This window comes from Carassius carassius, chromosome 13 (assembly GCF_963082965.1).
Source record: "Carassius carassius chromosome 13, fCarCar2.1, whole genome shotgun sequence".
Lineage (NCBI taxonomy): Eukaryota > Metazoa > Chordata > Actinopteri > Cypriniformes > Cyprinidae > Carassius > Carassius carassius.
The window spans coordinates 26,839,665-26,897,427 of NC_081767.1; the positions used below are offsets into that span (position 1 = coordinate 26,839,665).

A 57,763-nucleotide genomic window follows, 5' to 3' on the forward strand; every position below is an offset into this window, starting at 1 on the left:
CAGTGCACTCTGCATTTTGAGATGCAGCCCCAACGATTTCCCACGGAGCGATCTAAGACGGCATTCATCACCAGTTTGCTGTCGGGCCGAGCGCTGGATTGGGCTGATGCACTATGGCAAGCGGAAAATCCCATAATCGGTAATTTATCTGCATTCACTAAACACTTCAAGAAAGTTTTTGGAAGGACTACCGGATCCTTATCAGTCTCGGATGAACTGTTACGCCTGCGTCAAGGCTCTTCTTCGGCTGGTGAGTACACTCTCCGGTTCCGCACCCTAGCGACCCTTAGTGGATGGAATGAACCAGCGCTCTGCTCAATCTTCTGTCAGGGGTTGAATTGCAACATCAGACAGCAACTGGTGATTTTCGACGATTCAATCGGTCTCGAAGGGCTCATCCAAAAGACCACCCAGATCGCTCAGCGCCTGTTTGCATGTTCTCCTGACACCATCTCTCTGCCAGCCGCCTCGCCCGTTCCTGGACATTCCCCTCCAACACCAGAACCGATGCAGACAGACTCCTATCATCTATCCGCTGCTGAGAGATACCGCCGTGTGTCCCAGGGGCTCTGTCTATACTGTGGAGGCAAGAACCACACCATCACTTCCTGTCCTATCAAACCATCACTACCTTCTGTGAGTATTCTAAATATCTCCCCAGACGTAACTAACATGAGAAAACTTTCGGTCCTTCTGCGGATTAAAGACTCTGCTTTCACAGTCCAAGCTCTCATCGACTCGGGTGCCTCGGGGAACTTCATCTCCCTCAACACACTGAGAACCCTCAACCTACCAGCTTTACCTCAACATCCTCAATATCAGATCAACACCATCAGAGGAGAGCCCTTGGGATCCGGCCAAGTGAAGCAACGTTCGCCTGACTGCCAACTTCAAATCGGCAACTTCCACGTGGAGGACATCTCATTTCTGGTGTTGGAGGGTGCTACAGTGGACATCGTCCTGGGACGTCCCTGGCTGATTAAGCACTCACCTTCCATGGATTGGGAGAGATGTGACATCCTCGAGTGGAGTTCTAAATGCCACGAATCCTGCCTTCGACACCTACCCATCCCAAAACTCTCTCTTCAGTCAACCCTCGTCGAGAGTCCTGAATCCACCAAGTGCATCTCCATACCGGAGGACTACAGGGCGTTCCAGGACGTCTTTAGCAAGCAGGCTGCTACCAGATTACCACCTCATAGGCCATGGGACTGCGCCATTGACTTGCTGCCTGGAGCGAAACTTCCCAAGGGTAAGATCTACCCTCTGTCCATCCCGGAGCAGAAGGCCATGGAGGAGTACATTCAGGAGGCTCTCCACCAAGGTTTCATCGTGCCATCTACCTCACCAGCCGCCTCCAGTTTCTTCTTCGTGGGGAAGAAGGACGGAGGTCTGCGACCTTGTATTGACTACCGTGTCCTGAATTCCCAGACGGTCAAATTTCCATACCCCCTGCCGTTGGTCCCAGCTGCCCTAGATGAACTGCGTGGAGCCCAGCCCGCATCTTCTCCAAGCTGGACCTGCGTAGTGCCTACAACCTCGTTCGTATCCGCCCTGGGGACGAATGGAAGACCGCCTTCATCACCCCTACTGGCCACTACCATTACCGGGTCATGCCCTATGGCCTGGTCAACGCGCCTTCTGTCTTCCAGGGCTTCATGAACGAGGTGTTCCGAGAGTTCCTCCACCGTTTCGTCATCGTCTACATCGACGACATCCTCATCTACTCTCGGAACCTGGCCGACCATCGCTACCACGTTACGCAGGTCCTCTCGAAGCTGAGACACCACCACCTGTACCTCAAGGCTGAGAAGTGCGAGTTCCACCAAACCACCATCCAGTTCCTAGGCTACATCATCAACCCAGCTGGGATCAGCATGGACACGGACAAGGTCGCAGCCATCAGGGACTGGCCCCAACCCACCTCAGTTAAGGAGCTTCAGCGCTTCCTCGGATTCACAAACTTCTATCGCCGCTTCATCCACCAGTTCAGCCTTCATTCAGCCAGCCTCACCAACCTGCTTAAGGGCAAACCCAAGACCCTCACCTGGACTCCTGATGCCATCCAAGCCTTCACCTCACTCAAAAATGCCTTCTGTACGGCTCCGGCCCTCATCCTTCCAGATCCTACCAAACCCTTCATCGTGGAAGTAGATGCGTCCACCGTCGGGGCTGGAGCCGTACTCTCACAATACTCCGGAGAGCCTCCCAAACTCCATCCATGTGCCTTCTTTTCCCGGAAGTTTTCCCCAGCGGAACAGAACTACGACATCGGCAATCGGGAACTCCTGGCCATTAAGCTAGCTCTGGAGGAATGGAGGCATTGGCTCGAGGGAGCTACACACCCTTTCAGTGTCATCACCGACCACCGAAACCTAGAATACATCCGAGAGGCCAAGCGGCTGAATCCTCGCCAGGCTCGGTGGGCCCTGTTCTTCTCCAGGTTCTGTTTCACCATCACCTACTGTCCTGGCCACAAGAACCTGAAGGCGGACGCACTATCCCGTATCTACCAGCCAGACCCGCAGCCAATCTCCGACCCTGTCCTTCCTCCAGAGCTCTTCCTCAACCCCATCGTGTGGAACTTGGACCAACAACTCCAGGAAGCCATATCCCGAGAGCCAGTTCCGCCGGGAGGTCCAGAAGGGAAACAGTACGTCCCTTCCTCCATGCGCTCCTCCCTTCTGGACTCCATCCACTCCTCTCCGGGCTCTGGACATCCAGGCAGCAAGCGGACCCTCTCACTTCTTCGTTCCCGGTACTGGTGGCCCAGGATGTCCCGTGAGGTTGCCCAACATGTCCGTGCCTGCTCGGTCTGTGCCATGACCAACACTCCACGACAGTTACTGCCCTGTAGGAAACTCTGCCCCCGTTTCATCGGACCGTTTCCCATCCAGAGGCAAATCAACCCCGTCATCTACCAGCTCCAGCTCCCTGCACACTACCGTATTCACCCTATATTTCATGTTTCCCTACTCAATCCTGCCACTAATCCTCCTCTTACTCCCTCCACAGAACCTGGCGGTGCCGAGGTGCCTCCTCCTCCGGAGGTCCAGGAGGACCCTTCGGTCTACTCTGTCCGGGAGATCCTGGACTCTCGGCGGCGAGGGGGCTTGCTTGAGTACCTCGTGGACTGGGAGGGCTACGGCCCCGAGGAACGGTCCTGGGTTCCTCGCAATGACATTCTCGATCCATCTCTACTCTCGGACTATCATCAACAACATCCGGATCGTCCTGCTCCCAGACCTCGCGGCCGCCCTCGCCGTCGTTCCCGGGCATCGGGAGCTGCCCGTGGAGGAGGGGGTACTGTCAGCAACACATCCAGACCGTCAGGTTCCATCACCATGCCCACTCGTTCCCAATCACCCGCCTTCTGATCACCTGCACCTGCCGCTCCTCATCAACGCACCTCCATATATACACAGCACTTTCATCAGAACACTGTCAGATCTACTCGTTAGAGACTGGACTCAAACTACTCTCTTCTACCACAGTATTATCTACCAGTCTTCCTGCCGTTCTGTCTGTCTACAAGTTAAGTTTGTTCCTGTTTTATGTTTGCTTTTGCATTATTTCTTATGATGTGATTTATGTTCTGAATGAAACCTTTCTGTTTTGAGTTTATCCTTTATTATTAAATACATCTCTAAGTTCATTTACATCTCTCTCTTTCTTCCCTCTGAGCGTGACTATATATATATATATATATATACACACACACTTTGATTTTTATTTATTTTGACTTACTACCTAATTCATGTAATTTATTTACATTATTTCAATATTGTAATAAGTACTTATGTTGTTATATATGGTTTTGCTTACAAGCAGTTCATGTATTGCAATTGCTGATTGTATATTATTTAAGAAACTATTGTTTTCAAAGAAAATCATACAGCAATTATCACACTACATAAATTCATTATGATGACAGAAATTACAATTGTAATTGACTTTAACTCATATAACACAGTACATAAAATAGTACAACAGTTACTTGTACTATTACAAATCAGTTTCAGCAAAAAAGCAAGAATTTATGAATGGATGACTGCACCTTAGCACTCTTCACTGCCACTGCATGCCTCACCTGGGCCACAGAGAAAACAATGTTGCTGCCTGTACATGGCACAATTAACCTCTAACCTTACAGCTGAATCAATGCAGTAACACTGTTAACTACCAATGATATTGTACCAAATGTTCAGACTGAATATACAGAGGAGAACTGGTCCCCAGTGTTTTTGGTTAGTCTGGTTTCTCCAAAGGTTTTTTTTTACTCCAGTATCAACATCTTACAGATTTTTCTTTATTAACCACCTTTGCCTTTGGCTTGCTTGCTGTCTGTATGACGACTAATGCATTTAGCACCAACTATTAAAACAGTGAGGGTTTTTTTGACCATATAGACACAACAGTATGTCTTTCTGAAAAGATTCTTTGAAAATGTTATGCATTTTGAAAAATTTATAAATGTCTTATATTGATAGTGTGCATATTGCTTGAACATTTATATGTAAAAAAACAAAAAAAACAAACAGTAGATTCATTAATTATAATTGCAAGTTATAATTATATAGCAATTATTGCTATCTATATAAACTATCTAGTTGTATTTTTAGTTACTTTCAGTGCACAAACAACCATTATTCACTTACTATACTTAATTGTATAAATAGGCATACTGACATACTTAATGTAAAATTAATATAACATTCGTTTTACATAAAATAATAATATATCTGTATATAATACAACAATAACACGGTTCTGCACAAGCAATTGCGATATTATATCATTTAGATTAACAATATAAATTTACACACACACACACACACACACACACATATTATGCTGTATGCTATGCTGATACGCGAGTAACAAAAAAAAAACGAGAAATGTTTGATTTCACAACCTATAGCGCGTCTGCTATATACTAGCCTATGAAACATGTAATTTAAAGTACATAAATGGTCATTATAGCAAAGTTCAAACGACATAAATAAAAACGCGATTTAGCAGGAATTGTAATCAGGCGCTAAAAAATAATACCCATTAAATGTTCGTTGAGCCAATGGGATCACTCGGGGAGCGTTTGGTCCTCGGGAGCGCGAGGAACTTCAGCAACTTTGTGTTTTGTTGGTGAAACCCGTGAATAACGAGCAGAGACGAGTCTCTCGGAGAAAGGAGCGTATGGAAGTGGGAGTTTGGAAAGAGGTCAACTAAAATGGAGAAGAGGGAGAAGGCAGCGGGTAGGCACAACTATGTTGAGAATGGGTCAGAGTGGAAGGACACCGATATGGATGATAGTCAGGGGGGTATGGATATAAGTCAAGAAGATAAAAAAAAAGAGGGACAAAAGAGGAAACACTTTTGCTGGGATCAGTACAAAAAGGGCAAGGAGTAATGAGGATTATGGGAAAGTAATAAAAGATAATGGTATGAAAGGACTAGAGTTTAAAATCATATTGAGATTTGGTGAGGAGAGGGGAATTTCGTCAATAAGTCCGGTGAAATTAACAACTGTATTGAGAAACCAGGTCGGAGATATTATAGTAGCCAAGGTGTTGAGAGATGGTAATCTAATGATCGGTTGTAAAAATGAAGAACAGAGAGAGCGGGCTGGAAGGATTAAAGAAATTGGGAGGTTTAAAGTAATAAGTACAAGTCAAATTGAAAGAGGAAACATGTGGAGTAAGGGAGTGATATGGGGGGTACCAGTCGGGGTTACAATGGAGGAAATCAAAGCAAATCTTAAAGGAGGACATCTAAAAGGTGTCCGAAGGATGCAGATAACTCGGGAGGGAGTGAGGAAGGACAGTGAGCTTGTGATTCTGGAGTTTGAGGAGGAAGTACTCCCAAAGAATGTAACACTAGGTTTTTTGAGTTATAGTGTAAGAGAGTATGTTCCAAAGCCAATGAGGTGTTATAACTGTCAAAGGTTTGGACATACAGCAATAACATGTAAAGGCAGAAGAAGGTGTGCAAGATGTGGAGATGATCATGAGTATGGTCATTGTAATCACGAACAACCAAAGTGTTGTAATTGTGGGGGTAGTCATAGTGTGGCTTACGGTGGATGTGAGGTGATGAGAAGGGAAATGGAAGTACAACGAGCTAAAATTCAAAATAAGATCTCATATGCAGAAGCTGTGAAAATGGTTAGTAAGAGTGATGAAAGAAACAGAGAGGAAAGACAAAATACAAGAGTACCAGACCAAGATAAGGAAGAGATCGTAACGGTTGATCTAAAGAAGTTAGTCACTTTCATAGCAGGGGTGATAAATGCAACTATGGAGGTTAAATCTAAAACTGAGAGAATACAAATAATTGTAAAAGCAGCAATTCATCACCTAGATATCAGGGAGCTGACATGGGAGGAGGTGAGGAATGAGCTAAACAGCCAAGCAAGCCAGGAGCAAGTAGGGACTGGATAGTATTAATAATGGTCCTCTTGCTACAATGGAATGCTAGGAGCTTGATGGCCAACGGACAGGAATTTAAAAAGTACATTGATGATCTTCCCAATAAACCAGACATTATTTGTGTACAGGAAACTTGGTTGAGACCAAATTTAGAATTCAGATTAGATGGATATGCTTCTGTAAGGTGTGATAGGGGGGATGGAGTAGGGGGAGGATGTGCTACATTTATTGGAAATGATATTTCATTCAGAGAAGTGAGTGTAGGGGGGAAAGAACAAGAATATGTTAGTGTAGTGATATGGACAAATGAGGGAGAGTGTGTAATTATAAATTATTATAATCCATGTAGGAAATTAGAGTTGGAGCAGATAACACAAATAGTAGGGTTGGATGGTAATAAGGTGGTGGTATGTGGTGACTTTAATGCACATAGTACGTTATGGGGAGGAGTAAAAACAGATGTAAATGGTGTGGTTATAGAAGAATTGTTAGAAGAGAGAAACATGGTGTGTTTAAATGATGGGAGAGGGACTAGAATAGATGTACATACAGGGAACATCTCAGCATTAGATTTAACTTTAGTTTCTAGAAATTTAGCGGGAATATGTGAGTGGGATCTAGCTGAAGAATCATTGGTAGGTAGTGATCATTTTCCAATATGGTGTAGTGTTTTATTGGAAATGAATAAGGATCAAAGGGAATTAGTGGGGAAATGGATATTTAGTAGTGCAAAATGGGAAAGATATAAATATATGTGTGAGCTAGAAATGGACAAAATAGATCTAAATGAGGAAATAGAGGACATTGATAAAAATATTAGAACAACAATACTACAAGTTGCTAAAGAATCGATATCTAAAAGCAAAGGGAAAATGAAAAGAAAGGCAGTTCCCTGGTGGACAGAGGAGTGTGGGAAAATAGTGAAAGAAAGGAATAAAGCACTCAGATTATTAAGAAAAACACATAATTTTCATAATTTGATTAAATATAAAGAAACACAAGCAAAGGTTAGGAAAATTATACGAAAAGCAAAAAAGCAAAGCTGGCAGACTTTCTGTAACAAAATTGGTAGAGCAACACCTGTTGGAGATGTGTGGAACATGATTAAGAGATGCGAGGAATTCGAAGGGAATGGAAGTATCCAATATTGAAGATGGGGGAGGAAGCAGCAGTTTCTGACCAGGAGAAGGCAGAGATGATAGCGAAGGCATTTACTCTTATTCATAGTTCCGATAACTTAACGGAGGAGGGCAAGAGAGGAAGGACAATGACAAGATTAGCATATGGAGATTTACTTGAAAGAAGGGAGGATAGTAACAGTATAATGGATGCACCAATTACAATGGAAGAAATGAGAAGGGCAATAAAAAGATCTGGATTAACATCTCCGGGTAAAGATGATATCTGCTATGTAATGTTAGAACATTTAGGTGTTTTAGCATCTAAAAAATTGCTGGGGTTTTATAATAAAGTATGGGATTTAGGGAAATTGCCAGCTGGGTGGAAAGAAGCAGTAATTATTCCAATCAGGAAATCAGGGAAAGATTTGTCAAGCCCAATGAATTATAGACCAATAGCACTTACATCACATGTAGGAAAGATAATGGAAAGGATCATTACAGATAGATTATCTTTTTATATGGAAAGTAGAGGAATTTTATCACCTCATCAGAGTGGATTTAGGAGGGGTAGAGGAACGATGGATCCTGTTATGTGTTTGGAAACCGAGATCAGGAAAGCTCAAGTTAATAAAGAGTCTGTAATGGCAGTGTTCTTTGATGTAGAAAAAGCCTACGATATGGTTTGGAAGGAGGGAGTAATGATAAAATTAAAAATGATAGGAATAGGAGGTAGAACATATAAGTGGATTAAGGGATTCTTGGATGAGAGAAGTATACAAGTAAGAATAGGGACAGCTGTTTCAAGAAGATACATGGTAGAGAATGGTACTCCTCAGGGCAGTGTAATTAGCCCTATACTCTTTTCCATAATGATTAATGATGTTTTTTCACAAGTACAGGGGGATATCGGACAGTCACTGTTTGCTGATGATGGAGCCTTATGGAAAAGGGGAAGGAACATTAATCATATTAAAGGTAAAATACAAGAGGCAATTAATGTGATGGAGAGATGGTCAATTGCATGGGGATTTAAGTTTGCAATTGGGAAAACCAAGACAGTGTTTTTCACTAGAAAGAGAGGGGTTGAAGCTAAGGTAAAGATGTATGGGCAAGAAATAGAGCAAGTAAAAGTTTTTAGGTTTTTGGGTATGTGGTTTGATGATAAGTTAACATGGAATGAACATATCAGAAGGGTAAATACCAAGTGTAAAAAGATACTAAATGTGATGAGATGCTTAACAGGGTCAGAATGGGGGGCAAGTAGGCCTGCTAGTAAAAATGTGTATATAGCATTGATAAGATCAGTATTAGATTACGGGTGCATTGCTTATGGATCGGCAGCAAAAACGGCATTAAAAAAGTTGGATGTGGTGCAAGCTCAAGCTCTAAGACTATGCTGTGGGGCTATGAAAACAACTCCTGTGGCTGCTCTTCAGGTTGAGATGGGGGAAATGCCATTGCACATTAGACGTAAGCAGTTAATGATGCACTACTGGATAAATTTACAAGGGCATTCTGGGGATCGACATCCTACAACTAAGATACTTCTCCCATGTTGGGAGAGTGAAAGGGCTAAACGGGGATGCTTTGCATGGAGATGTGAAGAAATAGCTGAAGACATGACATTAAATCAAGGTGGATATATCCCGACAGTGCCATTATCAGTGACACCACCTTGGTTGTTTCCTCCAGTGTCAGTAGATTTATATTTCCTGGAAAAAATGCAGGGTGAAAAAGGATTTGGAAATATAGCAGTACTGGTGGGAGATAGAATACAAACTCTATATCAAACATATGTTCAAATATATACTGATGGATCCAAGGATCCTAATACAGGGAAAGCAGGTTTTGGTTTTAGTATTCCTACATTACATGTTTCTGGTAAGAGAAGGACTTCAGATCATCTATCAGTGTATACAGTTGAGATGGTGGCAATCGTAATAGCATTAGAGAAGGTAGAAGAATTACAAATTAAAAAAGTTATTATATGTACTGATTCATGCTCTGCATTAATGTCACTGCAGTCATTTACATCTAACAGCAGACAAGATATAGTAAATGAGATCTATGAAATTTTTGTATAGAATTAAAAATATGAACATGCAGGTAACATTTATGTTGATTCCGGCACACAGAGGGATTAAAGGAAATGAAGATGTGGATGCATTAGCAAAACAGGCGCTGATGCAGGAGGAGGTCTTGTGCGTTCCACTCAGTAAGTCTGAAGCAAAAGGAATAATTAAACGAAACATCATTAAGGAATAGCAGAACAGTTGGGATACAGGAAACACAGGGCGACATCTCTATATATTACAGCAAAATGTGGGAACAGGAAGGATAACCAGAAGAAACAATAAAGAGGAGAACATTTTGACAAGGCTAAGGGTAGGACATACTAGGCTTAATAAAACCTTGTACTTAATAAATAAGCACCCTTCAGGAGTGTGTGATCACTGCCAAATAGAGGAGTCAGTTGAGCATGTAATTCTTCATTGTCAAAAATTCTATAGAGAGCGGGAAGTATTAAGGGAGGAAAGTAGAAAGTTTGACCAGGAAGAATTAAGTTTAAAAAATGTTTTTGATATTGAAGTAGGGAAGTTATTCTGTTACTTGAGAGAAACTGGGTTGATAAATAGAATTTAGGGACAGGAAATATTTTTAGTATTATTACTAGTAGTAGCTGTATTTATTATTATTTATTAATTTTTTTACTCAAGGGAAGGAAAACTCTGACCCACACTCCAACATAGTAGGTGGCGGTAATGCACCATAATGCTGGTTGCCACCCGCCATTAAACGAAACAAAGAAGAAGAAGAAGGGATCACTCGGGGTCCTAAGCGGACTCGCTTTCTCGGGCGGATTCGATTTCTCATGACACCGGCGTCCGGCGCTACAGAAGAGTCACTTCATGATGCAAGCAGCTGACAGTAGCTCTAACTTTAATGATTTCATTTTTTGCCGATGCTAGCAAACAAACTACAGTCAATTAGTTAGTCTTAAGATTGTTTAGATCTCTCTCTAATACAGTTAAATATTATAGACGTCACGGCGCGTCAAATAAATTACTTATTGTTGGTCAGTTTAAAGTTTTAAAGGGGCTTAGTTTATATTAGCATAGCTTCGGCTAACAGCTGGGTGTATGTGTGCGCAGTTAGCCTGTAGCCGAACTACTTTGTCAAGAACCATCCCGCACTACATTCAGATCCCATTTGTGTGAATCGCTCTGCCAAGTCAAATGTAAGAGCTATTTTTATATTTGCTGCTTATTCAGAGTGGTGGCTGAGATTGCTGCTAGTCCATCAGATTTTGTGGTTTAGTTTAGCATTGTGTCAGGACTAAAACATTGATTTGAAAATGGGCACGAGATCAGCGGATTTGCTATTAAATTAAACCAAATTTTACTTAGCTGTTTATAAGCTAGACACGATAAGCTGTCTGAATTGAGTTTGGTGTGCTAACCCGATGGTCTGATGACATCACATCACGTTGCCACCTTTAATGTCTGACTTCTGTAGGATTCGATCTGTTATATGATCAACATAAAAATGCTTTGTTGTGCCACTTAAAGGATGTTATAAGATCTAAACCCACAGCAAAACAAACTAATCCTGTTGTGCTGGAATCTCAATAGTTTGAAAAGCATACGTGGTCTAGTTGCACAAGGCAAGATGGCAGACTGATAATCAAGCCTGATGACTCACTTTACTCAACCAACCCAACTACACAAGTCACAAAAGTTAGAAGTCCTTTAATTAAACAGTGTCTGGTTTAGTGTTGAGCCATTTATTTCCAACAGACCTGTACACAGTCTTCTAAAGGTGTTCAAATCTGTTGAATATCTCCATACCATTTTGTAGAGTCATATTATTTGGGTTGTTTTGGCATCTGACTCATATGATCTTTAATTCCAGGTTGAAGATTTACTGAACGGTGGACAATGGAACAGGACAGCAACTCAGAGGTATGGAATTAAGAACTTCTACGTTTTGTTGTCTTATATGGCAGGGTGAGAAATGTACTAGATATATTTAGAAACTAATTTATTTGCATGATTATAGTGGTTTATTTGTGATTATTAAGGAGGGTTTGGTTGAAGCCATGAACACATTTCGTTAAATGGAAATCTGTGGTTTGTGAAAGGAAAAGGTTTTCTTTTTCTTTTCTTTTTTTGAAAGGAAAACTCATGACAGTGATTCAGTTTCTTGTGATTTTTATTTACTTTCATTATGGTTTAATGTACATGTAGTCTCTCTAGTGCCTTTTTGTGTGTACTGGGTGTATTGGATAATCATCTTTTATTTGTTTAGGTGGGCATTTCCCACGATGAAGAAAAATGTACAGCATTCTTTTGTTTTACTGAAGCTTCACAGCTGCTTATGATATCATTTGCTTAACCTCAAAAAAGAAATGGCAGTTCCTCAAAGTGAATGCCAAGCTTGTTTGTACCTGTTTTGTGTACAGTACATTTTCAGATTGCATTCATACAGTGAAATATGTAGATAATAATGCATGATTTCTGTTTGTAGGATGACTCAGTTGGCCCAGCAGAAGATGATGCACAGCCTACATTTCCTCACGGACTCTGTGAGTACTCTCTGATTTAAAGTTTACAAAATAATAGATCTGAATCTTGAAAGTTTTCTTTCATATGATTTTGTAAGAAATGGTGCTGTGTAGTCCTCAATTAATTAATTTTATCGACAGAAATGTTATACTGTATTATAAAAATAAAATACTTGTCCAGTGTAGGGTTATTAGTGTTTTTGAATGTATGTTTATTTATTTATAATTTAAATGTATATTTATTGTGAGTTTTCACTTTATCATTCTTAGATTTGGACTTTTCAGTTTTCTAATTTCATTTTGTTTTTAGTTGTTGTATTTTAGTGCTAACAACTGTATGTGCTGACTGGTATAATAAAAATTTAAATTAACCATATTAAATTTCATATTAAGCACAGTCTAGTATTATTCCTGTCCAGTGGCATTTTAATTTTTAATCCTAGAGGATTGTAAGGGTTTCTAATGTCATAATATGCCATGTATCAAAAACCAAAATTAATTTGTGGCAATTTTATTTTATGTCATTTATTTTAGTTTCTATTTTCCCAGTTATATTTTAGGGGCTGTTTATTTTGACTGATTTAGCCCATTTAGTTAGTTTCTAGTTTAGTTTTAGATCATTTAGCTGATTTAACTATTTCAACCAAATGTCACACCACCACAAAAGTTCAAACCATCTACTTTCTAAAGCTCATCCTTGTGTTCCAGTACTGCTTGAAAAGCAGATCACATGACCAATCTTTCCATTGTTGTCTGGTTAACATGCAATGTTTTCTTTTGATTTCGATCTTATGAAAAGAATACTGTATTTCAGTGCTGAAACTAGTTCTCTAAAAAAATAACATTTTCCGGTAGCTTTGCCTCTATTGAGCTTAAAGTATATATAATAATACGTGTACTTGCTCAAGCTCTTATGTACTTGGGATAAATAATGTTTGTTTTTATTTGTGATCTTGGTATTAAAATGTTTTTGTCTATTTAGCGGACTCTGAGGCAGTGGAAGTATTGTGGCAAGTGCGTACCCAGCGGCGGCAGACGGAGCCTGATCTGCCGGACACTGTGACACGTCTCACCACACCTGAGGGCAGTATTGTGTACCTGGTTGGCACCGCCCACTTCAGCGACAGCAGCAAGAAGGATGTTGCCACTGTAAGAACTGGCTCTCTCTTTTTATGGACTAACAACCAGTGTTTGAACGTAAAACCACTTATAAGTTTATACACTAATTTCCCTATTTTAAAAACGTAGCCTTACAAGGTAACAAAATAAAAAAGAATAACAGATATTTTAGCCTGTTTTTAGATCTAACCAAACAGCTGCTTGTCCCCAGTGACTTTCATATAATTTTTTTCCTACTATCAAAGTCAGTGTGTTCTACTGATAGATTAAATGCTGTTTTGATTTGATGCTTTTTGTTTTTAGACGATCCGAGCAGTCCAGCCAGATGTGGTGGTGGTGGAGCTATGCCAATATAGAGTATCCATGCTTAAGATGGATGAGAAAACGCTGCTAAAAGAGGCTAAAGACATTAACTTGGAGAAGGTCCAGCAAGCCATTAAACAGGTCAGCCACAAAACCCAAGACTGTGCTGACATAGTTATTAAATTGTCAAACACATTCTCTCTGCATTGATTTATCGACGTGTAACTAGTCTAACCTAATTTCTCTGTCTGTTTTTTTTGTTTGTTTTTTTTTTTCTTGCAATTCTCATGTCAGAATGGAGTGATGTCTGGCCTCATGCAGATCTTGCTGCTCAAAGTCTCGGCTCACATTACAGAACAGCTGGGCATGGCCCCCGGAGGAGAGTTTAGAGAAGCCTTTAAGGAGGTCAGTGTTAATGCACATGGTCGCTCGCTCACTCACGCAGTCCTCATGGTCCTGACATGCACTGTAACTCATGCACTCGTTTCCGACTCAGCAGATGTCACCAATTATCAAAGAACAATAAATGCACATATTCAAGAAACATCAATCCTGTGGAGACTGCAGTGCATGCCACAGCATATACTGATCTGCATAAATAAAAGATGCATTTCCTTCTGTTCTACCCAATGCAGGCAGGAAAAGTGCCCTTCTGTAAATTTCATCTTGGGGATCGGCCGATTCCAGTAACCTTTAAGCGTGCAATAGCTGCTCTCAGCCTGTGGCAGAAAGCTCGTCTGGCCTGGGGCCTGTGCTTCCTCTCTGACCCCATCAGGTACAAGTCTACACCACTCAGTCTTTATATACACATTGATCACTCCTTGACATTAAGTAGTCTCTTGGAATCTTGAACTTCATATGGTTCTGAAACCGGACATGACAGCCAAAAAATTCCATTCTGCATGCGTACATTAAAGTTTTGCCAAATTGATTCCTGTGGGCTGGAAGCAATAACCTTATCTTCAATTATAAGATGTAAACCATATAAGGAAACATAAAAAAAATGACAGTAAATAATTTGTTAAAATAATGGTCCTAAATATTGGCTTCATTTTGTTTAAGCACAACATTTTCTTATTGTGGGACATGCTTTTTTTTTTTTTTTTTTTTTTTTTTTTTTTTTTTTTTTTGGATCGGATTTTTATGTTTTTTTGTTCTTTTCAGCAAGGAGGATGTAGAGAAGTGCAAACAAAAGGATCTTCTGGAGCAGACCATGTCAGAAATGATCGGCGAGTTTCCAGCCCTCCACCGCACTATTGTTGCAGAACGAGACATCTACCTCACACACACACTTAGACAAGCAGCGCGCTGTGTGGAGGCGCCTCCTAATGCTGAGAGTGAGTACTGTGTGCTGCAGTCTTTTCCACTGCTCTGCTGTGAAGTACTAATGATACTAATTTTTTTTTAAAATACATATTCCGGTGTTGTTTTTATTAAAAGGATAGTTCACCCTAAAGTGTTCTGTATGACTGTTTTTCTTGGAATATATAAGAAGATTTTTTTCCGAAGGATGTTGGTAACCATACGGTTTCGGTTCCTATTGACTTACATTGTATTTTTGTCCACCGGAACATCTTTTAAGTTCCATAGAAGAAAGTAAGTCATACATGTTTGGAAAGAAATGAGGATGTGTAAATTATGAAAGAATTTTCAATGTTGGGTAGTCTATACTTTTATCTAAAACTAAAAAAAAAAAGATTAAAAATCACATGCAATATTATTGCTGAAATAAAATGTTTGATGAAAAACTTAGAAAAGGTAACTAATGGTTCTATTTTAATTTGAAGTATTAAAATTAATTAAACCTGAATGAAACCTATATAACACCTGATTTAAAGAGAAATATTTTAAATATAAAAACTAAAAGCATTAGTAATGGCAAAAGCATATAACAAAATTACTTAAATTTTAAATGAATACTAAAATCTTAAAATAATGGCTAATTTAAAATAATCAATATATACGATGTAAATAATGCTATAATAATTCAAGAAACATATTTGGAGTCATGTTACTTGTTGTTACATGAAACCTCTCGTTCATATGCACTTCCTTCCAGAAGTGCCTGCTGTGGTGGTTGGAGTGGTCGGGATGGGTCATGTTCCTGGAATTGAGAGGAACTGGGATAAAGAGCTCAATATTCATGAGATCATGAGGTACATGCTGACATAGTTGCAAGTACTTTGGTATTAAATAGTACCATAAAGTATCATAACAAATCTTTTTCTTTTTCTCTTAGCGTGGCTCCACCATCTCGCTTTGCCTGGGTAGTACGCAACGTGTTGAAGGGAGCCATGTGGGGGCTTCTGGGTTACACCTGCTTCCGTGCCAGCAAGGGTGTTGGGAGGGCATTACTCTCTTTCCCAACAGTCCAATCGTTTCTTGAAAATGTACAGAAACCTTCTGTTTGACCCCTCTTTTATTGGCGCAGACTTTTCCGCAGTGAGATGTCACACTGAACACCAATAGCCTTAACTACAGGATGGTGGTTGGGTAAACGGGAAGAATAGAGGCAAACATCTTCTCCATCTCATATGAGATAAACAATGTGGTGGAAGCTTTTGACTAGCTCTCTACCTCCTCAACTCTCTGTCCATCTGCTCTGTGTACCTGTGGAGGCAGAGATGTACTGCCAAAGAAATCAGACCGTGCTTTCTTTCCCCATTTCCTCATTCTTAAAGTATGACCTATGAGGAAATTAACTGCAGCAGGATTTCCCACTTTATCATTCAACTTGAATTGAAGGTTCTTTTTTTTTTTTTTTTTTTTTTTTGGGCCGTGATTTATTCTTTTGGTTGATTCCTGCAAGTGGTTGATGCATTTTGTTTCCCAGCAGGTGGCGTTCAGCAGTCTGCGACCTACCAATTTGTAGTTGTAATAATTAATTTGCAGCCGCCTTTTTTATCAATGGAACAGTATCCCAGAAAAACCTGGATTGTGCAATAGGACCATTTGTGAAGAAGAGCATAACTATAGATTTTATTGAAAGTATGACTTGATAAAAACATGTAATGCACATTGGAAAAATTATGACCAAAATATTTGTGGTTTCATTGATTGAATTTATATGTTTCTGACAAAAAGGCTTAAAATGAGTGAAACTGAAACAACCGTGCAGTGTTTTAAGAGCTTCAAGTCACATTGGATGCTTGGGTGCTTGGTCTTTCAAGTTACCGGATAAGCCCAACATAAATTTTGCCCTGGGTACCCTTTTAAGTGCCTTTTACTACATGACCTGGACAGGGCTAAAAGAAACCGAGACCGATCAGGATGTTTTGCTCTCACTCCATATGGTCATAATAAATGGTACTATTAAATCTGGAGTCCACTGTTTCACTCACACATTTTCATAATTGGTTCTTGCTAATGGAATGGTTTCTAGCAATTATTAAATTATTAACTAGTGGATTATTTAATAAATTAGACAAGCTGCATGTGTTTATTCAATATTTTGTTGTAAGAAAAGATATCCAATCAATTTATCCGAAACAAACAGCTGTTCCCCCGAATTTAAGTATTTTTCATTACTGTCTTTTGCTGCTGTTCATAGAAGCTGAGTTGCATAAAGGTTAATTTCACGTATTGGAAACAAATTAATGTTAACGCTTACAGTATGATATTACTCTAACACGCAGAATGAAATATGACCTTTTTATATATATTTTTTATTCATTCTACATAATTCACCACTTACTCAAAAGTCATGAGTCACATGAGAACATCAAAATGACTTGAAACTATAAGTGCAGAATAAACAAATACAAGAAACTAAGAGAAAGTGTAGAGTACCATTAAAGAAAGTAAAGTTGACAAGAAAATGCTTTTAATGGAAAAGACATCAGCATGGGCCATCAGGCCTCAATTAGAGAACCATTATTTTTATGGATGGATGTAGGAAAAGTGTTTCTGCTATTTGTGTGCTTGCATTTATTCATTTGTCTGTCAAATGAATAAATGTAAAGCCTTTTAGAATTGGAATTGCTGGTTCACATGTTGACTTTGTTTTTCCATGTAGCTTTTTACAACTGTGTCTTATAGGGTGACTGAAAATCTATTTTAAATGTGGCGTCTAGGTCACAGGCACATTTGAAGCACATGACACTCGAGTGTGGTGAGGAATGCTTATGCCTTCTGTTGTTCTTTTAAATGTTTAGATGCTGAATGGAAATGGTTCTGTTTTGAACTATAGTGGGCTCAAATTAAGATGTGACTAAAGCTTTGCATGCATGCCTTGTGCTTTTACAGGTATGCTGGAGAAGGAAATGACTATATGGATGTATCTGCATGATTTCTTGTGTAGATGATTTGTTGGGATTATTTAATTTTAGTTTTTAAAACATTGTAATGATTTTAAATATATATTAGCATTCTGAGATATTTGTCAGCGCCCTGGTACTTAATGAGTTTTTCTATTTGCATAACACCGGTCCCTGCATTTAGTGCAAGGTGGACGCAAACTAGTTAAACTGGTTGACAAACTAATTAATTTAATACAATGTATTTTTCTTTTTTATCTACTGATCCACTGACCCAGTAGGCTAGTTCTCCAGCTGTAACATTTGTCTTGAATGTCTTCCTGAAAACTAAAACGGTCTTCCTGTTAATGTCATGCAGTTTAATTTTTGATCTTCTAGATCTGCTGCACTTTTGGGGTGAGAAATGCCATGGTCAAAGGTATTTGATGCATCTTTTTGTACATCCCTCAGCCTTACTGCTCCAATTTCATTTTTTTCTAACCATTTGTAACTGTGGGAAAGGGGAATAAATGGTCCCACTTCTTTTGTTAGTGCTATCTTTTTTTCTTTCTTTTTCCCCCCAAGAAGCCAAATAGTTAATGCTCAAATATATCTTGTATATCTTACATTCTTAAATAAATTTTCCAACATGTTATATTTGTCTTTCGTATCTTCAGATCTTAAATTTGTACGGTAAGTACTTTATATAGTGTACATGTATATGTGTGTGTCTATATATACACACATGCACACACACACACACACAGTACTAGGTAGATTACTTACATATTATACTCTGTTACTGACTACAGATTTCATGATGAAAATTGTAGTTAGTAATGTAATCTAGGTTACTCATTTTAGATAATGTATCCCAACTAATATTTAGATTACGTTTCATTTGACTTGTTTTAAACTTACCATTAAATGTACTATATGGATATAAAAAAGTAAAGAGAAAGAAATTAGAATCCATTGTTTCCTAAAATTTATTAAACATTACACAAGGTTTATCCAGTTTAGGCTCAAGGTAAGAGTTGTAGTGGGTTTGTGAGTTGATAAAAAGCTAATAATTAAATCATGAAAAAGTCAAAAATAATTTTAACACTTGAACACTAAAAATATAAGTAAGGTTTTGCCTGCATGTCAGTGTGAATCTTAACCAAACATCAGAGAACACCAAATGATTGTTTTTTTGAGATTCCAAGGAAATATTTTGTCAAAGAGGTTTGGGAATACATTACATGAATCATTACATGAACAAACACTTGTCGACATGAAAACAGCATTGAGATGACAATTCCCAAGTCTTCCAGGTTTAAAATAATTTTGTTCAGACTTCCAGTATCAACAGTTAGGATAACGACGTTGTTTCACAGCTACACATCACCAGTAATTTACATAATTATTTGTTTAATACCCATAAATTCAGAAGCATAGTTTTCAAAATTATTTACATGACATCTACATGCCCATTCTATATTATAAATAAATACAAAGCAAAATGCTGTAATTTTCACTTTTAATTGAAATTAAGTGCGGACTGAGTAAACGTTCTAATCTTATGTGTTTGTTTCTAGGGGGAACAAAAACAACGTCGGACCAGATTTCTGTGTCTGCTGCCTGGACGTTTGAGAACATCTTGGTTCTCTTCGCAGTTACGTAAGGATGACTAATTTTTCCTTAGTCTCTTTAACTAAAAAGCTTTGTTAGACATCAGTACGGCGTTAATGGCTCCTGCTGGAGCGCGTTTAGCGCGGCTTTCAATTGTATGTTCCGGTGTTGTTTTACGCAGATCGCTCTCACATGCAGGGATGGAAGACATGGGCGTAAACACGAGCCGCTCTTGCCTTGAGCGACTGGAGTTTGACTGTTGCTCTTAAAAAACTTCCACTGGACCCTTCCACCGAACCAGGGGTCCGACAGGTCCGGGGGGCCTGCTTCTCTAGAGTCCAACCCACCCCTCTGAAGAACCCAAAGTTTGTGGCAGTCTTAGGTCCAGCTCTGGCACTGCTGGGTCTTGATGCTGATGAGGTTCTGAAAGATCCACTAGCCCCAGAGTATCTCAGTGGATCTAAAGTGATGCCAGGATCAGAGCCTGCTGCCCATTGCTACTGTGGACACCAGTTTGGACAGTTTGCAGGACAGCTTGGGGACGGAGCTGCATTTTATCTATGAGAAGTGAAAGTCCCGGTGGATCAGAGCCCTGAATTACTGCTTGAGAATCCCACTGGACGCTGGGAGATTCAGGTGAAGGGTGCTGGACTGACACCATACTCTCGGTAGGCATTCTATTGCATTTTCACTGCTGCTTTGAGTGAGTGAAGTGACTTTCGGCCAAGTATGGTGACCCATACTCAGAATTTGTGCTCTGCATTTAACCCATCCGAAGTGCACACACACAGAGCAGTGAACACACACACACACTGTGAACACACACCCGGAGCAGTAGGCAGCCATTTTTTATGCTGCGGCGCCCGGGGAGCAGTTGGGGGTTCAGTGCCTTGCTCAAGGGCACCTCAGTCGTGGTATTGAGGGTGGTGAGAGAACTGTACATGCACTCCCCCCACCCACAATTCCTGCCGGCCCGGGACTCGAACCCACAACCCTTTGATTGGGAGTCCGATTCTCTAACCACCAGGCCACGACTTCCCCAAAAAAAAGTGAAGTGAAGTGACATTCAGCCAAGTATAGTGACCCATACTCAGAATTTGTGCTCTGCATTTAACCCATCCGAAATGCACACACACACAGAGCAGTGAACACACACACACACTGTGAGCATACACCCGGAGCAGTGGGCAGCCATTTATGCTGCGGCGCCCGGGGAGCAGTTGGGGGTTCGATGCCTTGCTCAAGGGCACCTAAGTCGTGGTATTGAAGGTGGAGAGAGATGTTGTCAACATTTTATGTGCTACATCATGTTGTGATTATCCTCTTTGACTGTTCGAAATGATCATTCAGGAGATGCCAGTTCCACTTTACTATTCTGTCCTTTCCTTAAGATCTTTGTCAAATTTTGTCCATTGTGTTTTGTTTAGACAGGCAGATGGGCGAAAGGTTTTGCGATCTAGCATACGTGAGTTCCTGTGCAGCGAGGCAATTTATGCCTTGGGAGTCCCAACAACAAGAGCTGGGTCAGTAGTGACGTCAGATTCACGAGTCATGAGGGATGTCTTCTACAATGGCAATCCACGCATGGAAAGATGCTCTGTGGTCTTGCGCATTGCTCCCAGCTTTATTAGGTAATCTTTTGTTGTTTTTTGTACCTAAATGCTTTCTAGAGTAAGTGTTACTCTAGTGTTATTTATGTACTATTATTATTTATTAATGTGTGTGTGTTTTTAGGTTTTAGTAATTTTATGTGCTTTCTTCATTATCATTTTTCATTCTATTTAGCTTCATTATTTTTTAAATTAATTTTAGATCTTGAACTTATTTTATTTTAGTATTCAAGGCACATTTTCTTATTTTAATTTAATATTTTGAATCAAAATTCATGTTTCTTTTTTATTTCAGCTTTATTTAAATAGTTGAAATCGTTTTTGCTAATAATAACAACACTGTCTTAACTATCTCTTTTTGACATTGATTTACAGTACTTACAGTTTTAGATCTATCATTGAAATAGTGTCTCTTGTAAAGGTCTTTTAGGTCTAGCCGTCATTGTTCTAGAATCTAGATGTTAAGATGTTGACCTGATTCTTGATGTAGGTTTGGATCGTTTGAGATCTTCAAACGAGCCGATGAGTTCACTGGCCGTCAAGGTCCCAGCTATGGCCACGTTGAGATCAGAACCCAGATGCTGGATTATGTCATAGAGAGCTTCTACCCAGAGATCCATCAGAATCACTCAGACTGCATTGAGAGGAATACTGCTTTCTTCAGAGAGGTAGACTGAGGTCTATTTATTGCTTTTAATAATACCATTGCAGCGGTTGTGGTATTGAGCCATTTAAACTCCACACAATTGTTTTTTTTTTATTATTATTATTCCAGCAGTTTGTTGGTCTCATGCAATCATCTTATAATCAAAGACCTTATTAACATGAGTGACTTTGGCTGGCTAACATCATCAGATTTAGCTTTTTATCCACTGAGACTATATTAGAGCATGTAAGCACTGAGCAGTGATTAAATAAGATAATAAATACAAAATGTTATTTTCTTTAAATAGAGCTATTGTACATTGAAACTTATTTGTGACTTGCTTATGAGTGTAAATACTAACTCAATGTTTCATTCTAATTCTTATTCTATTTTTTCCTAAAATATTTATTTATTTTATAATGGCAGATCAAGCTGAGATAAGACAGGATATAATGGGATCTACATTTAGATTAGTAATATTTTAGATAAATCATTCGATATCAGATATAACTTTCCGTCTTTATTGTGCTTTTCTATATGTACTTGAATATGCACTTTTATTTTTAGGTGACCTTACGAACAGCGAGGCTGGTGGCTCAGTGGCAGTGTGTGGGTTTCTGTCATGGAGTCCTCAATACTGATAACATGAGCATCCTGGGCCTGACTTTGGACTATGGGCCTTTCGGCTTCATGGACCGGTAAAGTCTGATATAAACCTCAAACATTATTCCCACAGTTTAACAATCATTTGCACTCATGACCATCATTTCCTTGTATTTTTTTTCTTTCTAGTTTTGACCCAGATTTCATCTGTAATGCTTCCGATACTTCAGGCCGGTATTCTTACCAAGCCCAGCCGGCCATCTGCCGCTGGAATTTAGCTCGGCTCGCTGAAGCCCTGGTACCTGATCTACCTCCGGACCGGGCCGAAGAGGTGCTGGATGAGTACCTGCCTCTATATAATGGCTTCTATCTGAGCAACATGAGGAAGAAACTGGGTCTGCTGAGGAAGGAAGAACCAGAGGACGAGATACTCATCACAGAGCTTATGCAGACTATGCATAACACGGGTATGAAGATAGTATGAGGAACGATCATCCTGGAGCAATTGTGTTATACACTGTTCTGTAAAATGTCTTGATGTGTCAAATATATTAGAAAAGTGGGATAATTTTATTCTGTCTCTGATTTCTCTCTACCTTTTCTTCCTCTTAGGTGCAGATTTCACCAACACTTTCCGTAGCTTGAGTCAGATTTCCTGCCCAACACAGCAGGAGGGGGAAGATGAAAGTGAGGCTATAAAACAAGCCACAGAGCTTCTCCTGCAGCAGTGTGCCTCTCTAGAGGAGCTTAAAACTGCAAACAGACCCACCATGGATCCACGGTAACACCTCAGGGTATATTCTCATGTACACTACCATGCAAAAGTTTGTAGTCATAAAGATTTGTAAATGTTTTTGAAAGAGATTATGCTCTTATGCGCACCAGAGCTGCATTTATTTGATCTAATATACAGTAAAAACAGTTATATTGTGAAATTTATTACAATGTAACATAATATTTTACTATATTTTAAAATGTAATGTGTTTCTGTGATGGCTAAGCTGAATTTTCAGCAGCATTGCTCCAGTCTTCAGTGTCATGTGATCCTTCAGAAATCATTCTAATATGGTGCTCAAGAAACATTAATAATGATTATTTATTAATGCTGAATTTTGGTGCTGAGTTTTGGTGCTTAATGTTTTGGTGAAAAGACTTTTTGTAAGTTTTTATGGTCACTTTTGATCAGTTTAATGCATCCTTGCTCAAAAAAAAGTATTACTTTTGTTAAAAAAATAATAATAACCAACCATAAACCTTTAGATTAATGTATGTATCTAGAAATGTTTAGCATATAAAATGTAAATTGATTAATTGTGTATTAAACTATTTCCTCAAGCTCATAAAAAAAATCTGTTTTACTGATGGCACACTGTTCTCATTGTCTACTTTAAAGTGGGAATAGATTTTTAGACTGTTCGGAGCAAAAAGTATTGGGCAGGCCTTCAGATTTGCCTAAAATAATCAAGTGTTTTTATTGTTAACTAACAGTGTTTCATTTCCCTTTCGAAGTATTTGTTATTTGAAATAAAGCTGAAATTAAAAAAAAAATTAAATATTTCTGGCAACTGAAATAAAAAAATAAATCTAAAACTAGAAATATAAATCTTTAATCATATTTAAAAAGAATACAAACTAAAACACTAGGTGACAGAAGCACTCATCAAAATTAGAAAAAAACTCAAATTAAAATGAAGACTGAAAATATCTATAATAGTATATAAAGAACACTAACTAATAATATGGTCTAAAATGAAAAAGAAATTGTTTGCATATTTATGTTCAGTGATCTTTTCTTTCATTTAATATAGTGAACTTGCAATGCTGCTGTCCATGGCTCAGAGTAACCCTGCACTGTTCCAGATGATTTCAGACAGGAAGACAGTCGCCATGTATTTTCGATGCTTCAACAAATTCTAACTGACCCTCTGATGTCACATGGACTACTTTGATGTTTTTCTTACCTTTCTGGACATGGACAGTATACCGTGCACACAGTTTCAATGGAGGGACTGAGAGCTCTCGGACTAAATCTAAAATATCTTAAACTGTGTTCCGAAGATGAACGGAGGTCTCATGGGTTTGGAACATCACGAGGGTGAGTTATTAATGACATAATTTTAATATTTGTGTGAACTAACCCTTTAAGTTACTGGGGAATATTTTTAGCAAAAGCCAAAAAAACATTGTATGTTTTAAAATTATACATTTTTCTTTTATGCCAAAAATCATGAGGATTTTAATTAAAGATCATGTTCCATGAAGATATTTTGTAAATTTCTTACCATAAATATATAAAAAAAACTTTTTGATTAGTAATATGCATTGCTAAGAATTCATTTGGACAGTGATTAAGGTTATTTTCTCAGTATTGAATTTTTTTTTATTCAGCTTTCTGCTGATGTATAAATCTCAATTTCGAAAAATTTACTAAAGACTGGTTTTGCGGTCCAGGGTCACATACAGTACAGACCAAAAGTTTGGAAACATTACTATTTTTAATGTTTTTGAAAGAAGTTTCTTCTGCTCATCAAGCCTGCATTTATTTGATCAAAACTACAGAAAAAATGTAATATTGTGATATATTATTACAAGTTAAAATAATTGTTTTTAAATTTATTATACTTTAAATTATCTGTATAATTCTGTGATGCAAAGCTGAACATTTATGAAGATTATCACATGATCCTTTAGAAATCATTCTAATATGATGATTCATTATCAAAGTTGGAAACAGTTCTGCTGCTTAATATTTTTTCAGAACATGTGATACTTTTTTAGTATACTTTGATGAATAAAAAGTAAAAAAAAAGCTATGTTTTTAAAATATAAATATTTTGTAATAACAATATACACTACTGGTCAGTAATTTGGGGTCAGTATTTTTTTTTTCTTTTCTTTTAAATAAAATCAATAATTTTATTCAGCAAGGATGTGTTAAATTGATAAAGTGATAGTAAAGAAAATATATTATTAGAATATATATTATTAGATTTTTATTTTTATTTTGAATAAATGCAGTTCTTTTTAACCTTTTATTCATTAAATATATTAGACAGCAGAACTGTTTCCAACACTCATAATAAATCAGAATATTAGAATGATTTCTAGATGATCATGTGATAGACTGGATGTTACATGTGACACCGAAGGCTGGAGTAATGATGCTGAAAATTCAGCTTTGCATCACAGGAATAATGTTTTTTTTTTTTAAGTATATTCAAATACTATTATTTTAAGTTGTAATAATATTTCACAATATTACAGTTTTTTCTGTAGTTTTGATCAAATAAATGCAGGCTTGATGAGCAGAAGAAACTTCTTTCAAAAACATTAAAAATAGTAATGTTTACAAACTTTTGGTCTGTACTGTATATCAAAATGGTTTAAACATTTGCTTTAAATTATAATATTATTAAGAGACTTACTTCAAAAACAAAAAAAAATAAACTTTACAAACCCCAAATTCTTGAATAGTTATTATTGAACAGATTTTATAAATGTTATGGTGTCTCTTAAGTTAATGTTTTTTTTATTTGTGATTTTTATAATTTCTCAATTTATGTTATTGTATAGCATAAATTCCATAAAGTCTTAAAAATTTGTATTAAACTTTGTCATTTTCTCAAATTCATTAGGTCCAGAGAGTTCTGAAAGTGTTGGAAAAGCCGTTCTCTGTGCAGGAAGGTCTTAAAAAGCCAGGCTGGGTTGGAAGAGGAGGAGTGGTGGATTCAGTAGAAAGAGATAAAGAAGGGAATACTTCAGGAGCAAAGGCTCGAGTGCTCGTCCCATATGACAGCAAGCCCCCCGTGTGGGCCAATGAGATCTGTGTCACCTGATCATCATAAAACCTTCATGACAACTAACCTGATCATTTAAGCAGAATAATCCTGCAGAAACTGTTGAGGTGTCATTGAAGGTATTAAAAGAGGTATTAAACTCCTGTCTACCGGTTAAAAATATGCAGTAAGATAATGTGTAGGGGGCTAAATGATAATTCAGCACATTTATCTCTGTATATTTGACTGGTTACAAATGATGACTTAGACCCCCAGTCTAACCATGACAGGTGTGAGTCTGAAAGATAGAAGTTATTATGCCTTTACTTTAGATTTGAAGTGAAACGCACAAGCCATTGAGCAACCAAGCTCCAAAGTTTAAACGCACAAACGGATGTTATCACTTACTTAAAGGGTCTCGTTTTAAATCATGTAGTTATATATGAATGTAGCACTGATTTATTGATTAAGTACTTCAATTTTTTAAAGTGTAATTGGAAAATGCATAAACCAGTAGAAGTGTACACTTTACATTTTAATTTTGGAGCCAACAGAGGTAGTACTGTATTTTCATATGATCTATCTATTCCTGAAATGCCATTTTGATTTTGTTCAAAATATAATTAACAGAATTTTCATGTCTTTAAGAATAGATTTTCAACAGCTGTGAAGAAATTCTCAGACATTATGTAATTTCTATGAACTTCCCTTATAAATATGCAATATTTCTAAGATAAAGTACCCATTCAATAAACAAAACAAATAGCAGCTATGTGTTCTAATTTTGTAAGCCACAATTAGTTCTGTGAAGATTATGTTTTGCAGTTGTAAAAGACATTTGGGTGAGAGTGTATGGGAAAGCTGCTTCTATTATTTTCATTTAGGGTGGAATGTCTGTCTGTGCCTGGGGCCCAGTACTTAGGTAACATGTTAACACAGGTTCTGAAGTGCTCCTAAATATATTTAGGCAGATTTCAACAGTGTCAAGTACATTGGACTCCTAAAACCCTCGTTTTAATGTCAAAGCTGTGGAAGAACAAACATGCAGCAGTTCTCACATTCACTGAAGGATGATCATGTTCTTGGTTATTTTGTCTCAGTGGCAACTCATGTATGGAAAGCTGTTTTGACATTTTTTCCATTAAACCAACTGGCATATATTTTATGACACCAATCCTTTTTTTAATTACTAGTAAGTAATTTAATAATGATTAGAACACATTTTCAATTTCACTAACATTAATTTGAATAAGTATTTATTCTGTTAGCATCTAGAATGTAGTATTACATATTAATTACATAATAATAATTACTACTAGTTGTCATTAGTAATTATCTCATTTTTACTTCTTTGGGAATCTGTGTTCAGATATCAGCTGTTAATTTCAGAGAGAGTGTTTACATAGCAGCATTTTCAACCCCCCCAAAAATGCCGCACATTTTTGAATAAACAAATAAGTATTTTGCACAGTTTATAATACTAATAGCAATTATAATTAAATCAATTTCATAAGAAGTATAAGAGGAGTTAATTTGTGGGTGGTTTTGGCGTCTTTGTTTCCATAGGGACGGAGTCTCCAGAGGGAGCGCCATTAAGCCTTTTCACACAAGCGCAGCATGTGCTTAACTTGCACGGTTTGAAACATAGAGATCACATCTGATGAACTACAAGATGAACTGTAGGGCTTAATTGGAAAGTTATCAACGAATCTGCTCAGTAACTAATGATGAACGTGCAGTTTGCAGAGAAGCTTGCTTACGGTGGACTGTCTGACTCAACTTTTAGGACAGTTCACCCAAAAATTTAAATTGTCATCATTTACACACCCACAAGTTGTTGCAAACCTATAATTATTTCTTTCTTCTGTTGAACATAAAAGAAGATACTTTAAATAATGCGGGTAACCAAACAGTTTCTGGTCCCCATTGACTCTACAACCATCAGCTGTTTAGTTGAGACATGTTCTTCAAAGTATCTTCTTTTTTGTTCAACAGAAGAAAGAACTTTATGCAGGTTTAGAACAACCTGGGTAAATTATGACTAATTACATTTTTGTGTGAACCACACCTTTAAAGTGACAGATCCATGATTCATTGCTTCTAAAGGTATAGGCCTAATGTTTTATTAAAATTTGGATAGTATGTTAATATAATATTCCATACATTATCAGAGCTTGATAGAAATTATTATATTATTAATTAATATAATGTTAGACCCTATTTATTAATTTATCATTGATATTAATCATAAATATATGTACATAATAAATAATCATATATGTCATATAATTTGGCATTTTAAAATGTAAAACAAAATGCTAAATTGTTTAGATTAAAATTGGACAAATGATTACATAATAATGTAGTCCTAATTCAAGCAAATTAATAAAAAAAATATTAAAAAAAATTTATCTCATCAAAGTAACAGCTGCAAAACTGTAAAAAAAACAAATAATAATAATTATAAATAATCAAATTTAAAATGACAATATTAATGCGTTCTGCTGCAAGTTTACATACTTGAGCATGTTTTTTCACGGTTTATTGTTGTCCTTGTCCCTTATTTTGCCACTGAAGGTGAACCCTATTTACTTAGAATATTAGTAAAACTGCGAAAGATACTGGTCGCTATTTGGTTACTTACTAATTTATTTTTAAATACTTACTAAATTTTTTTTAAAAGTATTGGTAACATTAACATGGATGTAACTTTGGTTTACACACAACAGCTTTATGTTAAAATTGCTTGCCATACACACGGCCACGCCGGAGAGGGAACGGTTACGCGGGCACGCATGGTCTATGAACGCGCACAGGTAGATTTCTATAATCAGAGTTCAGGTTAACCTGGAAATCACAGCCGCGAGACTCGAGGAAGCAGATTTAAAGCGGTATTCACCAATATGTCTGACCGATCAAGACCTGGGTATTATCGCCAGGAGGTGAATAAAACCTTTTGGGAGGTACCGGAGAGATACAGAGATCTGAAACAGGTGGGGACCGGGGCATATGGTACAGTATGGTGAGTGTACGCTCATTTTCTGTACTTCCTGGAAAGAATCGTGCTTTATATTTCAGAAACACGTCACTCTAGCAGATCCATGTATCTGGCGTCTATTCAAAACAAATGATGTGGAAAGTGGTGCGGGTGAGCCCAGTTTGTTTTTCTTGTTGTTTGTGGAGCCTGTGGTGTCTAGAGAGACTCCGTTTTTACAGTGTGTTCAGGGGAAAAGCAGCTAGCGGATAGTGAGGAGATGTTTGCTGGATGTGACAAAAAAATGTTTTGGCCTAAAAAATGTGTGACATCACTTAGAGCACCTTTAAGCACTTGCCATACCAATGGCTTCTTTTGTTGTAAATTCTATTATGAGTTCGAAATTAATGTACATAATAGTTTTTATTTATTTGCCACTTGTCACCACCCTAGTTAGTGATAAGTAATTTCATTTTTGCTGCTAACAAATTGTATTGCCATTGAATTCTGTAGGAATCTCTGGTTCAGATATTTATTAATTTAGCAATGCTGTAGTTTGTTTTCCAGTCGCTCGAACCTGTTGCAGTTTTTTCTTGTAGCTATTTAAATAGTTTCTAGTGTCTTTAAATCAAATAGTGCTCAAAATGCTCCAATTTTGAAACGTGTGTATTAAATACGTGAAGTAGTTTAAGCCTTTGGTTCTTTTAATTGTGATGATTTGGCTCACATTTAACAAAAACCGACCAATTATCTATCTCAACAAATTAGAATACTTCATAAGACCAATTTAAAAAAAAAAACATTTTTAGTGAACGTTGGCCTTCTGGAAAGTATGTTCATTTACTGTACAAGCACTCAATACTTGGTAGGGGCTCCTTTTGCTTTAATTACTCCCTCAATTTTGCGTGGCATGGAGGTGATCAGTTTGTGGCACTGCTGAGGTCGTATGGAAGCCCAGGTTTCTTTGACAGTGGCCTTCAGCTCATCTGCATTGTTTGGTCTCTTGTTTCTCATTTTCCTCTTGACAATAGCCTACCCCATATATTCTTTATGGGCTTCAGGTCTGGTGAGTTTGCTGGCCAGTCAAGCACACCAACTAAGTCATTTAACTTTTGGTGATTTTGGCAGTGTGGGCAGGTGCCAAATCCTGCTGGAAAATGAAATCAGCATCTTCAAAAAGCTGGTCAGCAGAAGGAAGCATGACATGCTCTTAACTTTCTTGGTAAAACAACTATGAGTTTATCCACCCTTTTTCCAGACTCTAGGACCTTGATTTCAAAATCTTCTTAACCCTTATTTAAACAGGAAAGTCACATTGAGGTTAAAACCTCTTTTACAAGTGATACCTGGTCAAGACGTTGAAATACAAAACTTGCTCTCATCTAAAAAGAGGACTTTGAACCAATGGGCAACAATCCAGTTCTTCTTCTCCTTAGCCCAGGTAAGATGCCTCAGGAGTGGCTTAACAAGAGGAATACGACAACTGGAGACAAATTCCTTGACACGTCTGTGTGTGTTGGCTCTTGATGCCTTGGCCCCAGCCTCAGTCCATTCCTTGTAAAGTTCACTCAAATTCTTGAATTGATTTTGCTTGATAACGTTATAAAGCTGTGGTTCTCTCGGTTGGTTGTACATCTTTTTCTTCCATGCTTTTTCCTTCCACTCAACTTTCTGTTAACATGCTTGGATACAGCACTCTGTGAACAGCCAGCTTCTTTGGCAATGAAAGTTTGTGGCTTACCCTCCTTGTGAAAGGAGTCAATGTTTGTCTTCTGGACAACTGTCAGATCAGCAGTCTTCCCCATGATTGTGTAGCCTAGAGAACCAAACTGAGAGACTATTTTGAAGGCTCAGGAAACCTTTGCAGGTGTTTTGAGTTGATTAGCTGATTGGCATGTCACCATATTCTAATTTGTTGAGATTGTGAATTGGTGGGTTTTTGTTAAATGTGAGCCAAAATCATAACAATTAAAAGAACCAAAGACTTAAACTACTTCAGTCTGTGCATTGAATTTATTTAATACACAAGTTTCGCAATTTGAGTTGAATTACTGAAATAAATGAACTTTTCCACGACATTCTAATTTATTGAGAAGCACCTATATATTATAATTTACTGGCAATAACATTTATATTTATGTACTCCTCTTGTTTGAAAAGCATGTAGCATTTACAACTGGTGATTTACTCCTCAGCTATGCATTTGACCGGAGGACAGGGGCAAAAGTGGCCATCAAGAAGCTCCATCGTCCCTTCCAGTCTGACCTGTTTGCCAAAAGAGCTTATCGAGAGCTCCGGCTGCTCAAACACATGAAGCATGATAATGTAGGACACCAAAGATTGAAACTCCATGATGAGGGTTTCTCATATGACCTGTCATAAATGAACAGATTTGCAACTTCATGCTGTGCTGTATTCAACAACCACTTTCTCTGGTTAAACCCTTACAGGTAATTGGGCTCCTGGATGTTTTCACTGCAGACCTTTCTCTAGACCGATTCCATGATTTGTGAGTATTTTACAAGTGATTTGACCATTTGGTCTAGCTCTGATTGTTTTGGATGTGTTGTGATTATTGGATGTATCATCATCATGTGGTCATCATCTGATTCTCCCTATCCTTTGCACAGTTACTTGGTCATGCCTTACATGGGTACTGATCTAGGAAAGTTAATGAAAATGGAAAGACTATCAGAGGACAGGGTCCAGTATCTGGTCTACCAAATATTGAGAGGACTCAAAGTGAGTATTGTACGTTTTTATTGATACTTACTTGCTCTCTCAAATATATTTCCATACATCTCTTTGTGTTCACAGTATATCCATGCTGCTGGAATCATTCACAGGGTGCGTAAGGTTGTTTTAATCATAAAAACATATGCACACATGTATCTCTCACCGCAAAACCTCTGACTTCATCTGTTAAAACCTGCAGGATCTCAAACCAGGCAATCTGGCAATAAATGAGGAGTGTGAGCTTAAGGTATCTTACAATGAAGTGGTATTTGCATATTCATGCTGTGTGTCTCTTGTAGAGATAAAGCCTTATGTCTTATATTACAGATCCTGGATTTTGGTCTAGCTCGGCAAGCAGACAGTGAAATGACGGGCTATGTTGTGACACGTTGGTACAGAGCACCTGAGGTCATTCTTAGCTGGATGCATTACACACAGACTGGTTAGTCCCATGTTGCATGCACTAATCTTTATATATCTTTACATATTTATTTATTAGGATTAACTGGTTGCATGCATTTTATGGAGTATTAACTGATGTTGCTCTGTACAGTATTGTGAAACTCTAATCCATACTTTGATTTAAAGCAAATGTTAATACTAAATAGAGATCAGTGTTAGTCTATTTTATTGCTTTCATAAAGGCAATAGAAAATTCTGGATTAATGAAATAATGCACAATTACTATTCAAACTGATGATAATACAGAGATATGTTTATGTTTGATTAAATGTTTCCCATCAGTGGACATCTGGTCAGTCGGATGCATCATGGCAGAGATGCTGCTAGGGAAACCACTGTTCAAAGGAAATGACCGTATCCTTCCTCGCAGGAAAGCTGTCGATTTTATGCACAAATTTAGAAGAATATAGTTTTTTCCTACTGCCATATGCACATAAACTGACAGTCACCATTGATAAGCTACTACTAAATATTATCGAAACTTAATTTTCTGAAAAGTTGCTTTGCAGTGATTTGTATAGTAAAAAGCGCTATACAAATAAACTTGAATTTCTGATGTGCTGATTATTTCCCTAAATCTCATCCCCAGTATATTTGAATCCTTGACCATTTTCTACCAGATCTGGATCAGCTGATGGAGATCATGAAGATTACAGGGACGCCCACAAAAGAGTTCACAGCCAAACTCCAGTCTGAAGATGTGGGTTTCAATCATATTTTCTAAGACTAGTTTGCAGACCTCTCACCAGATATATCGAGAGATGTTAAAATCTAAACCACATGATATTTATTCTAGGCTAGAAACTACATAGCAAAGTTACAAAAACTTAAAAAGAAAGATCTTCGGGCAATATTACCAAATGTTAACCCACAAGGTAAGAGTGTGTCTCTCTTGCTTAATGCAGAAAGTTAATGAATGTGTATTTTTCAAATGAATATAATCAGGGTTCTCATATATTATATAGTAGAGATATCATAATTATAACTACTCCATTTAAAATGCATGCAATTTGAGATTACATTGAATATTTGTTCTTTAAAAACAAAATAACCACCAAAACCACCCTTTTTAAATGAACTTGTGCAGAAAAGAGGTGAAAAAAAAAAATTAATTGAAAATGTTAACCTGAAAGGTTGATGACGTGTATAAAATGTTCATAACTTTGGCAGAGGTTTTATTCAAAGCAACTTTTGACAACCCATGACTGGCATGAATTTGTTTCCCAAAGAATGCAACTATGATTTGATCCAAGTACATCTTTCATGAATGCATTTGATGAAAACAAGTATGAATGTCACATAATTGTTTGTCATCGACTGTGTTTTTGCTTCTCAGCGATTCATGTGTTAGAAAGCATGTTGCTCCTGGACCCTGAAAGTAGAATAACAGCAGCAGAGGGACTGGCTCTTCCTTTCTTCTCTGATTTTCATGAACCAGAGGAGGAGACAGAGGCCCCACCGTATGACCATTCACTGGATGAGGCTGAGCAGTCATTGGAGCAATGGAAAAGTAGGTTTGGGGTTGTTCCACACATGAACTTAAAACCTTTATATGAGTGACTTTAAATTCACAGTAATGGTGTAATGAATTAGGCAACCAGTTATCGCATGTCTCATTAGTTCAGTTTGTAGATGAGTTTGATTTCTCATTGGAAAAGATTGGGAGCAAATTTAGCATTTCATCCCTTGCTCAACAATGGACAGAGGTGGGTAGAGTACCCAAAAACTGTACTCAAGTAAAAGTAAAAGTACTTCTAGAAATATTTACGCAAGTAAAAGTACTAGTCTTGAATAGTTACTTGAGTAAGAGTAAAAGAGTATAGGATAAAAAATCTACTCAAGTAGTTAGTTACTAGTTACTTTGGGTCATATATACTGAGCCTATTTTTATTTAGATATATAGATAAAATGTATGTAATGTGTGTGTATAAATGTATATATTTCATCAGCCTTTACTCCAATTTATGTAATTTATTATAAAACCATGTCTGTTTACTTAAGTAACAGATATAGGTGTCATACCATAACATATTTTTAATATGAATGACTTCATATTAAATGTGAATTTAACATTGAAAGTTAATGTGATATAAAAATTGCTACCAATCTTTCATTGTTCAGAAAGAGAGCAAATAACATTTACATTATTAAAGATCATTTTCACTAACAGTTTAGAGTTCAATCACTCTCAGAAACTCCCATTAAAATCACTGAAACTGTTAACACTGTGAAATCAATATCTTAATTATAGATTCGTACACACATCTGCAATTTGTTGTTTCTGACGAGAGAATTCGCCAGAAAGAGGTATTCAGTCAGTGAGCGAGTGAAGGAAGCACCGGCATTTTAGCGATGTCTCATCTGAACACCTCTGATTGGCCATTGCATTCAAAAGCTCAACAGAATCGTGTGTGATTTGTTATAATGCGCAGCGCTGTAAAAAAGCATCTATCTCTGGCTCAGCGCCAGCAAGCGATCACAGATCTGAATTTAGCAGCTGATGATATGACTCGCTGAACGTACTCGTACCGGTGTGATTGTTTTAAAATTCATAAAATCTTAATCGGCTATTTTTTGTCTTTTGGAAGCTGCATTCAACTTGACTCCCCTCTGTTATAAGCCACACGTACAACTAGTGTTGTCAAAAGACCCGGTACTTCGGTACCAAGTCGGTACTAAAAAAATGAAAATGTCACGGTACCAGGTTTCTTTAAGTACCGGTGGTACCGAGGACCCGTTCAAACCCGGTTCTTGACGCATACAGCACTATGATTTCCGCGAAGCAGAAAACGCGGACGGAATCTCAAAATCCAGTCATGAAAATGAAACTTACATTTTAATATGGACAGTCACGAAATTTGTCAAAGTTAGCATAAATTAATCAAATCAAATCTCCATATGGACCAGTATCTGTAAATGTTAAGCCGCAAAAGATGGTTGAAATCTGCATCCTGCATGTTCTGCGCGTCTCTGTGTGAATGAATGAATGGTTTGTTTAACTTTACTACATAGACTGAAGCACATGACGCTTGCAATAATGAGGACATACAACATCACCAGAACTGTTCTGAGTCACTTCACAAGCATTTTACCGTTTCATTTGAGTAAAACCAGTGTCAATTTAAAGGTATTCACGGAAAACCGTCAAAACAGTGAATAAATTTTACTCAGGGCGAGTAAATTATGTCTATTGTTAGCCACTGGCTAAAAAATTCTTAGATTTTACTCGCCAGTGTGTGTGTGTTCGAGGCTATTATACGATTGGCGCAGATATATTTTCACTCGCTGAACACTGACTGAGCGATTCAGAGTTCTCTTTCCATCAAGCGATATGTACTTTTCAATTCATCTCAATGTACGCACAGTACACCTGTATTTGCCTTTTTTACTGTCTATGGTATTTGCCGAACTGTAAACTCTGTGTGAAGGAGCACGACTCGCCGTCGCTTTGCTGATAGCTCTGTTTCTCACACATGCAAAGAGGGAGAGCGAGAGTCTTACCACGCTGAATCGACATGCTACATGTAAACTATATTCTTTGTTGTCTTCTCCGGTCAAAATAATGTAGTTCATTTAGAATTATTCATATTTTCGAACAAGCAGAAGATATGCCGGTTTCTCCGGTAGTGGGCGGAGCTAATGCGCAAATGTCAATTTCATTGGCTGGCGCTCATCTTTTACCGTCCCTGTTTTGATTTCAGTAAATCAATTCGACCGAACGCAGACAACGTGATTAATATTCATGAACCCAGCAGCTCATCAATCCATAGTGCATTGTATATTGTTAGTATGGTAGTAGAATTAGTAGTATTATTATCTTTTAATAATAATTATTATGATCTATTACTATTTTTTTTTTTACAGAAACCCTCAATGAACAAAAATATCTTAAGCATCACCACCATTCTTAATTTCAGATAAATGACAAATATGCATTCATTACAAATTCATTTTTACATAAAGGCATTGTGCTAGAAATATTACTATTATTTTGTAAAATGTATGTGATACTGCTACTACTGTTAATTAAAAATTAATCACACAATATTTCTTCCATGTTTTAATTTTAATAGCAAATCCCCTTTATTTACCAAAAAATAAAATTTGTTTAAATTTCATAAATTAAAAGACAAATTAAATTTGGGTGAAACTTGTTTACTGTTTTTCATAATTATATTACTTGTAGAAGAACTTTAAACACAATTGTAAATTAGTATAAAGAATGGCATTGGTTTTATTTTTAGTGATAAAGTTTTTTTTTTTTAATTTTCATATTTTTGTGTTTTGCTTTGGTACCGAAATTGGTACCGAGAACCGTGGATTTTCACTGGTATCGGTACCGAATACTGAAATTTTGGTACCGTGACAACACTACGTACAACAAACTAATGTCAGAGGTATCGTGTACTGTAATCGAATGTAACCCAAGTTATTACCTGTTAAACAGTAGACAGCACACGCGGTGTTCATCTAATAAGGATCTCCATCGCAAGCAAATATCCTTTGCAGATTAGCCACGTTTTCAACGCTGCTGATATTCTTAAACGTTACAACTCCGAGTGAACCGCTTCAGACGCTCAGCGCGTGCGGCAGGGAACTGAACGAATAATTCAAACTGATTCATGAACCTATTCACTCGTTTGCCAATTGGTTTGATCAAGCCTTTGAACAGAATTGACTCAAAAGAATGAATCATTCACGAATGGGCATCGCTCATTGCCCAGAGAAAAGTAGACGACGTGTTTGGAATAAACTGAAGCATTTATAACATTTATTGCATTAAGACAAAGTAACGAGAGGAGCGTCGCCCACAGTAACAAAGTAAAAGTACAGATTTTTCCCAAAAAATGTACTCAAGTAAGAGTAGAAGTACTCATCTTTAAATATACTCCAAAAAGTATTAGTTACCCCAAAAACTTACTCAAGTAAATGTAACGAAGTAAATGTAACTCGTTACTACCCACCTCTGTCAATGGATCTGCTGCAGTGAATGGGTACCATCAGAATGAGAGTTCAAACAGTTGATAACAACATCACAATATTCCACAAGTAATGCACATGACTCCAGTCCATCAATTCAAGTCTAGTGAGGTGAAAAGCTGCATTCTTGTAATAAACAAATTCATCAAGACATTTGTAACTTCTGTTCAGTTTTAGTCCTCTGTCCGTAATATTGCTTTCTCCAGTGAAAAGTCATCTGAATCAGGACAGAAATATGCACAGATCAATCCCTGTGTAAGCAAAAACAGTTATGTCGATAAACAAATATGTTGATGGATTTTGATGTGAGGACAACAAGTGATGGACTTTTTGGACTTACTGACAGCTTTTTGCTTCACAAGACATTAATTGATTGACTGGAGTGGATTACTTTTGGATTACGGTGATGTTTTTATCAGCTGTTTGGACACATCCTGACGGCACCCTTTCACTGCAGAGGATCCACTGGGTACAATGAAGAGGCAACCTTGGTTAGTATTTACTCTTATGTATGGGAAAGTTTATTCTAGAGAGTTAAGAAATAACTGGTTTTCCTTTTTTGTCTATTTTTCTGTCCATCTCTGTTCCTTCTGTTCCCTCTTTGACCCCAGAACTCACTTTCACTGAAATTCTGACCTTCTATCCGGCACCAGCGGTGGCAGAATCTAAAGAGACGGCTCTCTGAGATGATTACTTTTACATCATCCAGGCTTTAATTGTTTTTTTTTTCTTTTTTTTTTTTTTTTTTTTTTACTTTGTCATATACAGATTTTGAACTATTTTTGTGAGTGAGTATGCAGTTTATTTGTAGCTTAAAATCCTGTTGTTTGTTAGTGTTTGGCACAGTTCAACTAGGCACAACTGAACTATTGGCAGACTGGCATCATTTTGAGTGAGCTGAAGATTTTACTACAAATCTTTGCATGTATGTAAAGTATCTATTTTTATTAGTAGTATTTTCTCAAGCAAATCACATCACTAGCCAACATTAATTCTGACACCAATACACTGGAGATAATTTCACAGAAATGCTGCATTATAAATAAGTGCATGTTTTATATGGTTCATGTTTAGTCCTAAAATAGAAACACAGGTTTCAGGTTTCTGCCAAACCCCACAGCCAAATACTTCAGTGTCTACAAAAGTATTAATTGTGCATTTTAAAACAGTCCAGAGAAATCACTATCACTGTTTATGGTATTATATTTTTAAATCAGGTTTACAGAAAAAGAGAGGTAGAATGATTAAAAGATAATTTAATACATTTCCTTCTTGTGATGTTTCTAATTCTTATTTTTGGTTGTTTTTAACTATATTTCTGTGTATTTGATGGTTGTACTTTACTTTTTTTGAGATTCAATGGAATTCTGGACAATGTCTCATGAAATCCAGCAGAGGGCAACATCTACACTTACTCTGCATTTTCTGTAAAAACGTTTCACAGTAATAATTTTAAGCTGTATTGTTACACTAGAAACTCCATTTAGAATTTAGATCCCATCCTCTGTTTTTATTTATTTTATTAAATGTTTTCTCATGTAATTAATTTAGTAGTGAGTATTGCTGCTACTTGCCAATACTGTGAAGGGATGTACTGTAGGTTTTTTTTTTTTTAGCTCAAAGTGCTCAATTAACCGCTGAACTTCTAGTTTAGGGACACAATTCCTTGTGCCATGTGAGTCTTTCTCTGTTCCTGTAGCCATTTTTTTATACCTGGCCTTTTCTGGCCTCTGTTTAGAGTCCTTGTGTGGTTCATGTGGTCAGAGATTGTTCTGCCTCAAGGAAAACAGAGGAGGAAACATACATTTTTCATCCTGCTTGCTTCTTGGCAGCCAGATGTACTGACACAGAACGAAAGAGGAAGAGAAGACAGCAAGCAAAGCCAGCAAAGTTTCTTCTCTCATTGGTTTATTTAAAGAACTTCTCAGATTTGTTGACTCAAATATCTTTCTGTGTTTGTTAGAAAAAGTGTCTGAACAGCACAGAACTGAATACCAATAAGTCACTGAAGTTTAAAGCCGTTTCAAGATCTATTAAATCTACCAAATTTTATGTAGAAAGTTTTAAAGGAACGGTTCTCACCAAAATTACTAAAAACATGCAGCTTTTCATGTCACAGGATGTTAATTGATGGATAAGTCACGTGAATTAGGCTACTTTGTGAATTGTTGTTTTTTTATCAGCATTCTGACAGCAGCCATTCAACTGCAGAAGATCCATTCATGAGCAAATGATGTAATGTAAAATTTCTCCAAAAATATTCCAGTGAAGGGTGTAATTTGGATGATGATACAGATACTATTTAATGCAATTACATTCAGACATTTTAAGTGTCCAAATTGCTGAGGCTACTGTATGTTTATACATATACAATTTCACAGATATCTCATTAGACTGAGAAACTATGCCCAGTGAATAAACTATGGTAGGATTTCCCTGTAAAACCTCCCATCTTGTGCAACACTCTTGAAATGGGATGAACATAATATTTAATTGCTTGCTTATGTTTGCATAGTTTAGATATATTATTGCATAAGTGAATTTGGCTTGGTTTTCTCAACATATACTGTACAATACTGTTCAAAAGTCTCTAAGGCTGCATTTATTTGATCAAAATTACAGTTATATAAAATTATTATTATTTCCATAATAAATTCTGAAAACATTTGTGCTGCTTAATTATTATTATTATGGGTCAGGATTCTTTGATGAATAGAAAAATCAAACTAACAGTATTTATTTAAATAGAAATATAAATATTTTGTAACATTATAAATGTTTTTTATTGTCAAATTTGATCAAATATTTTGTATCCTTGTTGAATAAAAGTATTAATTTCTTTAAAAAAAAAAAAAGTAATAACCCCAACGATATGAACAGTTTGGATGGTAATATATTCGGACTGCATGACAAGAATACCAATATATGTACAGTATTTGCTCTTGGCAAGATTCAAAATGTTTAAACTACAACACAATAAAAATAAAATCTAGATGGTGTGTTTTCAATAAATGAAAAAAATACAAATGAAACGCAATTATTTTCATTCATGAACATTTATATTTTGCTATTATTAACAGCTATTTTACCTGTTAATAGAGTTTAAAAAATGCTTTTAAATATAAAATCTTTTGGAACATTATGAACATTGTCACATTTAAACAATTTAATACATTCTGCTGGATATAGGTCTTAATTTCTTTCATTCATTAGAAAAAAAAAAATCTTACTGTCCCCAAACTTTTAAATAGCAGAGCACATTTTAAACTGTTTCTGAATTTAATAATCTCATAAGCAGTCTTAGTTGCCCTGTGCAACACTGTCTATCTTACTCTCCTGCTTCATGCTCACTGCATATTTTACTGTTTACTTTCTCTCTGTCTCTTTCACAAGCACAGGGAGATGCACGTGCCTCCTCAATGTTTAGCTGATCTTGAGGAATCCTTTGGCTTAGCGGACTGCGCAAGAGGAAATTCCACCGGCTCAAATGTGGATCAAGGACCCGGACTCCCTGCAGCCCATCGAGTCTGCAGGGACAGCGAGGGCCCAGGAGGAATGAACGTGACGGTATACTGTACCACAGATGGTTCTCCTCCAGTCAGCAGACACATTATTGTTAGAATGGTATTTTAAGTATCGCCATGCTCATAAAAATAACTGTAACCCAAAACATATGTGCATGATCGTAATAAGTTTTTATTGTTTTCATTCCACATCATAATTCTCTTGATGAAGAATAATAAAGAAAGGGTGAGAGTGCTCATATCACAGATTATAATGCATCAGGACTGTTTTCAGAAAATATTTTGCACAGTATGCTAAACATGCTGTCTTTTTCATCCTTAAGTGTTCTCTGATGGATTGTATGTGTTGTATCATCCAAAAGGCCCTAGAGAGTCATCATATGTAAAGGTTGCACTTGACTTGGCTCAACCAAACCTGTCAAAGTTGTAAGGTTTTCAGCTGCCTAAATACTGTGAAGGTCAGATGTGGTTCCTTGATTTGATCTTCTTGGAGAAATTCAGCTGTTTTAAAGAACAGAATGTTCCTGGTTGTAAGGGATGCAACAACATACTCCTGCTTTGGAAAAGTTCTGGGGGACTTTTAGATTTTTTAGCAGTATGCCAAGAAATTGTGGTCGTGGTTTCACTGTGGTCAGTTATAAGCAGTTGACTCATAAATTAATTGTATATCAAAACAGCTTTTCAATGGTTCACCAGACATTTGTTCTTTTGTCAGGAGAATACTTTGTTATTGCTGACATTCAGTTTTAGATTATAGCAAGTTCTTGATTGTTATTGTGTGTGTGTGTGTGTGTGTGTGTGTGTGTGTGTGTGTGTGTGTGTGTGTGTGTGTCTCTGTGTGTGTCTCTGTGTCTGTGTCTGTGTCTGTGTGTCTTTTGTATTTGTGGATTATTGATCCAAAATCAAAAGCTAAAATATCAATGTCCAAGCATGAATAAAGATAAAAATGGAATACTAAACTCAAACATAATATTAATTTAGACTCTATCTATCTATCTATCTATCTATCTATCTATCTATCCTTAAAATGTAATGCTAAAGAAGGATGATATAAACAATATAATAACAACACATGTATGTATAAACAACATGCTAATTGTAAACCTATCTTGTGTATCCTGTTAAGTGCTTTTGTAGAAACTGATGGAAAACAGTGGCTTAAAGTCAGAAAGTGTTCATTTGATATGGAACCTCTCCTCTTATTTCTCAATGGCAAGGTTACATAACTATATACTTACATAACATCCTTTACAGAATTTGGGGAGTGAAGGTAAATCAGAATGTTATGGTAAAATAGCTGTATAACTGCATATGGCAACAGTATGTATGAGATATGCTTGTGGCGATGAAAGCGAATGTAGATGGATATATGTTACGCTGTGCAAGAGAGGAAAGGAATGAATCATTGCTCTTTGCTCATTTAGCTCTCAAGGGACAGTGTCCATCAGCAGGGTCAAGGTTTAGGACAAACACTTTGCTCAATACAATGAGATCACAGTCCACTGTTTAGGAATTTCATTAGAATTGCAAAATGTGCTGCTTTCTCTGCTTAGAACATTTCTAAACTATTTGAATTTAAGTACATTTAGCTGATTTTAAAGAGGAGTTTTAAAATCAGCTAATCAGAGTTTTTCCATGTTTAACAGTTTTCTTTTAAGTTCCCACATCCAAGATATTAGATTCATAATTTTTCTCTAAATCACACCAGTGCATTTTAAATGAAAGTTATGACTTCAAAAAAGTTTAGCAATATTCACCATTCAGAAACAGACCAAGATCCCTATATTATTAATAAAACATTAAGAAAATTGGGTGAATATTTATTTATGTGGGATTATTAACGTGAAACATTTAAATAAAACTTTGATTAAAATGTTATAAAAGTGTCGTCAAAATATACATTACATTTATCAGACACTTTTAACCACATTTAAGCAAGTTGAAAAAGCTTGTTATTATTATTATTAAGTTAGAATTTCAAAAAGTTCAAGGTGCTCTTAATTCACTATATAAAAACAGTTATTTGTTTGACATTTTTAAATATATTTCTTGTGGTGACTGTTAAAGGGTTAAAAAAAGTGCACTGTCCATTTAATGGCATGCAGTGGCAGCTGTGCTGTTAACTTTGTCCCTGACACACAAAGACAAGTTAAAGCTACTTTAAAGGTCCACCATTCAATTGTCCTCTCCCTTTACACACACACCAACTTGCCATATGTCTACCCGTAAGCCACGCCCCCATCCATGTGATCCCGCCCACCAACCCGGAGGATCGAATATCACGTCTGTCTTTCGCTGTATCACTCGATTCCGTTTTTCATCCACAAATCGCGGCACTGTTTAAGCTGAAGCCTCTCGTCCACGTGGATCTGACAGCACAGATTGTTAGTATGATACACAAATCGTCCTCTTTATCCTAAGCCGGGAGTTGGGAGGGGATAATCAAATCTTTTGACCCCAGCCATCATTCCCAGGATAACGGGCACAGAGCCACTCTACAGCCTCAACTGTTATTTCCTTTCGCCGACATCTGCTGCATGTTGCTCACATTTGCATCCGAAGCAACAAGAGCTCTGTATTAGGATGGTGATGGACCACTTTCAGAACAATTCCTGAAGACGAAATCAGTTTATTTGGAACAGAACATTTCATCTTTTTTTCTTTTTTTTTATTCACTGAAAGAGTATTGTAACAATCAAGAGCTTGGTGTGACATGATGGAGAGTGTGGAGAAGGAGTGCGGTGCTCTAGGTGGATTGTTTCAGGCGATCGTGAACGATATGAAGGTACCACGATTGTTTTATTGATGCAGATATTTAGCAAAAAAAGATGGTTGTGCTTTACTGCCTTTGTTTTCATCAGGGGTCCAGCTGCCTGCACCACTGATGCTGTGATTAATGGCATGGGGGTCTCCGCATGGAGGGCTTTGTTGTGAAATGAGAATTGGACCCTTTTGTAGATGTTAGTAAAACCTGCTAATTAGTGATGTATATTTCTTGTGCATTTTTTTAGATAAGCATAAAACGAATACGTAGAAGACAGAGTAAAGAGAGAGAGATAATTATTTTTTTTCACTGAATTATATAGATCTAGTTAGTAGCTTAGAAATGTTCAGAATCCTTCAGAAATTTTTTTTATCCAAAACAGAGGGCTTTTATATGAATCATGGGCAACACCCACTTTTTGGGAAATTGTTTTGATAGTCGTCTTGTACTGTATTCGCTATCTGTTATTTTACAGAGAGACTCGTGTGTAGTTTAATTTTTACAACAAGCATATAATCCCATTTTAACCTAATTCATTTTACTTGACATAGTCACAAATTTGAAAATGGTGCACTAAAAGTCTGCCTAGCTAAAAGCTGTCCAATGAGCAAAAGACATTTACCTTTATTTTGGACTCCAGTCAGAACATCTCTCAGGCTGACCCTCATATTGACTGAATGCGATGTTAATGTGCAGGGATTACGCAAAAACGGATAGAAATCCATCAGAGTGATCTTAAATGTGGAGCTCAACTAAACTCTCATTTGCTCAAAGCCCTTTTCAGTGAAGTAAAGAATAAAAAACTGCTTTTATACAGCTTTTTGTATAGAATACAGTATTTAAAATATTGGTATTCATACATATAAGAAAGCATAAGTTGTAATAGTGATGTTTATTTATGTTAACCTGTAACATTTAAACATCTCGTAGCCATCTCTCAGATATGATCTGTTTTTCCTAGCTGTTTGCGATTTTTTTGGAACGCTTTCCAGCCTGTTGAGTTGCTGGAGCAGAACCCTGTGGTTGAACGTACTGTTCCATAAATGGTTTCCATGTTCTCTTGCGGCTCCAGTAGTGAATGTATTGCTGAAAGTTGGCGTTTAAGTGAAGTTCACTGGCCAGATGCCAGATCTGGAGTTCATATATTGTGAACGGCTCCAGACTTGGCTCAAGTCCAACCCTGGCAAGGTTCAGCTTGTTTGACACGCAGTATATCAACACTCATAAAGAGGGTGCAGCTGGAGAGAGTCGTAATGTCACAGATGATGCGAGTAGGTAGGGCAATCTCCTCTTCCAAAATATTTGCATATTGTAGAATTTCATGTGGTGGAATTTCACGTGGCAGACCAAGATGCATAAAGACTTCAGAGCCGCAGCCAAAGGTTTAGGTCAGCTATTTTTTTTGCATAATATGATACAAAACACAGCAAACATATGCTGCTTTCACTTTAAAAATGAAATAAAATGGAATAAAACTAATGTTAAATTGTTAGAAATAGTAATTATATTCATCACAGGTAATGTATATATCTTTTTTTATTTATTTTGGTGTTTGCAAGCTTTTAACTGTGATAGCCTTTATGACTACAGATAAACTCAATGGCTGATATGAAAATTGACCATGCACATAACATCTTTAAGGTCACAGTTGAGTTGAAATGTTAGGACTTGTTGTCATCTTGTTGAAGGTGTTTATTGGCCACAAACTAGCATTGAGCCTAGGAAATAACAACAAAATGATTTTTTTTCTTCAAAGTCTTATCTTGCTTTGTCACTGATTCCAATCATAATACCAGAAAGTTTTTTTTTTATCTTTCATCATCAAAAAGCATGGCATTTTAATGATATTTTAATGTTTAGGAGGAAAGACCTGTTTTTAATTCTGACTAACTAATAGTGATACTGATTCAATACGAGCTGATTTGATTTTGAAATGACTGAATATCAGTTCATTTTTAAATATTTCATTACAATATTGCAGTATATTTTAAAGCAGCTCAGATTTATTAAATGTTTAAAACTGTGATGATGGAAATGTTTTTGTTCATCTAAAATGAAAAGGAAAAACAGGTCTAACATTATACTCTACATATTATTGAATTAAGCTGTTGTTGGTTACGGCCAATAAGTGAACTGATCTCAGCAACTGCAGACTGTTCTTAACCTCTTAACCTGCAACAACCTTCTTTGTTCATCTGTTTTAGACTCAATCTCCTCGTGTCCTTCTTGTCCTTGTTACTTGAAAGCTAATTAACCACCTGTGGGCTTTAAATATACCAGCTTTGACTGTTTAGAAGAGTTCGTTTTTGTATTCTATGATTTGTGTACTGTACCTTTTACAAGTTTGGGGTCAGTAAGATTTTTGTATTTATTTATTTTTAAATTATACTTTTATCCAGCATGGACATTTTAAATTGATCAAAAATGACAGTAAAGACTTTTACAGTGTTAAGTAAATGTTGTTGTTTTTTAATTCATTTTTTTTCCCGGTGTTTAACAGTTTGCATAAAAATATTAAGCAGCAGAACTTTAAAAAAAAAAATTATCAACATTGATAATAATAAGAAATGGTTCTTGATGATTTCTAATGGATCATGGACACTGAAGACTAATAATGCTGGGAATAAATGACATTGAAAAAAAAATAGTAATTTAAAAACAGCTATTTTAAATTGCATTCATTTGACGATTTCGCTGTTTTTACTTTTTGATCAAATAAATGTAGCCTTGGTGAGCATAAGAGACTTATAGGACCTACAAATTTAGAATGGTACTATATTTCTATGTGGACCAATGTTTGTTTTTTTTGTTTTTTTACTCTAGTCATATGTTTATGTTTAAACATTATCTACCATAAGCCAAAGATAGACCCCTTAACAGAGTAGAAAGAGAGGTTGTAATTTTAGCTGCACATTGAGCTGCAGAGGAAAATTACATTTTCTTCCAAAACAAAAGAAAACCTATTCCAACATCAACAAACAAAATATTTCAGACTCTCATGCATTTATTTGTTTATTTATGAGATAATAAGAAACTACTGTTTACTGTAATTTTTCTACCAGATGCCTATTGTCTCCCTATTTAGCGGTTGTCTCAGTAGAGCTGATGCCAGAATGCACTTATTCAGTGGTTTTTGACCAATTTGTTTTTACACAAATGTGTATAAAGACAAAGGATTTTAAAACACATACATTTCGAAACCTCTGCCTGAAAGATCATTTGTTCATGGTCATCAGAGACCATGCAACAACAACCTTATTCCAACCTCTCCATCCCCTTTAACAAGAGCTGTCAGCTTTCATTTTTTTTAAATGTCCCTAGGAATTTCAGTTTATTAAAGACAGACATTCTCTTGAATTGATCCAGTGGGAAAGCCTATAATGATCAGTTTATCAGCTGTTTTGTATAAAAGATGTATCTCGTTTGTGATTCCGAATGAAACTTCTTTTAGAGTTTATTGTTGTTTACAAAGGTTCTACTTGACCAAGGAAGTATTGCTGGTTAAACTAAAGGGATATTCACCCAAAAATTAAACGTTTATCGTCATTTACCCACCCTCATGTTGTTCCAAATCTGTATTTCTTTGATATTCTGAAGAATGTTGGTAATCAAACTGTTCTGATGCCCTTTGACTGGTGCCACACGGAGACATTTCAAAATGTCTTCATTTAGGTTTCAAAGAAGAAAGTAAGCCATGCAAGTTTGACATGAGAGCAAGAAGAAACCTGTTGTGAAGACACCAGAATCCTAAATTGAGGAAGAACATATGCTGGTCATTTCAACAGCATATAAAGTCATGATGACAGACAGGGTCAGCACACCTGGACAAAACTTTGCTGGTGTTCCTGTGTAGAGAATGTTCTTCTAAAACAGATGGAAGTGTGTCATGACTGTTTGTATTAAGCGAGACATCTGGTCCTCATCTGAAGTGCTTTGCTCTCTTTAGAGTTCTTTGGAGTTCTGAATGTGTCTGTTTTGGGTTACCTGTATGTGTGCAGTTTAGTGTGGTAGTTTATCTCCTTACTAACACTCTCATATGTCTTTTTTCATTCCGTTAGTTCTCATACCCAGTGTGGGAAGACTTCATTGCAAAGGCCACGAAACTACACTCCCAGCTAAGGTAATTTAACACTTCAGAAGTCTTTTATTAGTTATTTCTTTCACCTTTTTTGGAGATACTGATACTCGCCTTAGGCCTTGTTCCAAATGTCACTCTCAACCCATGCGGTCTGCCTGTGCAGTCTACATTTTGCTGCATGGGCTGTTGGGTAATAGTCTGCATCAGTGTGGGATTGACAGAAGGCCAGATGAGCACCCTTCTGAATTATAAAATGACAATTGAGACACCCTAAGGTCTGATGGTCAGTTCATGTCAAGCACTTAATTCAGGACAGAGCCTTAATCTGCATTCTCAAGATGTGAATCAGATTTTCAGGAGTCCTGTCACTGTTCCTAATCAGCACTGGCGCTGATGACTGTAAATGTTTTGCTGTTTACTCTTTCACAGAACAACAGTGTTTGCGGCTGCAGCATTTCTTGATGCTTTTCAGAAGGTGGCAGACATGGCAACCAACACGAGAGGTACATTTAAAATGTTGAGATCACAATGATCAACAGTTTTTGGGTTGCTGTAATAAACATTTGCATAGTCAAATTGCACAATTTCATCCCTATGTATGCCTTTGGAAGGAAGTTGGAAGTGGGGCTGCATGATTTTGGGAATAAAATGTGATTTTCAGCTAAATTGCAATTTTGATTTAAAATCTGATAAAAAAAAAAATCAAGTTTGCTGTGCTTGTTTGAAGGGCTGTATGATATGATTTGGACAAATTTTCATGATTATAAATCAGTGTGGTTATAAAATAATAATAATAATAATAATAATGAGAATAATAATTACTACTGCTGCTACTACTAATACTAAAAAATACAAATATAAAAATGTTAAATAAAAAATTAGTAGTTAAGAAAAAATTATGTAATAATAATTTCAGCTGGAAAATTATATTAATGCAAAATAATAAATATAAAATTACAAATATAAAAGAAAATTATATTTATCTTAGCTTCTCTTTTGAGTAGTGCTTATTACATGTGTATGAATATGGTCGGCATTTCTATGTTAAAACCACCCAAACTCAAGATGGAGTTTGTGTGGAGCAGCATTTACTGCAAATAAAGATGCTCTGAGACGTTTCAAACATTGGCAGATAATGAGTTGTAAACACAGTGTGTCGCACTTTAGTCTGAAACACATGTATTCATTTAATCAATTCGTAGCCTTTGTGACTTTGTGGACTATATTTCCATTTTATTTTGATTAATCATGCAGCTCTAGTTTACTTTCTTATGATTACATCAGAAAGGTCACTTTGGGTTTTTTCTGATAACTAGGAAATGGCTTGGGAGTCATATTTCATCATAGTTTAATTCTGCTTCTAGCTGGCTGCTATAGAGTCTCTGAAACCGAATCCTTCTGGTGGCATTAAAATCCTCTAGTTACTGCCTGCAGGGACCAGACAAGGCTAAAGAAATCTAGTCTTCATCGACATGCTTAAAGGGTGTGGGTCAGGCATAGCTTTCGGCCTAGAGCTGAATTACTCATTTGTATCTGTCTTGTATATGGTACCACATATACACAAATGCTGAATGCACTGGATCTTTACATCCTGTGTAGTGTGCGTGGGTTTGTGTGTCTTAGCGCCAACCAGCTACAGTAGACAAAGGGACCGGTTGCTATTGGCTACCAAAATCTGAAAGGTTACAGCACTTGCACAGAATCTACTGTACCTAGAGACCAGACACACATAAAAAGCTTTGGTTTTAAATATCTACTCAGTGTGGCAAAGAAATTTTGATAGAATAGTTCATTTGAGAGTTTATCAGTTAATGAACTATGATAGTGGTTTGTGCTGGTTAGACAGGCTCAATCAGGGCGATGATCCTGTCCAATAAATATTATATATAAATTATCTTTCTTAGATAAATATTATTTTTTCAGTATATTCATAAATTGTTTTTTTGTTTATTAACATGGGGACAAGAGAGCTGTCAGCGAATAAATGAGAAAACAAAGCAACTTACTTATTAAAAAAAGGTAATTCAGATATTTTGTGGTAAATTTAAAAGTAATGCATTACTTTACTAGTTACTTAGGGAAAGTAATCTGATTAGGGTACTTGTGTTACTTGTAATGCATTACCCCCAAAATTGAAATCAGCACACTTGCAGTGACAAGAGATTTAGAGACAGAAACAATATAGAGTCTATAGAGACAGACTATATCACGTTTCGGTTTGTATCTGTCTAGTAAAGGCTAATAGCAAAAGTCTTTACCCAAAAACACAGCTACCTATCCACCTTCACCCTTCTGCTCAGTTCAGAATCATTACCAGATGCCAGTGAACCAGATTGATTCCATTTGTCCTGCGGGAGCGCTTTGTTCTGCTCAGGACTCCAAACATACAGCATTGCCATAAATTAGTTCAATGAACTGTCAATACTTTTAGTGGATGGCTGTCACTGGAGCATTTTCACCTCTGACCTCTGGTCTGGCTGTTGTTTATCACTTTGCGTTGATATAAAAGTTGCAAGTAGTTACGCTATACACTATAGTGTATCAAAGAAACTTTGGGTAATGTCCTATTTTTTAAGAAAAATAATTAATTACCAGATTCTTACTTTTATGTATTTATTTTTTTGTGATGGCCTTGGTTTTTATTTTATTTTTTTTTATTTCTCCTCCAGTAGCACCACACTAAAATGATATCCACTGTACACCAATGAGAGGGCAGTATATAATCCCCAGTATTAAGTGTCAGCAACAGTAGGCAATGCGTTCTCTGTGAATTAGGGACAGGCTGGGGGCACTGACACAGCTGGAGATCTCACTAAAACACTTACATCAGACAGATTCTCATCTCACTGGCTTCCAGTGACACACATTCTTCCCCCCCATCACCCCAGTTAGCAGGCCCATAATGACACACACTCCGGACAGTCACATAACAAGCACAGCCTTTCAGTGGCCTGAATGTTTAAAGTGTTTGAATGGGAGTTTTACCTTTTTTATCCAGGTACTGTATCTTGAAAAAAAATTAACAACAATTGGTTCATGTTCATAAAAAATATATAATATAATATAATATAATATAATATAATATAATATAATATAATATAATACAGCATTTTCAATGACAGTATATGCCTCACTATTTGTATAAATAACCATTAACTGAGATTAATAAATGCTGTCTTTGAACATTAGAAACATTAACAAATGTACAACCTTGTTGTAAAGTGTTAACAGTTCATGATTCATCTTCACGATTACCTGGATGTCTCAGTTTTGAGCAGTATTAAGGTTTCATTGGAGAAACTTGTTTTTCTATACTTGCAAAGGATTGAAGTATTTGTCATGGTAAGGTCAGTTTAAGTTAAGTATTAGTAGGCTTGAGAATGTCAATACAGGGAACTTCAATATGGAAGAAAATGATATAGTCTCTCTCTCTCATACCTCTCTCTTCTATTATGACTCTCTTCCTTTGATAGCAAAGGAGTCCAGCAGTCTGGCTTGTTTGTGATGTTTATAGTCATGGCGTCATGGTCAGGTTTTTTATAGAGCAGATGTGGGCAGTCTATTAGTGCACATGTTAGACAGGCATGGAAGTGTTTGATGTCTGTGTTTGACTTGCATTTTGATGTCTGGCCTCCAAAAATAACAGCATTTGCTTGCATTCACTTCCAGTGATGAATGCTAGAGGAGGGATATTTACTGGAAAACAAATGTAATGATACATGCGTTGTTCATCTAGATCTTTATAAACACATCTAAGTCATGATGTCATATGATGTCAGTGCTTGCACTATGCATTGCACCGTCCCCTTAGTGATTTAGCTGTGTAAGTGTATAGTTGGTCCCGCAGGTAATTTCTTATGTTGTGAGAGATGCACCATGGGAGAGGGTCACAAAGCTCTCTGTCATGGGATTGGAGCGAGGTGTGTTTTAATGAAGGCTCTTGGGGCTGTATGTATTTGTGTTTTTCTCCATCTATGCTGATGACAGGCTCTTCTCAGTGTATATGAGTGTATATGTCTTTACATGGAAGGAGCTTGGAAGCGATTTCACCCGGATTGCAGTGGCGAGGTAGAGATGTGTAATCCTCTTTACCTTGTTGTGAAACACACAGACTGAGTTTGTGCATGTTAGTGTCAGTGGGACGCAGTGGGCTGCTAATCTTCTCTGCAGCTCTGGACTGGCAGATGGCATGTATCCGTTCCAGCCATCTGGAGTGTGGGGCATGGGCAAGAATTTGCCTTACTTGGCACCGGAGATTAAACTGTCAGATTCACACCTGCCACATTTCTGCCATTTCTATTAATGTACCTTTTTGTCAGGTCTGTGGGTCACCAAACAACTCCTAACTGATTTATTAAAGCACTTAGGCCTTATGTGGCCTTACTTGATGTGTTTACATTGTATGTTGGTATAATATAGATTTATCCTATTACTATAATTTATATAATAAAATAGTGCTGTATAAATATTAGCGGGTAGCATTGGACATGTACCATGACAACACAATTTTTTTTAAATATATTTATCAATGGCTTACCATACATTTTTTTTTTTTGGATATGTAACATGCCAGCACCATGGTTTTGTCAACATGGTGTCATGGTATTATCTGAGATACTGTATATCATGGTTTTATTGACATGATGATTCAGTACTAGAGCCTGACCGATATATCGGCCGGCCGATATTATCGGCCGATATAAGCTAATTGCATTTAAATCGGCATCGGCATTTATAACGGCCGATGAAACATGAGAAACAGAGTCTCATGCTTCACTCATGTTATGAGTGTTGCATAGTGTGCCCACCAGAGGGAGCTCTGCAGCTCCAGAGTTAACAACAGCGCCAGAAGTCCACTACAGAAGAAAGCGATCAGCCAAGCCACGGAGATGTAACTTACTGTTTTGACGGTGAGTCTGTCGTTCGTCATGTGAAATGATTGTAGATTTAGTTCATACCCTGTATATAAAAACTGTGTGGTAGTTCTAGCTAACGGTCCTATCATTATCACTTCTAAATATTCTGTAACATCACTTACAGCCGCTAATGCATTGCTATATTAGATAAGCCACAAAGCTAATACCATATTTATCAGTGGAAGAGCGCGAACGTTAATAGGAGGTCAAACTATAACGTTAGCCTTTAACTTATTCTTATTCTATTGCGGTGTGTTTCCCACATAATGACCGCGTAATTGGGCCTTTCACATAGGACGCGGTATGCACGGCGCTTGCCGCTGGGTTCAGCGTTGCCCTTCAGGTACAACGCGATTTGCGCTGCGCTATGGCGTAGGCGGGGTTTTAAAAACGTTTAGTGGGAGCTCTTTCATAGTCTGTTCCTCCTCCTTTCGGTCAGCAACAAACATGTATCTGTCCCGTTGTAAGAAGCGAGCGATAGCGCTAGTCCTGCTGATGAGAATTAAGAGAGAAGCAAGGAAGAAGAGGCTACCCTCAGGTCCAAAGAAAAATTTGGTGAATTCAGGCTGGTTACGTTACTCTAACGCTAATAGCTTCCTTTGTAGCAGGCCCCTTAAATGCTTGCTATTAACTTGTTTGAAGGTGGTTCTTCTTAAAATTGACAGCGGTGTGTTCATGACACTAACGTTAACCATTCAACTTCGAATTGATTCCGTAATCTTCCGGTAATAGTAGGCAAGACGATGTTCTGTGAGAGCAAATATAGTGAAGTTACACTAACTACAGTAGGTGCGTCAGAAATGATTAAACCAGAGGGGACATGTAAATAAATGTGAGCTGAACAAGCGCTTTTTTTTTACATATTGTTTCAAAGCAGCTTTACAGACATAACAGGAAAATGTTGAAATAATATTGTTAAATATAAGTAGGTAATACCTATTGCTTGACAAATAAAAAAATATATATATTTCTCATTTTTGCCTATGTAGGAGATCCCAGTTTATTATTATTATAATTCTTATGACATGAGTAATGATACATGGTGATATTATTAATACACATGCTTATTCTTTCTCTGTCTCTCTTTCTGCCTACAGATGGCTGAAAAAGGTGAATGCTGTAGCAGCAAAGTGTGGGACTACTTCTGCAAATACTTTAACTTTAGTATTATAATTTATTTACAGTACACACACAGACTGTTAAAACCAGCTTCAACTGGAAGAAAGTAAAAGTGTTAAATGTTTAAAACCAGACTGTTTTTTGATCATTAAAAAATATATACTTTTGATGTGCAATTGTTTAGTCATTGAGACTGTAATCTAAGGCTTTTTTTTAACATAGTCCATTCTGGAAAATGGTTTATACAGCCCACATACATAGAACAGGCAGATATTTTGCTATTGAATGTTGTGTAAGTGCAGTTTATAGGAAATGGGTCTAATATCCAGATTATTTTTAAAATCAAAATATCGGCTTATAAATCGGCTCTTTTTGAGTTAATATCGGCATCGGCCCCCAAAAATCCATATGGGTCGGGCTCTATTCAGTACCATGGTATTTACCATGGCAATGTTATTTTATGATGATATTATTTTTCCATGATGGTGTTATTTTCAATACTGCGAAGAATTTATCAATGGCTAACCACTGTTTTTGTATATGTATTGTGTGTTTTTTTTTTTTTTGGTAACGTGGTGCTTAATGGTTTTTTTAAACTGCATCATGGTCCATGAAAATGTTAATATTGAGTAAGATTCAATATACAATAAATTATGGTATTATTTTTCAGTACTTTGATGAGGGGAAGCTTTAAAGTTAGACAAAATGAAGAACTAACAGTTGTTAAGCTAACTTCTGCTTTTCATTATTTGTCTTTAGTAAAAGCAACCACACATTTTATATCCCTAAGTGGCTCTTATAACAGTCTTTACCACAAATATTATTCACAATAGAAAGGAAACCTGGAGTGCATTTAGAATTTTCCAGAATCAACACATTTAGTGTGGAATAAGTTACGTTCAGTTGCTGGAGACAAGCACAGACGCTTCAAAACAATATAGAGCATTAAAAGAGCAGAACACTATGTTCTACATCATAATGAAAAGGATATTACAATTAAATAGGTTCAAAATCCACGTGTCCCAGTACCCCCAGAAGTACCTCAGGAACACTTAAGTCAGATTGGGAATCAGTGATGTAAAGGAAAAGAAGATGATGAATAGCAGTCAGGGAAAGGTAAGTGATGTTATCTTTAACTCATGCCTGACTGAACTACTGTCGCCCTTAATAGAGAGACAGATGGACAGAGAGAAAGGGAGAGGAGGGGTCCATATTATGTCTGTTTTAGTCAAATATGTGAGAGTGATTTTGCTGAAGCTAGAATGTGAAGCACATCTGGTTAGAAGGTCTGCGGAGTATTTTTAGCAGCAGTGCTCTGTCCCCCAGACAGGAAGTCTTAGAGGCTGTAAACACACACGCACGCAACTCACACTAAGCCATACACACATAGGCATTCTTAATGTCCCCTCCTCATGCCAGAGAGAGTCCTGGGAAGTCTGGAGTAATTGAGAACAGATAGAGTTAAGGCAGTGGGCCAAACTCAACTTTGCTGTCACTGGCCTTCCTGTCTCCGTCTCTGTCTGTCATTTCACGTAATTCGTGCTAAAATGAACATGTGAGAGGGTTTTTTTATTGTATTTTTTATAAATACATTGAGTCCTTCTGTTTATTAGTCTGCTGGTTTATTAGATCATTATGTAGGCTAACCCTCAGAAACTTTCTTCAGAAAAAACGTGTTTTGCAGCTACAGACGTGAGAAAGAAGAGGGAAAGAGCTAGGAATGTGTTTGTTTTTGCTCGTGTGCATTTATGTTTGAGGTTAGCGTTGGGTTGTGTGAGAGTGTTTACATTAAAAGAATTGTGTATGTCAACACTTCATGTTCTCTATGATCCCACACTATAATGGCACCAAAGAGATATTTCTTAAATGTAAAGTGAATCCTCATTGGTAACACACTTTTCTAATGTGATGCATTTCCAAGTGAAATGTAGGGCCAGACTTCATTTTATCCATCAAGACTTTATTGGAGAGTCCCCATTTGATACCAGATTGGAACCAGACCAAATATGAGTTTACTAAAACAATTCCTACACTGAAAAAAAGTCAAACAAACTTGTTGTTAATTCTGGTTTAAATATGTTTTGTTCCATTTGTCTAAAAGCAAATAAACATCCCAACAGATTTTTCTTTTAAATAAACAATGTTGTTTAAATAGTATTTTCATTTGACCCTAAAGTGTTGATGTGGAGAACACTTTCTGGCTAGCTTTACTAACTGCAGAAATTATTGTAGGTTTTATTCATTTTTGGTGTTTTTAGTACATAAAAGAAAATATGATACATATTAAAATTAAAAAGACATCACAATAAACATTACTGTCTTTCAAACGTTATTTATAGTAAGTAAACTAAATTAAACATTGACTAATAAATGTTTGAGTGTTATTTTATAGCTAATTTAGTTTATGGTGAAATTCAGTTATAAAAAGTATGACTTACATTAAGTGATATTTTGGCTTATGTATTACTATAGTATGGTCTTTAAAATAAATATTCTTTTTACTTTGTAGGCATATTTTTGTCTTTGGGAAAGTATTATTAATATTAAAATATGAAAATAAAAATAATATTAAAAAAAAATTTTTTTAAACCAAACCATAAATATAATTTGAGGAAAAACAAATATATTTGGCTGTAATAAATTAGCTAACATTACAATGCAGCCTAAGTGACATTAGTTGAAAATGAAAGTCTTTTCAGGGGGAAATCAAACTGTTGCATTGCCAGCCATTCAAACAAAGCTTACAAAACATATCTTTGTGAAGATAAATTATTTTTCTCATCTCCTACCACTTGTAATCACAAAACAGTTCTTTTTAAATAGAACATGGAAATTTGATCATAATGCATATTCAATGTTATTGTGAACAATTATTCCATTCATGTTATAGTTATTCAAAGAGTTGCTCAACCTCACAAAAAATTTCATTTTCAGATGTCTCTAAGTTTAAAGTCAAAGTGAAAATGTTGTCATCATTTACTCACCTTCATGTTGTTCCAAACCTGTATGTCTTACTTCTGCAGTACATAGAATATATTTTGAAAAAATGCGTCTGTTTCTTGTTCCTATAGTGAAAGTCAGATGTTGTTGTTTTTTATTGTAGAAACAAAAATTTATTTTTTTTGAAACATGAATTTGAGTAAATGATGATAAAGTCTTCATATTTGGATGTACTATCCCTTTAAACAGTCGCTGATCACATGAGCAGTTCCTCAAGGGTTCACAGATCTGCTAAATAGCTTCCCAGTTGTGGGCAGGTGTTGGAGGCAGTAAGAGTCTGGCTGAATGGAGCATCTGAAGCCTCTGGGTCACATGATCTGAAGGAAGGCTGTGGGAGTCGTGAGTTGTCCGGTCAGGGTGGGAGGCCAGGGGACTCCTGGATACAGAAAATCTGTGAATGCTTTCAGGATGGAGCTGTCAGCTGATCCCTCAAGGGAAGGGAAGAGGATGCTGCCAGGTGTGTGAGTGTGTTTGTGTTGCATATCATTCCGACTGTAACCATGGCGTTCGGAAGGTCTGTTTTTGAAATAGAAAAGCGTTCGCTTTTGAGCAAAAGTGCAGCTGTGAGCTTTGCACTGAGCCATGCAAATAGATGTGTGTGTGTGTGTGTGTGTGTGTGTGTGTGTGCAAAGATCAATTCAGGAACAGCTCTGTTAAGTCTCAACACCAGTAGCATTGAACTTGATTTGCCTTGCCAAAGGCCTTTGAGAATAGGATGTGAGACGTGCATGCTCTTGGACAAGCACACTGTGTACTGACAGTAGGCCTTTCTCTCAGACAGACACATATGGGATGGACCTGTGGGTAAGAGCCAAATTGTACACAGGTTTTTTTTTTTTTTAGGTTTTTTTGCAGTATCTTTTCCTGAGTACAGCCATTTAAACTGAAGATCAGATGGCTGATCTTTAACCTTCCTTTCCTCTAACTGTCACCTGGTTTGGCCACCGTTCAATCTGTCAGTGTCCCACCCAATGAAAACTGCATTTGCTCCAGTTTGAAATAAGGAAAACGACTTGTTAAGTGACCATAGGTGCTTTTTATAATGCTGATTTGATAACATATATCAATAGCAAAATATATCATAATATCATATATCAATGTAAATGTCAAATGGATTACATTTGAAGCAGGGTTATTATCATTAACTAAAACCATAAAAAACATTTTCATTACTTACCTACTAAACATTTATTA

At 36.9% G+C, this 57,763-nt stretch overlaps 3 protein-coding genes and 1 pseudogene across 8 annotated transcripts in view; all 4 read left to right on the forward strand.

Moving 5' to 3' along the window:
- Positions 1-10,441: 10,441 nt before the first annotated feature.
- Positions 10,442-17,909, forward strand: LOC132156251 (traB domain-containing protein-like). Of its 2 annotated transcripts, none has more exons than XM_059565171.1 (10): positions 10,442-10,784; positions 11,459-11,508; positions 12,074-12,131; positions 13,093-13,259; positions 13,533-13,673; positions 13,827-13,937; positions 14,168-14,307; positions 14,697-14,869; positions 15,592-15,688; positions 15,772-17,909. In XM_059565171.1, exons 2-10 carry the CDS (start codon positions 11,485-11,487, stop codon positions 15,941-15,943), a joined length of 1,083 nt encoding a protein of 360 aa, XP_059421154.1. In that variant the 5' UTR covers positions 10,442-10,784; positions 11,459-11,484; the 3' UTR covers positions 15,944-17,909. The 2 variants fall into 2 exon arrangements, with proteins under 2 accessions (XP_059421154.1, XP_059421155.1); XM_059565172.1 differs by lacking the exon at positions 10,442-10,784 and adding an exon at positions 10,858-11,365.
- A 1,526-nt stretch (positions 17,910-19,435) lies between these two features.
- On the forward strand, positions 19,436-26,076 carry LOC132155769 (protein adenylyltransferase SelO-1, mitochondrial-like; annotated as a pseudogene).
- A 2,603-nt stretch (positions 26,077-28,679) lies between these two features.
- Positions 28,680-37,900, forward strand: LOC132156253 (mitogen-activated protein kinase 12-like). Its single transcript, XM_059565173.1, has 12 exons — positions 28,680-29,038; positions 31,186-31,315; positions 31,441-31,499; positions 31,621-31,732; positions 31,808-31,837; positions 31,926-31,973; positions 32,054-32,168; positions 32,471-32,542; positions 32,809-32,888; positions 32,985-33,063; positions 33,525-33,698; positions 37,780-37,900. The coding sequence occupies exons 1-12, from the start codon at positions 28,920-28,922 to the stop codon at positions 37,851-37,853; spliced, it is 1,092 nt and encodes a 363-aa protein (XP_059421156.1). The 5' UTR covers positions 28,680-28,919; the 3' UTR covers positions 37,854-37,900.
- Positions 37,901-42,962: 5,062 nt separating this feature from the next.
- The window catches only part of LOC132156254 (protein MTSS 2-like), a 26,467-nt gene continuing 11,666 nt past the window's right edge, over positions 42,963-57,763 (forward strand). For 4 of the 5 annotated variants that reach the window (XM_059565174.1, XM_059565175.1, XM_059565176.1 and 1 more), the window contains exons 1-3: positions 42,963-43,477; positions 47,515-47,576; positions 47,964-48,037. In XM_059565174.1, the coding sequence (XP_059421157.1) occupies positions 43,406-43,477; positions 47,515-47,576; positions 47,964-48,037 (208 nt within the window). In that variant the 5' untranslated portion in view covers positions 42,963-43,405. Of the gene's footprint in view, positions 43,478-47,514; positions 47,577-47,963; positions 48,038-56,694; positions 57,027-57,763 lie in introns of those variants that run through there. The other variant, XM_059565178.1, reaches the window with a different exon arrangement.

Excerpts from the sequence above, each read along its gene's own strand:
- LOC132156251 (XM_059565171.1), top strand. The coding sequence starts at position 11,485 with ATGGAACAGGACAGCAACTCAGAG. Across the intron at positions 13,674-13,826 it reads TCCAGCAAGCCATTAAACAG|AATGGAGTGATGTCTGGCCT; the intron begins GTCAGCCACAAA and ends TTCTCATGTCAG. Across the intron at positions 14,308-14,696 it reads TTCCTCTCTGACCCCATCAG|CAAGGAGGATGTAGAGAAGT; the intron begins GTACAAGTCTAC and ends TGTTCTTTTCAG.
- LOC132156253 (XM_059565173.1), top strand. The coding sequence starts at position 28,920 with ATGTCTGACCGATCAAGACCTGGGTATTATCGCCAGGAGGTGAATAAA. Across the intron at positions 29,039-31,185 it reads GGGGCATATGGTACAGTATG|CTATGCATTTGACCGGAGGA; the intron begins GTGAGTGTACGC and ends TTTACTCCTCAG. Across the intron at positions 31,733-31,807 it reads AAATATTGAGAGGACTCAAA|TATATCCATGCTGCTGGAAT; the intron begins GTGAGTATTGTA and ends TTGTGTTCACAG.